Source organism: Dermacentor andersoni, unplaced genomic scaffold (genome assembly GCF_023375885.2).
Source record: "Dermacentor andersoni unplaced genomic scaffold, qqDerAnde1_hic_scaffold ctg00000039.1, whole genome shotgun sequence".
Lineage (NCBI taxonomy): Eukaryota > Metazoa > Arthropoda > Arachnida > Ixodida > Ixodidae > Dermacentor > Dermacentor andersoni.
In genome coordinates, this window is record NW_027314752.1 from 7,355,478 (window position 1) to 7,427,566 (window position 72,089).

Below are 72,089 nucleotides of genomic sequence, written 5' to 3' on the forward strand. Positions count from 1 at the left end.
ATACAAACACGTGAGCACACAGAAAGCTAGCAGTGGGCCTACATGGAAATACCACCACCTCAATACTAATTCACAACTGTAAAACCAACCAAGCAGTTCTTTAAAGAATATCACAATGCTTAGTGACATACATTTTGTAACTAGCTTATATAAGCTTTATACAAACATGAGAACATACACAAAGCTATCGGTGCACCTACATAGAAGTGTGGCCATCTGAACACTATTATTTGCAAGTGTAAGCTCAACAAAACAGTTCGTTATAGTGACGCCCATTTTGTAACTGCCTTATACAAGCTTAGTGCAAGCACAAGAATGCCGAAAATAATAAATGAAGAACTTGCTCTATGAATACACAAACAGATCAACACAAATGGTAAACACCGCTTTGAAGACACGTGACCGTGACAAAGCACAGTGCTGTGCCGGTTGAAACTGCCATCCACAAAAGTATTGAGCAATGCTTAAACCACACGCAATAAAGTGCTGAAAGACTGCAACTCTAATGTGCCTATTTTAATTCAAATGTCTTGAATATAGGGCTCTCTTGCAGATAAGGCATCTGATCCAACTGACCTGATTTTACACCTGCTAAATGCATACAATACACTCAGATATAATGGGTAATAATAATTATAAAAGGCATTTAAAAACTAGATAGTATGATGAAGATGCATGACTAGAAAAGTTCTGTCCCCCTCGTACGTGTTAAGAAGGTGTAAGTACGACACATGTTCTTTTATTCCGCAATTTTTGCATTAATGGACACCCGGGAACCTCGAACCCACAAGAAAAGAAGACACTGCTGCGGTAATAGTGTTATGAATAATTTTTTGTGAAAGCTTTTTACAGACAAGTTGCAGTCTCGTTTCTGGAGGTTGAGCTGTATCATGCAAAATAACATGGAAAGTGGTCACATGGGAGCATGACACTATGCCATAATGTTCGTTTCAGTTTACTCTCTTGCCCTACAAATCACTGCTCACTGTTACCAGGGATGGAACAGCAGTGTCTTTGTGATTTTCATCACACTTCTGTCCTATGCCATCCTTACCAGAGTTGGCGGCACATAGATACCCAAATTTCTATAGTGTTGCTTTCTCAGGTGGTTGTTTTTGATTTGCTAAATATCAATTGGCACTTCAGCTGCATCAAACTTCTTTTTTACCTCTTCAACAACAACATAAACAACAATCTTATGACACCTGTGTTGTCCTTCTAGTTGCCTACAAAGACCAGTTAATCTAACAACAACACTTACGGTCTCTACTATCTTCTAATGCAGAAGAGGTGTGTCCCACCATGTGTTCCACATTGTTGTCGCTATGTGGGCTGGCTGGGGAGGCAAAAACTGTAATATGTTTTCATATATTAAAGTGATGCTTGTACTGTGTTATAACACTTAACTTAGTCTTGCACTTGCTGCACAAGAACACTGGCTCACAGTCGTGGTGAAAAGCTTTTGTATGTTGAGCAAATTCGTTGTATGCACTACAAAAAAGTCACAGTGATAGCACACATGTTGCTCTACCAGGCCTGGTGCGGTTCCTTCTGACACTGCTGCTCATGCTGACACACTGCTGCTTGCCTCGTACACTGTTGCGGCTGTAGTAGACATGGCCGTCTCTGTATCTATTGCTGCCGTGCCACCTGTCATGGTAACTTCAGGTGGTATCGGGCTCACTTCTGCAACAGAGATGTCGTTTGCCCCTTGAGGGCTCTCGTCATCAGGGCAAATAATTTCGTAGGCATTGTCTCCTGCATCGAAGAACCAATAAGAACAGCCTGAATTAATAAACATAACTCTAAAAAGTACGGACATCAAAACTTAACCACAAGCTTTGCACATCAGTGACCACGCTTAATGAATACTACTTGCAGGAGGAGTTACACAATTGTGTGTGTACATTACAGTTAAGCCTCATTAGAAGAGATACTCAAGAGGCACGGGAAACATGTCTCTCGAAACCAAAAATTTTAAAACACTGAGGAGCCAGACTAGATTACTTTATTATGCGTCATCACGAAAGCATGTTTAGATATAGCTGAAGGAATAATTGCTCAGGGTGGCTTAAAGGGCCCCTAAACCACTTCTCGACATTTTTTGAACATTTCAAGTAAACACGCGCATCAAAATCAGAATGCCGTCACAATTGACCATGCCAAACGCCACAGTGCTACGCACTGTGGGAGCACCACAATATGAAGAAAACAACCCCGTGCGCCTCCCTGGACCTATCCTGCATCCCCCAGTTTGTCCTGACATCACCAGGCTATCTCTGATGATGCCACCAGTTTCCGGTGCTGTCGATTGGTCGAACGAAAGTGTACGACTGTTGGCAAGGCCTGCAAGCAAATACACACTCCTTCCTCCTCGTCGCGTTGCTCGCGATGCCATTGTGGGCAGACAATGGGGGCAAAGAACAGAAACGCCAGCAGAAGGGTCTCCCTACGAGGCTCTTCAACTAGAGTCACCATACAGTTCCATTGTATTGGCGAGGTCATTCGCGCCACCCTTCGCAGGACGACGGGCCTGCGCGGCCGCAACAGAGCTCGTTGGTGATGGCCTGTCCCGTAACATTTGGAGGTGTACTAGGCGAGGAAAAGACGATACTGTCCAGATGGCCTGTACCTGATGAAAGAGTAAAATGAGTAGGGACTACTTTTCGATAATCATACACGTAGCTCCACTATTACTGCACCGTTTCGAAAAATTCTCGTGGCTACGTGTTCGTTGCCTTAACATGTACAACTGCAACACCGCAACTAAATTTGAACCTCGGTGGTTTAGGGGCTCTTTAAAGAAGACATTCACAGCTTTTTAGCGACTATAGATTGTGTTAGCTTCATTCCTAACTTCTGGAAGTTAAACACTTCACTTTGCAAGCCTTGCTGCTCGCAGTGCTTTTGAGGTGCTCTTAGACCCTCGTCAGCTTCAACTGTCGACTCTTTCTGCCCTGCACTGTCCTCGTTGCCCTCCTTTTCTAGTTCATGCCAAAGAGACATGCGCAATTGACTTGTGTGAGGATTGCGTGATCTTTACGCCCTTCGGACCACACAAGGTGCGTGAAGTGAATGTGTCTGGGTTGTGTCCCTTCGAAGTAGTGAATACTTAAAAAGTCGTTAGTAACAAAGGTGTCTCTTGAGTACAGTGTTGTTAACGTGGCAAACATCGGAAAACCAACCAAACCATTTCCATATGTCTCTTACAACCAAGTGTATCTTGTAATGAGATTCTACTGTACTGAATATTTTTCGTCTATAGATCATCTGTATGTATATATAGTCACAAAGACATGTTGTGTGGAATGGCAAATCAGGAAAAAGCTCGTACTCTTACTTTTTGTCCCTAACATAAGCAGCTGATAACAATATGATAAAAAGCAGGTAATGAGGCTAGCATGGAACATAATCCTTCAGCTCTAAGCAGTTTTTTGGGCCCACATCATTCCCTCTTGACATAAGGAAACAACTTGATTGCAGTAATGGCTGCATGTGATCTGAGTTGATTGAAACAAACTATACGTAAGGTTGCCCTGTGTGTAATATTATCAGAGTGCTTTTTAGATATCCTGCTGGCGATCCTGGCTGCACGATGTTTCTCATGCTTTTTGGCACGATTCCTTTCTTTTCCACTCCACTCTTTTTTCTGGTTATTTCCCCTTTCCCTTCCCCCTTGCGTAAGATAGCACACCTGAAGTATCAAATCTGTTGAATTATTGTGTGTATCAAACCTGTTAACATGCCGGCTTCTCTGTGGTCTGTGTTGTATTTTTGAGTTGTACAAGTCAGTTCAAAATGAAAAATGGACTGTCCCTGCCTTTATTTCAATTGCGTATATATATATATATATATATATATATATTGTCACGTGGTCGTGACGTCAAAGAACACAGTAGCAATACTGTGAAAGGCAAAAACTAGCTTTTATTGGGCGAACATGTGCCCACAAAACACGCTAGACTTAAAACACAACGAGAGCGGCGAACACAGTCGGCGATCGTAAATCTGATCTGCGGGTCAAGCTCGTCGGCTTTTATAGAGCAATCGTCGAATGTTCCAGAATAATCGTTCGTACACCCGTGCCTTCCACAAAGTTCTACACCATTCGCGTCAGGTGATGAAATCAGATAACATAACGTTCGGCGACAACAGACAGCGGATAGAAGCATCGATAACTTTCCAGAAACTTCGGATACATACAGGCGCTTCCCACGCTGTGCGATTACATTTGCTAGGCTGCGAAACGTGGTTGCCCGATAAAGATAAGTACACGTGTCAATATATATATATATATATATAATATATATATACATATATATATATATACATACACACTCACACACTTCTATGTATATATATATATATATATATATATATATATATATATATATATATATACATATATATATATATATATATATATATATATATATATATATATATATATATATATATATATATATATCATGATCATCATCATCATCAGCCTGGTTACGCCCACTGCAGGGCAACGGCCTCTCCCACATTTCTCCAACAACCCCGGTCACGTACTAATTGTGGCCATGCCGTCCCTGCAAACTTCTTAATCTCATCCGCCCACCTAACTTTCTGGCGCCTCCTGCTATGCTTCCCTTCCCTTCGAATCCAGTCCGTAACCCTTAATGACCATCGGTTATCTTCCCTCCTCATTACATGTCCTGCCCATGCCCATTTCTTTTTCTTGATTTCAACTAAGATGTCATTGACTCGCGTTTGTTCCCTCACCCAATCTGCTCTTTTCTTATCTCTTTACGTTACACCTATAATTCTTCTTTCCATAGCTCGTTGCGTTGTCCTCAATTTTAGTAGAACCCTTTTCGTAAGCCTCCAGGTTTCTGCCCCGTAGGTGAGTACTGGTAAGACACAGCTGTTATACAATGTTTCTCTTGAGGGATAATGGCAACCTGCTGTTCAAGATCTGAGAATGCCGGCCAAACGCACCCCAGCCCATTCACATTCTTCTGATTATTTCCGTCTCATGAACCGGATCCGCAGTGACTACCTGCCCTAAGTATACGTATTCCCTTTCGTCTTCCAGTGCCTCGCAGCCTATTGTAAATTGCTGTGTTCTTCCAAGACTGTTAAACAATACTTTAGTTTTCTGTAGATTAATTTTTAGACCCACTCTTCTGCTTTGCCTTTCCAGGTCAGTGAGCATGCATTGCAGTTGGTCCCCTGAGTTACTAAGCAAGGCAATATCATAAGCGAATCGCAAGTCACTAAGGTATTATCCATTAACTTTTATCCCCATTTCTTCCCAATCCAGGTCTCTGAATACCTCCTGTAAACACGCTGTGAATAGCATTGGAGAGATCATATCTCCCTGCCTGACGCCTTTCTTTATTGGGATTTTGTTGCTTTCTTTATGGAGGGCTACGGTGGCTGTGGAGGTGCAATAGATACTTTTCAGTATTTTTACATACGGCTCGTCTACACCCTGATTCCGTAATGCCTCCATGACTGCTGAGGATTCGACAGAATCAAATGCTTACTCGAAATAAATCAAAGCTATATATAAGGGTTGGTTATATTCCACACATTTCTCTATCACCTGATTGATAGCGTGAATATGATCTATTGTGGAGTAGCCTTTACGGAATCCTGCCTGGTCCTTTGGTTGACAGAAGTCTAAGGTGTTCCTGATTCTATTTGCGATTACCTTAGTAAATAGTTTGTAAGCAACGGACAGTAAGCTGATCGGTCTATAATTTTTCAAGTCTCTGGCGTCCAATTTCTTATGGATTAGGATTATGTTAGCGTTCTTCCAAGATTCCGGTACGCTCGAGGTCATGAGGCATTGCGTGTACAGGGTGGCCAGTTTCTCTAGAATAATCTGTCCAGCGTCCTTCAACAAATCTGTTGTTACATGATCCTCCCCAGCTGCCTTCCCCCTTTGCATATCTCCCAAGGCTTTCTTTACTTCTTCCGGCGTTACCTGTGGGATTTCGAATTCCTCTAGACTATTTTCTCTTCCATTATCGTCATGGGTGCCACTGGCACTGTATAAATCTCTATAGAACTCCTCAGCCACTTGAACTATCTCATCCATATTAGTAATGATATTGCCGGCTTTGTCTCTTAACGCATACATCTGATTCTTGCCAATTCCTATTTTCTTCTTCATTGTTTTTAGGCTTCCTCCGTTCCTGAGAGCATGTTCAATTCTATCCATATTATACTTCCTTATGTCAGCTGTCTTACGCTTGTTGATTAACTTCGAAAGTTCTGCCAGTTCTATTCTAGCTGTAGGGTTAGAGGCTTTCATACATTGGTGTTTCTTGATCAGATCTTTCGTCTCCTGCGATAGTTTACTGGTATCCTGCCTAACGGAGTTACCACCGACTTCCTTTGCACACTTCTTAATGATGCCCACAAGATTGTCGTTCATTGCTTCAACACTAAGGTCCTCTTCCTGAGTTAAAGCCGAATACCTGTTCTGTAGCTTGATCTGGAATTCCTCTATTTTCCCTCTTACCGCTAACTCATTGATCGGCTTCTTATGTACCAGTTTCTTCCGTTCCCTTCTCAGGTCTAGGCTAATTCGAGTTCTTACCATCCTGTGGTCACTGCAGCGCACCTTGCCGAGCACGTCCACATCTTGTATGATGCCAGGGTTAGCGCAGAGTATGAAGCCTTTTTCATTTCTAGTCTCGCCGTTCGGGCTCCTCCACGTCCACTTTCGGCTATCCCGCTTGCGGAAGAAGGTATTCATTATCCTCATAATATTCTGTTCCGCAAACTCTACTAATAACACCCCCCTAACATTCCTAGTGCCTTCTTTTGGCCTCCTAACTTCACTGAGCCCTATTATATCCCATTTACTGCCCTCTAATTCCTCCAGTAGCACTGCTAGACTCGCCTCACTAGATAACGTTCTAGCGTTAAACGTTGCCAGGTTCATATTCCAATGGCGGCCTGTCCGGAGCCAGTGATTCTTGGCACCCTCTGCTGCGTCGCAGGTCTGACTGCCGCCGTGGTCAGTTGCTTCACAGCTGCTGGGGACTGAGGGCCAGGGTTTGATTGTGTTGTTCATATAGGAGGTTGTGGCCAAGTACTTCACCAGGGTGGCCAATCCTGCTCTGGTGAGGGAGTGCGTTACCGGTTCTGGTCACCGGGAGCAGGCCACACTCCAGGCCTGATTATGCAATTTTATCACACGCGGATTTTGTTTTTTAATCCGGTGGAAAATTGCCGGCACCGGGATTCGAACCACGGACCGCTTGCACGCGAGGCGGGTGTTCTACCTCTACGCCACCGCTGCACTATTATTGCATTATATATATATATATATATATATATATATATATATATATATATATATATATATATATATGTCTCTCTCATGTTTTGAAATATATGTACATTCAGGAGTGCCTGCATGCTCTTCTCCCCTGCTCCAGTGACGAAAATGAATGCCTTTTTATGTGCCATAGTAAAACATTCACAGGTTTTCGCTGTGCCCATTGCATCACTTATCATATGGATCTGTCACAATACAGAGTAGCAGTGGTCAATAATACTAACGCATCCCAACATAACTATAAATTAGCACATACCGGCATGCTGTGAAACAGCTGTTGCAAAGCCACTGGTGCTGGCTATTTCTGCAGCACCGCAGTGGTACAGCCGAGTGCCACCTGTATAGTGACAAATGCATATGCATGTGAGCAACTCACTAGTTTCTGATGGTTTCAAAAGCTTTAGACTACACAATAAAGTAATCTAGACAACTTTGTTGGAACAAATACACATAATTAGGACACCATTTAAAGACTAACACGATTAATTGCCCCCAATCTCTCACTCACTAAGGGATAATACCACTGAAACATCGGTGGAGAGCTCAGATTAACACAGCCCATAAAGGAAAAGCTTTCTTTGAGGAAAACAGCTATAACAGCGGTTAGTTTTCTTGACCATTTTATCTGCTAGCTTTGATTTAAATGTCATGCAGTACTATAAAATATGAAGTGCCGCATTTCTAGCAGCGAAGGCGTCGTCAGCCTCATGGTACAACTGATTTTTGCACTGTTTGTGTCAGTGAGCCGACACACAAAGAAAACTGAATTCACACATACATATACAGTGCCAAGTGCACTCCTCCTTCTGAAAACGCAGCCGCCAGTTCCAATGCTGCTGAAAGGAAAGGTTATATAGAGTGCGAGACTGCATGGAACTACCTCTTATGACAGTAAGTGTATGATCTGCTGATCGGAGAGGTAGTCACATGCTATTTCTAGTCTCTTTTTAAAGCTATACTAAAGGATGAATTAAAATCTATTCATAGGTCACGAATTTCATGCATACACAGTTTGGTTAAATAACTTGTGAGAAAAAGACATGTTTACCTCGAATAGCAACCTTTTTTCCTGCTGCAAAACTTTCCTTCGAATTAATGAAATAACTTTACAGCGTCATAATATATTGTGTTTCTCGCAACTACTTGCCGGCAGTGGCGAGTTACAGCATTTATATCTGAATCATTGGGCAACAATACTGCCAAACACAATTGCTTCACGAACATGAGAACACATCCCTCGCAGAGAATAGTAACTATATATGCCTCTGTGAGACATGATCACACCTTTGTGGTGAAAATGTACATCAGAATGACACCACCATCTAATTAAAAAAAACCTCAGTACAAGGCAGCAGCCAACTGCATAATGTGAAATTGCAACTGAGGTCCACTTACTGGTGGCCTGTGTTCGAGTCACTTCTGGCAGTTGACTGGGTGCCGAGAAATGCACGTCCTGGGTTGTCCCTACAAAACATACACGGTTATGTCAAATGTTGAAAATATATTGACACGTGTACTTGTCTTTATCGGGCGACACGTTTTGCCGCCTAACAAATGTTATCGCGCAGCGCGGGACGCGCCTGCATGTATCCGAAGCTTCTGGAAAGTTATCGATGCTTCTATCTGCTGTCTGTTGTCGCGGAACCTTGTGTTATCTGATTTCATCGCGTAACGCGAATGGTGTAGAACTTTGTGGAAGGCACACGGGTCCGAACGATTAGTCTGGAACATTCGACGACTGCTCTATAAAAGCCGACGCGCTTGACCCGCTGATCAGATTTTCGACGATCGCCGACTGTGTTCGCCGCTATCGTTGTGCTTTAAGTGTAGCCTGTTTTGTGGGCACAGGTTCGCCCAATAAAAGCTAGTTTTGTCTTTCACAGTACTGCTACTGTGTTCTTTCTTCACCGTCACTACCACGTGACATCTGGTGGAGGTGCTAGTGCGTTCACGTACCGAACGCCCCCGCAAAGCCACGATCCAAGCCCGAAGCCCGAGGACAGAACCAACATCGCCCAAGACCAACGTGCTAGCCGCAGACTGCAAGGACTGCCCCCAGAGCACGGACTTCTACCTGACACGACAAAGAAGATCGTGGTCAAGACAACCCCAATGGCTGCCCCAGCGTCCCCTGTTATCCTACAACAACCTCGGGACCCACCAACCTTCCATGGAGCAGCGACTGAAGACCCGGAATCATGGCTGGAGACCTACGAACGAATCGCAACATTCAATAACTGGAACTCCGACGAGAAGCTTCGGCATGTCTACTTCGCCTTAGAAGACACCGCCAGAACTTGGTTTGAGAACAGGGAATCGACCTTGACAACGTGGGACCTGTTCCGTAGCGGCTTCCTACGCACCTTTACAAGCGTCGTGCGCAAGGAAAGGGCCGAAGCTATGCTGGACGCACGAGTGCAGCTACCAAACGAGAACGTCGCCATTTTTACGGAAGAAATGAGCCGTTTGTTCCGCCACGCCGACCCGGATATGGCCGAGGAGAAGAAAGTCCGCCTACTGATGCGTGGTGTAAAGGAGGAACTTTTCGCCGAGATGGTAAGAAGCCCACCGAAGACCATCGAAGAGTTTCTTCATGACGCGACGAACATCGAGAAGACACTCGAAATCCGGAACCGGCAATTCAACCGCCGTACAAGCTCTACCCACAACGCAGGAATTCAATCATTGGCCACGGACGATCTGCGCGAGACCATCAGGGCCATTGTGCGCGAAGAACTGCGCAAGGTCTTGCCTTCGTTGCAGCCTCAAGTGGCCTCGATCGCCGACATCGTAAAAGAAGAGGTGCACCGATCGTTTGGAGTTCCTGAGGTGCAACCAGATCCGCCGCAGCCTCAGCCGCAAGCGATGAGCTACGCCGCCGTCGCCCGCCGTCAAGGTCCCCTTCCACGACCGCGCCAGGGCCCCGTAACGCCGCAATTCCGTCGACCAGCACCGCCGCCGCCGCCAGCACGCCCACCCGTCGCCGAGCGCAGCTACCCGAGGAAGACAGACGTTTGGCGCGCTCCTGACCACCGCCCGCTCTGCTACCACTGCGGAGAAGCAGGTCACGTCTACCGACGATGCCCATACCGAGCGATGGGACTGCGAGGTTTCGCCGTTAACGCGCCGCGTCCACAGCTTGGAGAGCGCCCACGTGACATCGCCGACTACCTCGCCGCTACTCAGTGGAACTCTCGACGACCATCGCGTTCGCCATCACCAGGCCGCTACACTGGCCCAGCCCGGGGCCGGTCAGCGAGCCCATATCCGGAAAACTAAAAGCAGCAACCGATGGAGGTGCGGTTGCTGTTCGTCGAACTGACGAAGATCCTCCGCCGCCGACGAAGTCGACAAAGAAACCATCTCGACGACCTAATCATGATACGCCGCCGTCCCGACGAAGTCAGCAAGCCAAGACTACACCTACGAAAGACGACTTGACGACGCGACGTTCCAGCTGCAGTTCAACACGACGCAGCTGTGATCCGACGCCAAGACCTAACTGCAACGCCAGACAAAGAACCACCGACCTCGATGTGCTTCTCGACGGCCACGCGGTTACCGCCTTAGTGGACACAGGGGCTGATTACTCCGTCATGAGTGGACACATCGCCGCCCAGTTGAAGAAGGTTAAGACTGCATGGGAAGGCCCTCAAATTCGCACCGCTGGAGGACACCTGATTACGCCGACTGGAATCTGCACGGCAAGGATAAATATTCATGACCGGACTTACCCTGCCACCTTCGTTATCCTCCAACAGTGTTCTCGAGACGTCATTCTCGGTATGGACTTCCTGAACCAACACGGCGCAGTCATCGACCTGAAGTCGAAGTCAATAACGCTGTCGGAAGATAAAGCGATACCGCCGGAGAGCCCTCGTAGTCACCACGCCTTGAGTGTGCTCGAAGACCAAGTGAGCATCCCGCCCCGCTCCAGCATTGTTATTTCGGTCGGCACCGAAATACCCGCTGACGTAGAAGGTGTCATCGAAGGCGACCAACGTCTCCTGCTAGACCGTGAAATTTGCGTCGCAAGAGGGATCGCTCGACTGCATGGAGGGAAAACTGAAGTGTTGCTGACAAACTTCAGCCCGGAGTTCAAGCACATCAACAAGGGCACGACGATCGCGTACATCGAGGAAATTGTGGAAATCAGTAATGCGTTTGTCCTCTCGGATTCCGCCGCATCTACCCCGACGACCATGGTTCCCGAACCAGACTACGACATTAATCCATGTCTCCCAGTGATTAAGCAACAGCAGCTCAGAAGTCTGCTCCGACGATACAAAGGCTGCTTTTCGACGACATCGAGGATTCGACAAACACCAGTCGCCAAGCATCGCATAATCACCGAGGAGTACGCTCGACCACTCCGCCAAAGCACTTACCGAGTTTCGCCGCGAGAACGCGAAGTTATAAGAGAACAAGTTGACGAAATGCTGCGTGACGACATCATCAAGCCGTCGAAAAGCCCGTGGGCATCCCCTGTTGTCCTGGTGAGTAAAAAGGATGGAACCCTACGTTTCTGCGTCGATTATCGTCGACTGAACAAGATCACGAAGAAGGACGTATACCCCCTCCCACGGATAGACGACGCATTGGATCGGCTCTGCAACGCTAAATACTTCTCCTCGATGGACCTCAAGTCTGGCTATTGGCAAATAGAAGTCGACGAAAGAGATCGCGAAAAGACCGCCTTCATCACCCCGGACGGCCTCTACGAGGTCAAGGTTATGCCATTTGGACTGTGCTCGGCGCCTGCAACGTTCCAGCGCGTGATGGACACGGTTTTAGCGGGATTGAAATGGCAGACCTGTCTCGTTTACATGGATGACGTCGTTGTATTCGCCGGAAATTTCGACGATCACCTTAGGCGGCTTGCCACAGTACTAGAGGCCATCAAGTCATCAGGGCTCACTCTGAAGCCAGAAAAATGCCGCTTCGCTTACGACGAGCTTCTGTTCCTAGGCCACGTCATCTGTAAATCCGGAGTACGCCCCGACCCGCAGAAAACAGCTGCCATCGCAAAGTTCCCGCAGCCCACCGACAAGAAGGCAGTGCGTAGATTCCTTGGCATGTGTGCCTACTACAGGCGCTTTGTCAAGGACTTTTCACGCATCGCCGAGCCGTTGACACGTCTAACTAAATGTGATGTTGAGTTCAATTGGGAAACGCCGCAGGCCGACGCATTTGAAGAACTCAAACGACGCATGCAGTCGCCGCCGGTACTTGCGCACTTCGACGAGTACGCCGAGACAGAAATCCATACTGACGCCAGTAGCCTAGGCCTCGGTGCCGTTCTAGTCCAGAGGAAAAACAGAGTCGAACAGGTGATATCTTACGCTAGCCGGTCGCTGTCAAAAGCGGAAGGCAACTATTCTACGACCGAAAAGGAATGCCTCGCCATCGTTTGGGCTACAGCTAAATTTCGCCCTTATCTTTATGGCAGGCCATTCAAAGTCGTCAGTGACCATCACGCGTTGTGTTGGCTAGCGAGTATAAAGGATCCTTCAGGATGGCTGGCACGGTGGAGCCTCAGACTACAAGAATACGACATCACTGTAACCTACAAGTCCGGAAGAAAACACTCCGATGCCGATTGCCTATCACGCGCCCCCATTGACCCGCCGCCGCAAGATGACGAAGATGACGACGCCTTCCTTGGCATGATAAGCGCGGAAGACTTCGCTGAACAGCAACGGGCAGACCCGGAGCTAAAAGGCCTGGTGGAATATTTGGAAGGGCACACCGACGTTGTCCCCAGGGCATTTAAGCGCGGACTATCTTCCTTCACGCTGCAAAACAATCTCCTCGTGAAGAAGAACTTTTCACCAGTCCGCGCCAACTACCTTCTTGTCCCGTCAGGACTTCGTCCAGAAGTATTGCACGCCCTACATGACGATCCGACCGCTGGACACCTCGGTTTTTCCCGGACACTCTCGAGGATACAACAAAAGTATTATTGGCCGCGCCTGACCGCCGACGTCGCCCATTATGTCAGAACATGCCGAGACTGTCAGCGACGTAAGACACCGCCGACTACAGCCGGATTACTACAGCCAATCGAGCCTCCTTGCCGACCATTCCAGCAGATCGGCATGGACTTGCTGGGACCCTTTCCGACGTCAACAACCGGAAATAAGTGGATCGTCGTGGCGACAGACTACCTCACTCGCTTCGCTGAAACTAAAGCACTGCCGAAAGGTAGCGCAGCCAAAGTGGCGAAATTTTTTGTCGGAAACATCCTGCTTCGACATGGCGCCCCAGAAGTCCTCATCACCGACAGAGGAACGGCCTTTACAGCGGAGCTCACCCAAGCCATTCTGAAATACAGTCAGACAAGGCACAGGAGGACCACGGCCTACCACCCGCAGACGAATAGTCTTACGGAGCGGCTGAATAAGACCTACGCCGACATGCTAGCGATGTACGTCGACGTCGAACACAAGACCTGGGATGCCGTCCTGCCGTACGTAACATTTGCTTACAACACGGCGGTGCAAGAAACAACACAGATCACGCCGTTTAAGCTGGTTTACAGCAGGAACCCGACGACGACGCTCGACGCCATGCTGCCCCACGTCACTGACGAAGAGAATGTTGACGTCGCTAGCTATCTCCAGCGCGCCGAAGAAGCCCGACAACTCGCCCACCTACGGATCAAGAACCAACAGAGGACCGACAGCCGACACTACAACCTCCGACGACGCTTTCTTGAGTACCAGCCCGGCGACCGTGTTTCGGTTTGGACACCGATACGCCGACGAGGACTCAGTGAGAAACTACTCCGACGCTATTTCGGACCCTACAAGGTCATACGACGTATTGGCGCTCTGGACTATGAGGTCGTGCCAGACGGCATTTCGCATTCACAGCGGCGCCGCGCACGATCTGAAGTGGTCCACGTGGTGCGCCTTAAACCCTTTTACGGACGCTGACAAAATTATTTATTTTTTTGTTGTTGGTTTCTTTGCTACGGGTGTTTTTTCGCTTGTATGCAGCATCGGGTCGCTGCTTTTTAAGAGGGGGGTATTGACATGTGTACTTATTTTTATCGGGCGACCACGTTTCGCTGCTTAACAACTGTAATCGCACAGCGAGGGACGCGCCAGAATTTATTCGATGTTTCTGGAAAGTTATCGATGCTTCTACCCGGCTGTCTGTTGTCGCCGAACCTTGTGTTATCTGATTTCATCGCGTAACGCGAATGGTGTAGAACTTTGTGGAAGGCACACGGGTCCGAACGATTAGTCTGGAACATTCGACGACTGCTCTATAAAAGCCGACGCGCTTGACCCGCTGATCAGATTTTCGACGATCGCCGACTGTGTTCGCCGCTGTCGTTGTGCTTTAAGTGTAGCCTGTTTTGTGGGCACAGGTTCGCCCAATAAAAGCTAGTTTTGTCTTTCACAGTACTGCTACTGTGTTCTTTCTTCACCGTCAATACCACGTGACGATATGACGTCATAACAGCTGCAAAAGCGGAGGCTCAACTCGTGCGCTCGCTTGCGGCCGCGTAGCTACATAGCCGGGTCTCAGCTCGTGAGCTCGCCGGCATGAGTTGTTTCTTTGTCTAGCCGAACCAAATATAGCCAAGCAACAGCAGTTCACCAGGCTAAACAGTGGTTCAACAAATAAAATAAAGGCTAGTATGCTTCGCATCCTGGACTTAACCTTAGCTAAGCCACAGCCATTCTTTATGCTACTTTTTATGGTAAAATGCATCAACGTAAATTACTAAAGCACGCGTCACGCGTGATTGCAGCCCTCATCCCGGCAACACCGGGGAGGCGTCGCTCAATATCGTGGCTCGCACAGAGTACGACTTGTAGGCGACGAGCGAATGCGACAGCCATCTCCATTGCGTAGCTTGTAGCTGCTGCACGCAAGATCGCTTATATGGGGTTTATACCTTTTTCAGCATAAAACATGGATTCCTCATGCGTTTTCAGTAAGTTCAAGATAACGTGCCCAACTGACCTCTTGCAGCGTGCAACTGAATGCCTGCGGCAAAGTTTCTAACTAGCACTGGTGCTGCACGTAACTTCAGTGGTCGCAGATTCCCCCTGCGCGAGGCACCGTCAAGCGCGCCGTTTATTTATAAAAAAAGCATGCTGCCAGCAAAATGACGCCTTCTGTTATGTGATTGCTGAGTTCAACAGCATTCCGTACACAGTAGACTGCCAAACTGAATAAATTCAAACACACAAAACGCACGCTAATCACGCTCCGCATAGGCTCGGAATCACAGGCTGGTGAGCGAACCATTTTAAGCGTCCTCTCGCCTGGCGTCTTATTGAACATACCATAGTTCTGGCAGCGTTTGCGATCTTTAAAGCTCTTACGGACAACGGCAAAGTGATAAAATCACATGCAGTTATCGCGACGACTGGCTTTTTCGATTGACATCGAGAGACACAGCGCGTATGCCTAGTCCTTTGTCAATCGCGTCGGCTAAGCGCAGCGACGACTTCCTGGCGATAGCATGACATATACGGACAATGTGCACCTAAGTTAGAATTCACTTACCGTGGAGGATTTGCTGTTATATCCAAGGCATGACGAACTACTGTCGTGTTTTCGTGGCGACGCGAGATGGCTGATATACGATCTCCCTTGCCTGGCCTTTGCTGCTGCTGCGCTGCTCGGTGGACGGATCCTATTTCTCCGCTGCTATGTTGTTCCGCGATCTTGAGCGTGCGCGCGCGCGGTGTTGCAACTCCGAGTGAAAAAGTAGAGCGCTCGCTACGCGTTCCTTTGTACTGCGGCGGCAGTGGCGTAGCAACAGCGGGGGCCGGGGGGCCGTGGACCCCGGGTGCACGGGGCCAGCCGGGAGGGGGGGTGTCATATACGTCTGAAGACACCCAGAAATTGTCGATATCCTCGCCTTCCTCGACTACACCCGGGGAGGGGGGTGACAGAAGAACTAAGGGCCCCGGGTGCCAGACGACCTAGCTACGCCACTGTGAGGCGGCCTGTTCTCTTACAAGCAAAACGCTGTGTTCTTTGCTCAGCGTGCATGAATGAAACATTGCCATGTTCGGGGCCAGCCACCTACAGTTGAAGCAGAAGATTACGCTACGTTTTGTTCTCTATTGCCGCAAGAGTAGAACGGGCATTCTACTCTCTCTCTGAAAGGGAGAGTGAAAAGCACATTTCACTCTCTCCTTGGTGAGAGAGTGAACAATGCATTTCACTCTCCTCGACATTTTGCGAGAGTAAAACGACGCTTTGAAGAGTGAACCGGCCGCTTCACTCCTGCGATACCCTTCCTAGTTTTTAGAGTGTAGGTCTCATTGTGACCGAACATCTTTCATTGTCTAAACACGTTCAATACGTTAGCGGGAAAACACTGAATCACCCTGTTGCAGAACATGAATCTGTATTTTTGTTCCCCTAAAAAATATGTGCAGTAAGCTGGCTCAATAATATTCAACCAAAATTACACCACTTCATTTGCCAAAATTACAGGCGCACTTTCTCACCAACACAGGCTAACAAACATTGAACATTGACCATTAATTTCACGCTATCACATTGAGGTCCTAAACGTTTTATATACAAGTAATAAGTCCACCTCTGGTCTTTGTGATTGTATGTACATCACATGTTCTAACGCTTATTGTACCCGTAGCTCCCACGTCTTCAACACAACGCCAATTTATGCCCGCACTAAGATATTCAAGCACAGTCTTATTCCACGTACAATATATCTTTAGAATTCTCTACATTTCATGTGTCACAAGTCAAGCGTTTCTTTTTGATCATTCATTTTTCTGTTTTTGTGTGTTTGTAATGTGTAATGTATATTGTTCCCACTCTTGCTGTAGCCCTATATTGGGCTGGAGTATGTGTAAATAAATAAATGAAGCAAATAAATAAATAAATATAACGCTGTCCTTTTTTATCTTGATATTACAATACACAGAGTACGGATAAATAAGTTATCATGAAGATGCCTACCGATTCGGAAGCCATCCTGAAGTTCCCCCAATGTGCTTTTATTCTCTGCCCATGCTTGCAGCTTTAATTCATTCGCCTACGTGACTAACGTCTATATTACCGACGCAATGGTGAGTGGTCTATATGAGTGAATTCTTTGTTTTCCTCCTTATCTTTGGAAATTAAATTCTTTCTACTTTGTCGCGAACTGTCTGGTATTTGTCTACATTTTCAAATTGATTTCTATTGCTTTCTTTGGAGCTTCCTTACTTTTTCGTGCCGGTTTATTAATTCGGCTAGCGGAAACCTCGTCTAACCCTGTGGCTGTACGCATAAGAATTTCCTGCTTTCCTCGAGCTGAAATTTGTTAGCACCCGCTCTTTGTCAATCCAGTACCGTTTCATGCTCTTTTGTTCCTCAAATAGAACGACCTCATCGCCTTGGAAAGAACCGGCTGTTATTGTTTGAATGTAATTTAATGTCGCGTCCCCTTCTAGTTTGTCTCCGTCTTCCTCTAAGATATGTTTTTGTAAAGTTCCATATTTCGTGCCTAATAATTTTATATGGTCCGAAAGTAGTCTACGTGCGGCCATCTTTTTCTCAAGTATTTCTGAGAAGCGACGTTCATTTATTATTTTTTTCTTTCTTGCAGCACTATTTAAACCATAGGTTTTTTTTCGCTAGGCATATTTTCCATTTGGTGACTGCTTCTTTCTGCGATAACTGCGGTTGTTTGCCGGCTTGTACTCACGTGACGCTTTCTGTCGTTCGGCAGTCGCTTCTCATATCTCGCTTTTTCACAAGCTTCTCAGTTTCTTTTGTTTTCCTTTGCAACGAAAATGTTTCTCTATCCCAATTTCGGTTGCTACAACACTTAGAAGCTTACTATTTTCCGACTCTTTACTTGGCCATTTGCCAAGTTTTTCCTCGACTATCGTGTTAGAGTTGTTATTTTTCAGCGTTCAAATTCCGACGGCCCATTTTCCGGTATATATACCATTTTCAACACTCTGCGTTATGGTCACTCCCTATGCATCTATGCCATTCCTCGTCAGTGACCATTTATCCCAATTTATTATGAATTGCTTCTGTCCGCAGACAGTAATCAGTGGTCGATGCAGGTTCCCCACTTCCCACGTGATCTGTAGAACCTGTATGTGGACGTTCAGATTACCTAAAAGGATAAATGCGGAATCATTGCAGAAGACCTTATTATCAGCCCTTAGGCATTCCACTGACTCTTGATTCTTCTCTCTGCAATTATTTCCGGTCTACAAATAGACTATGCCTTACCAAGTACTTTTTCCGCTGATTGTGCACGGCAACCAAATATTCTCTTGAAATTTTGTAAATTTACTCTTTTCCATTTGGCTCCCTCATGCATGAGCATTCCTGTTCTTTTTTGCTTTCTTTCTGGTTAAATTTTGTTGCATCTCTTTCCACATAATTCTCTATAACTGGTGGCTCTACCGAGTCTATAAGGTGCGTTTCTGTTGCCTAATGCACCCCTCTATGTTATATATTGAACTGCTGCTATATCTCTGCCAAATTTTCCATTCTTCTGCCACCCTGGACTGGTATGTAGCCTAGGCATAGTGAGCTCTCTTTGTTTTCAACCTTTTTGTTATTGCGACAATGCTATTCTGGGGTTTCCCTGCGGGAGTTTTTTTTTACGGCTAAACCCCCTGGCATCCATAGTACCCGTGCCCCCCGCCTTCCCAGATAAGAAAGCAACTGCGCGACCAGCAACTCGTCTAAGCCCACTTCTCGTCTATGCCTGGGAGTGGATCCCTCTTGTTGCAAACCACCACACCTTCCAACTGCCCCGCGGACTTCTAAAACCTCGAAACCTTTCTCTCGGCTCAATAATATAGCCTCATTAGCAGCCACTACGGCTGTGTGTACGTGACCGTCATGTACAGGCAGCTCCGACACTGTGCACAACACTATGATATGCACCTGAGGGGCCATTTCGCCCAAGTCATCAACCCCCTGGGCTAGTACTGTCCCTTTTAAGTTTAACACGCCATTTATCCCACCTGCTACAACGCCAAGGTTGCATCCGTAGGCATTTTCCACGAGCTTTTGTTTCCATCGCTCAATGACAAAACCCAAAGTCCTTCCTCAAACTTTCCCTACCACCAGTCTTTATCGCCTTGCACCCTCTCCACAATTGCCTTTGAACACCTAGCTCGATTTAAATGGTCTACAAATGTCACCCTTTCCATCTGTCCTACTGGAGACGCCTCTCTCAGACTCCCTTTGTCATTTTTTTTCGCGTGATTCGGGCTTGGCATGAAGCATTGACCCCAACGTTCCTGGTTTTTTATTGTGCAGCCACTTGAAGGTAGGATAAGCTCTTTCCAGCTATCTCCACCTCGCGCTGCACACCTTCCAAGTGCTTTGTAGGCACTCTCTTTTCTATTACGTCGAGAGACGGCGCTGCATAATCACGACTATTCCCGTTCAATATGGCGGTCCAGTTGAGACTTTATTCAGCCCCTTGAAGTCTGTTTTCCACCGCTTCCTTTCATCCCTTATCGAAAAATCTCCTGTGATATCACACATTTCACGCATACATTTTTACGTGCCACATATACATTCTTACGAGCCAAGTAGACATTCATACGGGCAACATATCCGCTCATACATGCCACGTATCCGTTCAATATGTGCCTCCTGTGGAACCATAACCACACGGTATCTATTTATTTTGTCACATGTCTGCAAGGAGCTCTCGCGATGATTAATGAAGATAGCTGATTCACAAAAAACATGGCTGTGGCACCTGGCTATAAAGCTGGTGGCGCAGCTCACGCGCTTCTTTCTTTTTGTCCTTCCTGCCTTTTCTCTTGTACTGTACCCTATACTGTAGGTGGCATCTTCCCCCTAGAGAACCGGCTCCATGTTGAAGAAGCGAAGTAAGAAAAACAGGAAGGAAAAAGAAACCTGGCCAAGGCAGATGCTCGTGCAAGGAACACAGTCACAGCGACAGGAAAGTCAGAAGTGCAGCAATGGTGAAGCGTGACCTAGAGAGTCTCAAGAAACGGAGAGGTAATCGCATTAGCTGCAAATATGAAAGCAATATAAAGAATGAGGTAATGAAGAAAAAAATAATCCCCAACGCGCAACATATTGTCACGTGGTAGTGACGTTAAAGAACACAGTAGCAGTACTGTGACAGACAAAACTAGCTTTTATTGGGCGAACCTGTGCCCACAAAACAGGCTACACATGAAGCACAACGATAGCGGCGAACACAGTCGGCGATCGTCGAAAATCTGATGAGCGGGTCAAGCGCGTCGGCTTTTATAGAGCAGTCGTCGAGTGTTCCAGACTAATCGCTGGGACCCGCGTGCCTTCCACAAAGTTCTACGCCATTCGAGTTACGTGATGAAATCGGATAACACAAGGTTCGGCTACAACAGACAGCCGGGTAGAAGCATCGATAACTTTCCAGAAACGTCGGATACATGCAGGCGCGTCCCTCGCTGTGCGAGAACAGTTGTTAAGCGGCGAAACGTGGTCGCCCGATAAAAATAAGTACACGTGTCAATATGGCTTTATGCCTACATTGTGAACAATGTCAAGGCTAGGTTCTGTATGTACCGTGTTTGAGCCACACTGTCCATAACAATTTCGTAGTTCACGTCACTGATGCGGCGTAGCACTTTGTATGGGCCGAAATACCGACTGAGCAACTTTCACTAAGGCCACAGCCGCGAACGGGAGTCCTCACCCACACTTGGTCACCGAGTTTGTAACATTCTATGGGGGATGTTTTAAGCCCGTGCATCTGCGTGCTGCTGCTGACCGATGTGCAGCCGCGCAAGCAGGTGAGCTTCCTGAGCGTGTTGAGCAAATTCTTCGGCGTCAGTAATTAGATGCTCGTCGTCTTGATACTGAAGCATAGCGCCCAGCATCGTCTGAAGTTCGCGATCCTAAAGGAGACGAAATGATGTAAAGCGCATGGTTTCTTCTATGGTGCTATTATACACGAAGGTCACGGAAGGGAAGATATGATGCCATGTTTGGTGCTGGACGTCGATGTACATATAGATCGTGTCCGTGATGGTCTTGTTTAATTGCTCCGTATGTCAGTTGGACTACGGATGATAAGCAGTCGTCTTTCAATGGCTCGTGCAGCTCAATTGAAAATTTTAGTCCGTGAGCTCAGCAGTGAACGCTGTCCCTCTGTATGCGATAACAGTGGAGGTTGCCGTATAGTGCAATACAATGTGGCACATGAGGAACTGTGCTGCCTCAGAAACCGTGGCTCGTGGGAGTGCCTCGGTCTCGGCAAAGCGGATTAAATAGTCAGTCGCGATATTCACCCACTTGTTGCCGTCGGTTGACAGAAGAAAAGGTCCAAGGATGTCCAAGCCGACTTGATTAAATAGCTATATCAGGTATTTCAATGGGTTGGAATAACTCGACGGGCTTCATTCGTTGGGACTCTCCGCTGACCTTCAAGGCAGCCTTTGACATACTGTTTGAAGCTTGCTGAAAGCCAGGGCCAGTAATACATCTTGCGCACTCTGCCAAGCATTCGTGAGGAGCTTAACTGGCCAGATGTGTGTTCGTCATGGCAAGCAAAAAACCTATCGTCCCGCAAGTATTTTAGAATCACCAGGACGTAGGCTTGTTCATTCGTACGATTGTTTGTCTTGTAAAGAACGTTGCCGCGTGGACCGAACGACGTCAATACGCAGCATATATGGCGTGAAATGCTTGTTGGGCGGCCTTCTAAGTGGAAAATGATCGATTGAATTTCAGCGTCATCACGCTGTTGTCTGATGAAGTCCGATGCAATAATGGCACCCGGAAAGCCATCATCATTATCCAAGTTATACAGGTTCGGCGGATACACGCGACAATGTGTCAGCGACTTCGTGCTTGTGGCCAGACTAAAAAGCGATGGTGACGTCAAATTGCTGTAGCCGCAAGCTACACCATGCCTGCCATCCTGAAGGATCGCGTATGTTTGCCAACAAGCATAGGGCATGGTGGTCTGTCACCACTTTGAAGGTACCACCGTAGAGGTAAGGGCGAAACTTTGTGATCGCCCGTATAACCAGGAGACACCCTTTTTCTCTGGTAGAATAGATTCCCTCGGCCCGGCACAGCGAGCGGCTAGCCTAAGCTGCTACTTTTTCAATGCCGTCTTGACGTTGAACGAGTACTGCGCCAAGATCGATGTTACTGCCATCAGTATGCACCTCGGCGTCAGCGTCGTCGTCAAAAAGTGCCAGGACGGGTGCTGACTGCATACGTTGACGTAGTTCAGGAAAGGCTGTCTGTTTCTCACTGGTCCAGGCAAATGGCGTGTCATCCTTTGGAAGGCGAGTCAGTGGTTCCACTATCTCAGAGAAGTTAACAATGAAACTGCGACAATATGCACACAAGCCTAGGAAACGCCGCAGGGCGTTCATGTAGGCTGAAGCAGGAATTGCTGCTAGCGAAGAAAGCTTGTCGGGATCGGGTTGAACTCCTCTGGGGCTTAGCAGGTGTCCAAAACTTGAGCACCTAATGAACAGAGTGGCACTTTTCTCGTTTAAGCGTGAGATCAGCCGATCTGGTTGCTTCTAGCACATTCCACAGGTGATGAAGATATTGCTCAAGTTTTTCAGAAAACACTACGATGTCATCAAGGTACACGAGTCAAGTCTGCTACTTCAGTCCAGCGAGCACAGTATCTATCATTCGCTAGAGAGTAGCTGGGGTTGAAAACAAGCAGAAAGGAAGCACTCAAAATTCGTAGAGGTCATCGGGAGTCACGAAGGTAGTTTTCTCTCCTTCTCGTTCGTCTACCTCAATCTGCAAGTACTCGCTTTTCAAATCGAGTTACGCGATATACTGGGCATGCAGCAGTCTGTCTAACGCGTCGTCGATAAGTGGCACTGTGTTCATGTTCGCTTTAGTTACGTTGTTGAGCTCCCAGTAGTCGACGCACAAGCGTAGCGTTCCGTCTTTCTTTTTGACAACAACTACCGGAGACAACCATGGGCTTTTGTGAGGTTCGATAACGCCGTCTTCAAGCATTGCCTTTACTTGCGTACCAATCACTTCCCGTCCTTTCGCCGACACGCGGTAGGGCTGCTGGCGTATCGGACGTGCCTCGTTGCATGTGCTGATCCTGTACCTTGTGACATAAATTTGGCGTATCTTCGATGAACTAGGGAAGCATGCCCTGAATTCCCGCAAGATCTCGCGCAGTGCTGCCTGGTTGTCTTTCGATAGCTTTGCATTACTGTAGATGTTGCCCAGTGACTTGTCACGTATCCCCGCGGCTTCAGCGACAAAACATTCAGCCGCGTTCTCTATTTCATCGGCAAACACAATCGCTGTACAGGGGCAAAGATGGAGATGCTCGCTACTGCATTTGGTGACAAGCAACTGATAACGGCCATGGCTAAGCTGTAGCGCACTCCTAGCCGCAAAAACACCTTGCGTCCGTAGACGGGGTAAGTTGATTTCGGCGTCCACTTCGTCTTCGCGTGTTCTACCGCACATAACTCCGGCTGGAACAATGGTTCGTGGAGGCAGCGCAATGCTTTCGGCGGAAACACAAAGGGTGGCGTCACGTTGGTTGTGGTCGAATCCGTCGTTTGCTCGGTTGACTTCGAAGATGACTGCACTTCCCCGTAGGTCAATAAGAGCGCCGTATTCTCGCAAAAAGTCAATACCATGAACGACACCACGGGAGCAATCGCGTAGGACAAGGCAGCTGGCCACGACTGTAGATCCTGGAGTCCGAGCTCTATTTGTGCAGGTTCCCAGTGGAGTAATGAAGGGACCAACAGCCGTTGAAAACTGCGAGCCATGCTAAGGGGTAATTACTTTCTTCAGAGGCTTTGCCATCTTCCCGCCTAACATAGAAAAGCCCGCACTGGTATCCACTAAAGCGCTAGCCGCGTAGCCATCGATCACCACCGGTATTTTAGTGAAAGCCAGTCATTCTGTTCAGCTTCAGTTGACGTCGAACGGGCGCCCATCCTTGTTCGCGTCGATCGGAGCTCTTCAGTCCATCCACTCCCAGTGACCTCGCCGCCCCCCCCCCCCCCGTAGCTGTAGTTAATTTTCCCGGTGGGAGCGTGGCGATCTTCCGCTCGAATATTGCTGGGGTGGTGGTGATAATCGTCTTGGTGACGGTGAGCATGACTGCCACCCGGTAGGCGCTGGCATGCGCTGTTGGTCCAGATAACCTTATATATCCCGTGGTCATTGGCCATGTCTGGGCGGCGGGGAGTAGGCGGAGAAGCCCGGCAACCCGAGAGGTCGGCATATGCACTGGCGATACAAATAATCTACCTGATGCGCAGTGGAAGCACAGAGGACGGCCGTCCAGTGTGCGCCAAACTTTCGACTCCTGAGGGGTGATGCGTCAATCAAGGGTGTAATGCAGTGGCTGCTCCTGCTGAAGCATAACAGGAGGACTGGCAGGGGGAAACGCTGAAGGCGTGCGTCGTTCTTCGATGTATTGTACCAGCTGGGCTAGTGAAAGTGCAACTGGATGAGTTGCATGAACAAACAGTGGGGATGATGGTGCAGGGAGTCTGAGGGCTTCTGCGTACGTCGCACGCCGCTGTTCACTCGGTGCAGGCACGGTGTTAACAAGAGGAAAGGTGGGCCGGAGCGCTTGGTGCACTTCATCTGTTACAACACTCCCAATCGAGCTCACTGAAGCCTCTGACGAGCCATAAACCTTCTGCATTTCTTCATGCATAGCGGCGAGGTTGAGTTTTCGGAGGTTCTCATCGTTGCCTCCGGTGGCCGTGAAAATTTCGGAAGGAGATGTTGCGTCAACTTGGCACTGTAGAAGTTCAATCGCTGCTGAAACATCTTCTCCATACTTACAGTCTCAGAAAGAGATTTGGCGACAGGTTTCGTAGGGCTCCGTACAAGATCAGTAAAGAGCTGCTGCTTCAATCCTCTCATCAGTTGACGGAAATTCCTGTCAGCGGACAGGCCCAAGTTCCTAAATTAATGCAAACTTCTTCGTGTCATGTACGAAATTTTATGGATATCTGCATGTTACAAGTTTTCTACATACATTGTACAATTAACTCTGCAGGCTAACTTGAATGGCTGTGTTTGCCAAATGTATACACAGCCAAACCTGTTCCTTAACTCATACAGTTAGCTTACCAGTGATGTTAACAGTGAACAGTAAGATTTTATGAGAACCATAACAAAATAGGTTTATTTCCTGTGAGAAATAAAAAAGTGTTTCGTTGCATCATTATTATTCAGCACTTGTCTTTTGAAGGAGATATATTCAATCAGGATGGTGTAAAGGGACACACAAAAAGTTTTAAGGTGCTTGTCTTGTTCAATATAATGAACATCTTACCGGTCAGAGGGCCTAATCATGAAGTGGTAGCCGGGAAAACGCAATGGCACATTTCTTATCGGAATTTTTCCATCTGCAGTGATGATTTATTCGTTCACTGGAAGCATGCTGAAAACTTGTTGGTTGAGCGCGATAGCGATTATGCACCGGCATTACTTGGAAGCAGAAGAGAAGTGCGGCCGTAAGTATGAGAAAATATAATTTTGTTTATCAAGTCGATGTTCCTGCGATTCAAGTTTTCCGAAGGTATTTCTGCAATAATAGCAGCCTGTTTTTGTGGTTTGCTGTCTAACTGCTTTGGTATTTACCCAGACAAACCAAAACCAATACAATAGACAACAAAACGAAGATTTCACATGATTCGCACAGTTCGGCGTGTTACCATAGCCATGCACAGGCGTTTGATTTCCTAAGCAAGTAATCAAGTGCAAGTGTCTTATATTGCAGCAACTGCAATTTTCAGCAATAATTAGGTTGTACCTACTAACGCCCGATTTACCTACAGTGATATCATACACTACATTCGAAGTACCAAGATTTGACCACCAGGCTACGCCACTTAGCAGTTTTCGACAGTTTTTTTTGTTTATGTATAAATAATAATCCCTATTAAAACCGGTAACAGCTTGCAGGATTTTATCGTTATAAATTATGGTCTCTTCATTTACATAAACGTCCGAAAACGCATTCCCACCACTTGTCAGTCCCTTTAGGTGGATGTAGGTTTAGCAGTTGCGACCAAGCGGCTGAGTACAGGAAATTGTTGAGAGATAATCAAAGCTCCGAAAAACTTCACTGATTCAACATGGCGACACAAAGAAAGAGTGGCAAGCTGAAGATTTCAAAGGTGGGAATCATTACAATGCAAACCATTGCAACAGAGCTGTTCTTGCAATCTATGAAACAAAACATGAGCTGCATCATTATGTCATGTACATTAAAATAAAAGTTTTTAGGACCACGAAGTTATAGATTTGCTTGCCTAAGAGCTGGATACATGACAAAGCTGCTTCACAAAATGAGGACATATTGCGCATACACATTTATGTATATATTTATAGCTTGTGTCAATTTACAATTAAAATGTATTGCTTAATTCGCCTACTATTCAACATTTATGACAATAACGGAAAGTTCGATGGCTGCTGTTTTCATAGGCGCAAGCAGAAGTCCCAGGGGAAATAGTCCCGCTTCCACGTGGTTGGCAAACGTGAAGCTTTGGAAAACAAGTAATTTCAAAATGTTGTTACGGGAATGTTGCGAGTACATAAAAATTCTATTTACTATATAGGATGAGTCAGAATAGCTAAGATGGCTGACCACCAACAACACGCAGCAGCCAGCATCTCTGATCTTCCTTTCTCTTCTCATCCTTCCGTAAGACGACACCGGGTAGCGAAGCGCCATCTACGCGCATATCAGGCAAGGAATGGCGAGCGAAGTATGGCTTCAGCCGCGAAACGTGCATGACGAGGACAGACGTCTGACTTTAGGATGCATCAAAGTGAGCGGTGAAATGGCGTAGTTGATGTCATTAACTTGTCGTAGGACTTCACTAGGCTCTGTGTAGCAAGAGAGAAGCTTCTGGGAGAGGCCGAACCGACGACATGGTGACCAAAACCACACCCAAGCACCTGGGGCGAACTGAACATCTCGATGGAACCGGTCGCAACGCTCTTTTTGCACATGCTGCGAGGCTTATAAGGGAGATCGGGTGACTTGACACGCCATGTGAGCGCGAACGATGATTTCATGAGTGTACTCAGTGGCGACGCGGGGCGCAGAAGGTAGGATGGTGTCAAAGGGCATAGCGGGGCCTCGGCCATGCAAATGATATAAGGTTGAATATTCTGCGGTGCCATGTCCGGGCGAGTTATATGCGAACGTCACGTAAGCCAGTGTCGCGGCCAGTCATGGTGATCATTGGAGACGTGCATCGACAGCATCTGTCTGATCATTCGGTAGAGCCGTTCCACAAGACCGTTCGTTTGTGGGTGGTAGACGGTGGACAGATATCGCTCAGTGGCACAAGAGCGGAGGAGGTCGTCCACAAATCGAGGGAAGAACGAGCTTCCATGGTCTGTGTGTAACTGTTGAGGTGCAACGTGCTTGATAATGACGTCGTGAAGTAGACAATTGGCGACGTCAATTGCGCAACTTGCCGGCAACAACTTTGTTTTCGTGTAGCGTATTGCGTGATCAGTAGCGATTGTATCTTATGGACGGGATCCAGGAATGAAAAGAACGTTTATTCCGGAAACACAGGGTATATATAGTCGTCGGCATTCACAGGCACGTGTTGCCGTAATCTTCGTGCTGTCCGTCAGTTCAGGCCGATACGTGCGATGCATGCACGATACCTCTTTCTCTATTTAATAGTTGGATAAAGCCGAGATACACAATGCACTTGATTGAAATTGTGGTCGTACTGCAGCCGTCGTGGCTGACGAGTTATCCGCCTAGACCGTCTTAGCATCGGTGTTGTAAGTTGAGTCGGATTTGCGGACACTCCAGTTGGGGATGTTACGAGCTGGTCGTCCTCGCTTTCCGCCTCATCGCTGTCGAGGTCATCGTGTCAGAATGGCTCACCCGTTGTAATCAGGTGTCTCCGATTCCGATGAAGTACTTGGTCACCTTCAGTAACAATGCGATAGGACCTAGGCGCAGCCGGTCCCACGACCTGCACTTTGCGGGTCCATGCTTTATCTCGGATCCTCACCACATCCCCTTTTCGGAGTACTGGTAGGTCATTTCCGTGTACGCCAAGTTGTCTATGCTTAGACACAATACGTTTAGGTTGCGAGCTGAAGTCTGGAAGCCTGGTTCGTAGTCTCCTGCCTTGCAGCAGCTCACCCGGGGAACGACCGTGCTCCAGTGGTGTAGATCGGTAGCTGAGCAGGCCCAACCAGAAGTCGTCGTGGTTTTATTGTGTTTTTTTCATGATCCGTTTTACTATCTGGACGCCTTTCTCCGCTAGCCCATTGGACTGTGGAAAGGCAGGACTAGATGACACGTGCTTGAAATCGTACCTGGACGCAAAGGTGACAAACTCGTGAGGCGCGAACTGGGGGCCGTTGTCACTGCATACTTCGACTGGGATTTCATATCGCGCAAAAATGCAGCTCAATTTGGCAATGATCGTGCTCGATGTGGTGTCGCCCAGTTTTTCCACTTCCGGGAAGTTCGACTGCGCATCGAACACGCGCAAGTACGAGCTTCCCCCATGCTGAAGGATATCAACGCCGACTCTGTACCAAGCGTGGCCCGGCGTTGGTCTGAGCATAAAAGGCTCGCTTGGTTGCCTGTATACATACTTTCGGCAGACGGCGCAACTTTTCAGCATCGTTTCGATATCTGCATTTATTCCGGGCCAAAACACCAATCGTCGGGCTCGTGCTTTGCATTTGTTTATGCCCAAGTGCCCTTCGCGTATACGTTGAAGTATTTAGTTCCTCATCGACTTTGGAACCAGTACTGTGGTTCCTTTAGCACCACTCCCTCTATTAGTGACAGCTCAGTAGCGAAAGGTTTCATGCAGACATCAAGATTGTCGCTGCCACTGATATAGCGCATCACTTGTTGTAACTCCGGGTCACTTGCAGTTTGCGGCAACTAAGCGGTCAAGGGTTTTTCTGCTTACCAGGTCCGAGACTGCACCAACTGCGTGAACCTCTATTTCTTCTGTCGAGCCACTCGAGTCCGCTGGGTGGTTGATGGTCATCGGCCTTGAGAGCATGTCGGCCAGCAGCAGTTGCTTCCCTGGTACAAATTCAAGCACACAGTCGTAGTTCAGTAAGCGCATGAAGAAATCCTGAAGACGTGGCGGTATGTCACGGATTCCTTTGGATGAAATGGCTAGCAGTGGTCGTAGGTCAGTCTCTATGATTATCTTACGCCCGTATGCGAAGTGGTGAAATTTTTCACACCCGAACGTTATGCCCATTGCCTCTTTTTCGATTTGTGAATATCGTTGCTTAGTCTCATTCATCCCGCGTGGTGCATACGCAACTGGCCGCCAGCTGTCACCGTGAAGCTGTAGAAGTGCAGCGCCTAGTCCACTTTTAGAAGCGTCAGAAGAAATTTTAATTTCCCTGGCAGCATAGACCGTCATTAAGAACGTCATCTACATATACGCGCACCCCCGGAGCCCTGTCAAAAATTTCGCTCCAGGTTTTCTGAAAGACTTCAGGAGCCGAGGCGATACCGAAAGGCAGCCTCAGAAAACGTTAGCGACCAAAGGGCGTGCCGAATGTGCAGATTTTTGATGTGGCGTCATCCAAAGGAATTTGGTGGAAACCTGAATTCGCATCGAGGCGGGAAAAATATTGAGCGCTGGCGAGCTCAGCCTCAATGTCTTCACGCTTAGGCATCTGATAGTGCTTACGTTTCAGGCATTCATTGATATGCCTAGGATAAATGCATACACGTAGTGTGCCGTCATTTTTCCGTACAATAACAAGCGGGCTCACCCAGTCCATTGGTTCTGTCACTTTCGTGGTGATGGCGGCTCGTTCCATGCGGTCCAGCTCCTCCCACAGTGGTTCTTGTAGTGTCAAGGGTACGCGCCGCGCTGGCTGGACTACATGTATCGAACCAGTGCGTAGTACCATCCGATACTGGTGGGCGACACAGCCTGTTCCTTGGAAGAGTTGAGGAAATTCCTGCAGTATTTCGTCGGCATCGCTAGCGTTGACTGCATCCACCGACCTCGCGACCAGTCAGAGCGCCTCACTTGCAGATAGTCCGAGTATTGCCTGGTGGCCTTTTTTTACTATAAGGAAGTCGAAACTCCCAGCCTCATTTTTTGTGGTGACTGGTAACGACGCAACACCGAAGTGACTGATAGCGTCACCGCTATAGGGCCGCAGAATGGAACTGCTCGGCTTGAAACTTTGCATCCCTTTGCACTTCCGATATACCGAGTAAGGCAGCAAGTTAGCTTGGGCGCCTGTGTCTACTTTCAAGAAGGCATCCTGGCCGGCCACTACAGCGTTTACGATCCAGTCCGTCGAGCTTCTCACGTTGCAAGCTTTTACATCAAGGATGTCGAAAGTGCTCTGCACGTTGACCACTTCGCTTCTTGTAGACCCTTTCTTGCAACACGCTGCAAAATGATTGGTGCCACCACATACAAAACACGTCTTGCCGAACGCGGGCACCTACTACGTTCGTGCGTGCGGTTGCATTTCATGCATTTAAACGGATGCTTCTTTACCGACGCGACCTGTTTTTCCGCCTGAGCCCATGCCTCGTTCTGCTGGCTAGACAGTTCAGCAGCCTTGCAGATTTGTTCTGTCTTGGCTAGCGTCAGGTCTTTTACTTTGAGGGGCTTCTCCCACAACTTGGGGTTATGTACACCGAATACAACCTGGTCGCGGATCATTGACTCCGTTAATTCAGTGAAGTTGCAGCTTCGGGACAGCTTTCGCAAGTCACGCAGGAAATGCTCAAAGGGCTCCGCTTCGTCCTCGGTTCTTGACCGGAAAATGTACCTCTCATAGACTTCGTTTTGCTGTTCTTCACAGTGTCTTTAAACTTCCGCACGACGGTCGTGTAATCATCCTTGCGTTCCGCCTCAAGAAAGGTGAAGTTGTTAAACACCTCAAGTGCATCGTCGCCAGCAACACTCAGCAGCAGCGCAGCCTTGACAGCTTCTGACCTTGGCTCTTTCGTAGATGCTGTCGCTTGTAGGAACAGTTCGAACTTCTGGATGAACAGGTTCCAATGCTTCGCGATGTTGTCGGATGAGCCGGAAAGTTGCAGATGCTCCGGTGGCTTAACTAGCTCCATTGCTCTGAATGGTTACGTTCATCCAGCGGCACCACTTCTGACACCATGTATCGTATGAACGGGATCCAAGAATGAAAAGAACGTTTATTCCGGAAGCACACAGGGTATATATTGTCGTCGGCATTCACAGGCACGTGTTGTCGTAATCTTCGTGCTGTCAGTCAGTTCAGGCCGATACGTGCGACGCATGCGTAGTCTGTACGATACAGCGATGGCGATCCACTTGTTCCCTCTAGTCTTTGTCGGAAAAAGGACAAGAAGGCCAAGGCCTACAGGAAAAAATGGTTCAGAGGGAACTTAAGTGCGATAGAGTCGTCCGACAGGTGCCAGAGGAGGTTACTTCCGGGGCTGACACAATTCGCAAGTTGTGACATAACAACGCAGAGATTGGTAGAGACCTTGCCAGAAGAACCGGTTTCGTACGCAGGCGTGTGTACGCAAAACTCCAAGGTGTCCCGCCGTCGCTGTATCGTGAAATTGTTCGAGAACGATGGGTCACAGAAGACGTGAAGGAAAAGCAGCAACTCAGGCCCATCAGGGTTAATATTAGGGTAAAAATAATAGGGTAGAGGATGCCGTCATACAGCGCGAACTTGCGACACGTGCTGTCGGTGCTGCCAGATTGCACTCCGGCGATGATGGACCGTAAGGATGCGTCGCGTTGTTGTGCAGCGCGCATGTGGGCCATGTCAGTCAAAGCCATCACGCAGGTCACCGAATCATGCGCAGCAGGATCGGGACAATCCACGGCGTAGTGCGAGAGGCAGTCAGCGTCCTTGTGGCGGTGTCCAGTCTTGTAATGGACAATAAATTAAATTCCTGGAGCCGCAAAGCCCAGTGAGCAAGCCGTCCAGTGAGGTCTTGTAGGGAAGACAGCCAGCAGAGTGCGTGGTTGTCCGTAACGACCGAAAGCGTGCGGCCGTACAACTATGGCCGGAACATGGCGACAGCCCAAACTAAAGTCAAGCACTCTCGCTCGGTGATGGAGTAATTCTTTCTCGGCAGGTGACAGCAGGCGGCTGGCGAAAGCTGTCACGCGCTCGGTGCCATGCTGGTGTTGGGCGAGAAGAGTGCCGATGCCATACCCACTTGCGTCAGTGTGAAATTCGATCGGTGCAGACGGATCAAAGCGGGCAAGTATGCCAGGGGTGGTCAGAAACCCGATGAGAGTGATTAACGCGTGATCCTGCTCCGGACCCCATGAGAATGGTGTGTTCTTTTTAGAATATGTGTCAAAGGCCGAGCAACGTTGGCGAAGTTTTTGTCGAAACGGCAAAAGTAAGAGCACAGGCCGATGAAGCAGCGCACGTCAGATGCACAACGTGGCACAGGGAAACTGCGTACGGCACGAACAATTTCCGAATCTGCTAGGACACCGGATGCTTCAACGAGGTGTCCCAACATGGTGATCTGACAGTGCCCGAATTTACACTTCGTGGAGTTCAATTGAAGGAAGGCTTTTCGGAAGACCGCAAGAATTGCAGCGAGTCAGCTAAGGTGGCTGCCGAACGTGGGAGAAAAAACATTAACGTCGTAAAGGTAACAAAGACAGGTGGTCTATTGGTAGTCCCGCATTAGAGAGTCCATCATACGTTAAAATGTCGCAGGAGCATTGTATAGGCCAAAAGGCATGATTTTGAACTTGTATAAGCCATGCGGCGTGATGAAGGCAGTCTTATCACGATCCACCTCATCAATTGAAATCTGCCAGTAGCCGGGTCGAAGATCGATGGACGAGAAGTGTTTAGCTCTGTGCAAGCATTCCACGGCGTCATCGATGCCTGGTAGTGGGTAGACGTCTTTACGCGTGATCTTCTTTAGGTGGCGATAGTCGACTAAAAAACACTATGTACCATCTTTCTTTTCAACAAGGACGACAGGTGAAGCCCAAGGGCTGGCTGATGGCTCGATGAGCCCTTTGCCGAGCATATTGTCCACTTCTGATTAGATGAATCGACGTTTAGCATGCGATACACGATAGGGCCACCGACGAATAGGATTCGTATCTTCAGTGTTTATATGGTGGTGAAAAACAGATGTTTGGCCTAATGGCCTGTCGCCGAAATTTAATATGTCACTGCACGATTTAAGCAGGAGTCGTAGGTTCGTGGCCTGTGCACAGGTGAGGTCAGGTGCGAGCATTGTCGCGAAGCCGTCCGTTAAGGAACCAGAGCTCTCAGCTACAATTGGCGCAAATAGGCCAAGCCACTCTCGGAATTCAGATTCTTAATGTCAATTTCGCAACCACTAGAAACGCTGGCCAAGAACATGCCTGCCGGAAGCACTTGAGAGCACAGGCGGAAATTAAGAAGCGGTAAAACGACATAGTTATAGTAACCGTGACCAACGTATGCGGAACAGTAACGTTCCCGTTCAAAAGCACATCGATGTTGGTGTGGAACACATATTCACTCTCATGAACCTGTGGCTGGTCGGTGAAAGTGACGTAAGTAACTGCCTCGGGTTACAGACGCACAACTTGAAGTGAGCATAAACGCGGTGGGGTGGTACGCGGAACATCGGCGACTTCAGGCAGTTGTAACCGAAGAACGCTGGTCGCGCAGTCGATGAGAGCCTAATGAGTGGATGAAAAGTCGAATCCAAGGATAAAGTCGTGAGGGCAGTTGTCGATCACAGCAAGAAAAAAAAAAAAGAAGTAGGGCAGCCGACTAAAATTAAACGCGCTGTAAACATGCCGAGAACAACCAGCACGCCGCTGTCGGCCACACGAAGCGCTGGGGCTGCTGCCGGGGTGAGGGCCTTTTTTAAACGTCTGCGTAGATTAGCACGCATCACAGAGACGTGGGCTCCAGTGTCGACGAGTGCTTGGACAGGTACGCCGTCTGTTTTGACGTCAATTACACTTTTCCTTCTGGGTTGAGACAGAGAATATACTGCAGTAGTCGGCAACTTAGCACCACCTCCGAGGGATGCGTTTCCGTGTTTTCCGGAAGCCACAGGGGATGAAAGGTGACGTGGCTGCGGTGAACAGGAAGATTAGCGACGTGTTCGCGGTGAACCAGACTGGTCTCTGCGCGGCGATATTGAGTGGCTGTACCGCGTGTTCCGAGCAGAATTCGCGGTGCTGTTAGATTCGGCAGTGCTCGAAACATTGCGGGTTTTTCCATCAAAACGGCTCAGGCTGGTCGGCGTGCGAGGTGTTGAGGGACACGAGTTGCGACAGTATCGGCCGTGACGTGACCAATGGGACGACAGGTGAAACATATCGGCTGGTCATCCGCAGTTCTCCACTCACTGGGCTTGCGATAACGTGGAGAGAAATGTCGGGGTGGAGCAAAAATAGTAGGAGGCCATTCATTAGCTCTGGGATGGGCGACATCACACACAGAGAGTAAACCAATGTTTTCTAGCTCCTCGCGAGCGATGGCTTGTACGAGGGGAACTGAAAATGTGGTAGCATCAGGGCTACGCAAACAGAAAACTTCGGGCGCCATCGCATCCAGTTCACGTCTAACGATTCACACCACGATCTCTGATGGCGACGCATTTTGTTGTGCGGGTTAACCTTCACAAGTCGACGTTGCGGCAGTATTGGGAAGTCTGGCGGACTGTTGCAAGACGCGTCAGCTTTAGACCTGCTCGAATAGGCGACATTGTTTAACGATTGCGTCAACTGCAGATCATCTCTTGCACATAAACAGATAAACGCGTCGTCAGAAATGCCCTTAGGCACGTGCCCGACCTTCTCAGCTTCTGCCATGTCGTGATTGGTTTTACGACAAAGTGCCAGCACGTGCTGGATGTACGAGACATAGGAATCCATGGGGAATTGGGCACGGGAGGCCAGTTCCTGTTTTGCGGCAATGAGGCGGCCAGCTGGTATGCCAAACAATTGCCAATTTCTCTTTGCATTAGTCCGAGCTGGTTAGCTTGTCTTCGTAGTTTTTGTACCACACCTTTGCCATGCCTCTTAGGTAGAACAACAGGTTAGCTAGCACAAGCGTAGGGTCCCATCTGTTGTTTGCACTCACGCGTTCGTACATGGCCATCCACTCTTCAACGTCGGCGTCATCGGTCCCGCAGAAAATTCCAGGATCCTTGGGTTGCAGAACGACAACCGAAGGTGAGAGTAACATAGCCGGCGACGGTGAATTTGGTGGCGGCAACAACGTTGATCCCTGCGTGCTCACCGTCATTCATGGTGCGGACGGTGATGCGACGTCCGCTGCAGGGCTCCGTTTCCAGCAGTTCTACCCCGCACCTCTCACCAATATGTTACGGGGATGTTGCGAGTATATAAAAACTATATTTCCGATATATATACAGGATGAGTCACAATAGCTAAGATGGCTCACCACCAACAACACGCAGCAGCCAGCGTCTCTGATCATCCCTTTCATTCTTTGATTCTTCCGTAACAGTATATTAGTGTGGGCGATGATGAGTGCGCACTATTCCTGCGCTTTGTAGAAAAGCGTGAAAGAAAGTGGTTTTGATAAATTAAAGTTTTGTTCGAGCTCTCATACAATCAAATTGGAGTGACCTGCTGAAATCCACTGATCATGCCTAACATTTGTGGTTAATAATGCTTGCTTTCACATAGGTTACATATAATTTACCTTTATGTGGGAACCCGATTATAATTCCGCAAAATGAAGAAAGAAATGGCTGATATTTAATAAACACACGCAGTGTGCTGGCAATGGCTTCGAAACTGTGTAACTAGGAAATCCAAACACACGTTCACTAAGTAAACCTGTCATGTTAACAGTAGTGGGACATAAGAGCTCATTTTCTACTGAGTAGATAGCTACTCCTTTCATAGCATGTATCATTGTGTACACAAATGCACATAAACATCCCTCATGCACAATAATTTCGTAGCAAATGAAAACCTAATTAACTAACACAATTGTGTGGAATCATATTCTTTAGGCAAAGGCTGAAATTATTTAATTGCTTCTTCACCTACAAACTAGAGGCGCTGGAGGTGCCAGATTTGGTGTATTCATATAAATACTTGTACGTGGTAGATATGTCCGGCAAAACGCATAATACTCACGAAAATGAAAATATTGTGCATGGAACAAGTGATATTGTTTGGAGACGAACGCAAGCAGAAAATTTCTGTATGAATGGCGCAGGCTGAAGGCACCAGCTGACGCTAGAACATGACTGCGGAATCGCACCAGCAACAACAGAACTTGCCGTTATGCCGCTGGGGTTGGGGCGCCGACCCAGCGCAAGCGAGTATGTCCTGGTCAAGGCACGGGCGTAGGGCGTTCAAAGGGAGACATGAACAACATCGGTTCTTGGCTGTACGCTAGACGCATCTGACTCTTCGGGAACCATATAGTACGTCACATAAGAAAGCTGTTGCAGGATTCGGTAGGGCCCTGAATACACCACAGTAGCTTTGCCGATAAGCCCACATGACAAGATGGTGACCCTAGAGCACTAGGGAGCCAGTTAAATACAGCACGTCCCTATGGCGCCTATCGTAAGAGGACTTCTGGAAAGCCTTACCCCGGTATGCAGAGATGCAACTTAGGTCGAAGCACATGCTTGACTTGATCCGAGTGACGCCTATCGGGAACGCGCCGAAGGAAACGCAGTGAGCGTCTTTCGGCACGTTAACGCAGGCGTCATCTAAATCAAGTCAAGCATGTGCTTCGACTTATGTTGCATCTCTGCATACGGGGGTTAGAATCAGGTGAGCGAGCGCAATGTGACGGGCCTGGGCTGCCATAGAAGTCGTATCGTCTGCAGAAGCGCTGTGCGACTGTGTGACTTGAGGAAGTAGATTGTAAAGGGACAACACGGGTTGGCGGCCAAACGGTAAATGAAACGTTGAGTTATCTGCAGTATAATGGCGGGACGAATTATGCGCGAAGGTGACATAAGGCAAAGCGACGTCGCAGTCCTGGTGGTCCGGAAAAACGTACATAGCTAGCACGTCGGTAAGCGTTCTTTTCAGTCGCTCTGTGAGCCCGTTAGTCTGTGGATGCTAAGCAGTGGCTGTTTGGTGCTCAGTAAAACATAGAGGAAGGATATCATCCGTGATCGTTGACAAGAAGTAACGTCCGCGAAACGTGAGGAGCTGACGTGGAACACTGTGGGGCAGCAAGACTTTGAGTACGAGGAAATCCGTAACTCGCAGGCAGAGCGCCCATAATGGCGAAGCGCATTGCCTAATTGGTTGCAACTGCAACCCATTTGTTCCCCTTAGTTGACAAAGGGAAAGCGCCAAGTAGGTCATCTCGCGCACGAAAGGCTCAGTGGATATGTCGATGGGATGTAAAAGCCCAGCTGGAGCCATGGGAGTCGGCTTCCGAGCACATCAATTATTTCCAGCAGTGACTTCAGATACACACTGCTTAATAATAAACTATGGAAAAAAAGAAAAAAAATAGGAGAATGCGTACGATTCACATGATCATAAACAGCCATACAACACAAAAGCAATATGCTTGTCACATCAATTAATATTTCAGTAGTACATAAATATAAAAAAACAAGTAAATTGCTAAGCACATCTTGAATTAAGCTTCTAAACTATGCAATATACAATAATATTTGCAGCACATTTGCTCTCCCAACAAAATGACTGTGAATGTTCAAAAGACAATGCATCACAGTTCAAAATAATCCACAGCAGGGAAGTACATTAGGTGATTCGCAACACCACAGCTCTGGGTACCACACTTTATTTTACAAAACCTTTAAATACACTTATCAGTTTTCATCTGGAAATTCACTTTCTGTTTTATTTGGCAACATGTAAATCACACGGGACTTTTGCAAATTTTCTAGTGACCTCTTGTTTTCTTAAAGGCTACTATGGTTTTTCAGTACCTGTTCACATGTCAATGCAACCATTACGGTGTGAAGTCTTCACAACACCTTGTGAAGACTGCACTGTAAGCACTCACTGCTTGTTTAATCACACGTTGTAATGATCGTGATCCATGATAACTTGTTTTTATTACATGAGACGCATGCTCTCATGAATAAGGTCACCAGACGTGACTACCCAGGACAAATTCTGATTTAGCCATCGTGTTGCCTTTGTCCCTCACTCTATGCTAGAAAGGGGTGTTTTGTCCCACTTTGGTGTTTTCAAATCCCTGATTTGTCCTTAAATGCCTCCACTGTAGTGATGAATTGGCTCTTGACTTTCTCTGTTGTAGTGGTACGACTTTCCGAAAGTGTCAAGGCAGGTGTCAAAGCAAAAGTGCCAGAAGTGAAGGAGCATTACATCGCCCTCTGCAATGCATGATCAATTGTAGCTCATAAGTTTTCTCGATCCAGCCACAGCAGATTTCGCAATGTCTTAAATAACGAGCCATATCACAGTCAAACCAAACTGACCACCCCATCTTGATGTCATTATCCTGTGACGTTGTAGTAGTGGAAGAAAGTGGAATAATGCCAAAATGCGAGTGTAGATGTACCGAAGGGCTTGAAGAAGAGTTTGGATTCCTCAAGAATAAGTATCAACAAAATGCGCACTGTTATAAATGTTGAGCAGGCTTTTATGTTGCTCACAGTGGCAACTTGGGCATGACAAAACATGTCAGCTCTGTGAAACGCAAGAGATATGCGGCTAGCTAGTGCCAGTTGTGATCCAGAAACAAAAATACTTAGGCAAGAACGTTCTGCTGAGGAGCTACAACTTCCTGCATCTGAGGCCGTCTTCGCATTTCATAACGAGCCACAGAAGAAGTTTACATTCTATGAACTGACTCTGGAACCTAGTGCTTAAGCTTTTTAATGTGGAGCTGATGTGCTGTCTCAAAGGCTGAAGTGATTACTTTGAACATGCTTGATCCTCTTGCAGGAGTGTACGTCCTATTAGGCCTCCAGCATTGCACAATTCATTTAACCTTCTGTGATAAATACAATCACAATGCAGTGAATATGTTTTTGGGAGATCGCAGTGCGCTACTTTAACTTTTGAACAGATGTGCCGGCGAACTACCTGGATGTAGGTATACAAACAGCTTAGCAGGTAAGACTGATAATCGTAAGAGAGTACCTTAAGAAAACACCAGCAGTCAATAACGTCGTAACCTAGTTTGCTGCCTTCAGCACTGAAAAAGCCCAATTAGGTGGGGCTGTTCCGAACAGGAAAAGCTATGCTTTGGTATGAAGGCGATGTGCATCACAAAACTCTTGAGATTGGCTGCGCCGTACATCTAGCCCTCAACACCATTCAAGCTGCTGCTGTAAGTTTGCTACTTCACAAGCTGTTAATTGTGAAGATATTTGCATTTAGTTTACATTTACAAAGTTGGGGTGCCACTCTTCAAAGTGTTCTGCCGCTCCTGCAGTGGAATAGTCAAGACTTCTGGGCAACAACCAAACCAAGTGGCTGGCATTGATGGCAGCCATTAAAAGCATTCTGGGGCTCTTTACAGCTTTGACGTCGCTTTCTTGTAAGCAGAGGAATTTCATTTTTAAAAGCTACGCGTAGAGCTTGGGCTCTATATTCTCCACAGCAAGCCACCATGGTTCAAGTGACCAAGCTAAATATTCGAGGCACAATGGCAGCCGATAAATTGCACCGTGCTCTCAATGACTTGCAAACTATAGGGGATGATTGACTTGAGCAGAGATTTTAGGGATTAGGTATTGTTGCCAAAACTACAAAACTAGAGGAAGATGGTGAAGTTCGAAGAATGGCAGTGTAAGAGGTTGCAAGGAAACTTCATGAGAGTTGCCTGTCCTACTTTTAGTGAAGGTGCAACCAGTTTGATGAGACAAGCTACTTCACATTGGCATTTCTCGAGCCGGCGCCTCTTTGGACTGACGTTCAGAGCATTACACTTCGGTATTACTTCCGAGGTAATTCATGCCACTTAAAGAAAATTACTTGCTTGAACTGGTTTGTCGCATCTCGCATTACATTGTGGCCAAAAACCTCGAACCATGAAAGTGTTAGAAACCTTTTCAAGAATACTCAATTGAATCGTTTCACCACTGCCGAGAAAAATGACTTTCCATGTGATAATATGGAAGCACTCCTGATGTGCCACATGTGCCTACGAGCTAGAAATACACGTGTGGAGAGCCTTTTCCCTTATGTGAATATGAACCACAGAGAAGACACAGCTTGAGCTAGCGACATGAAAAGTAGTGCTCGAGTCAAACTATAATGCATGTATATGGGGGGAGTACTTCCCACACATTAGGAAAGATGAAGACTAGCTAGAGAGTATACATTAAATATAAATTATAGTAAGCATATGCTGTATATATATTACCGAAAAGTTTGATTAAATGTTCAATCTGGGGCGCTATAACGTAAAACTACTCCAAACTTTTCTATTCGAATTCTGCTATCAGCCCTCCACGATAGGTCAAAAACTTTTTTCGACCACCCCCACTTCACCTGTCTGTCCCCCGACGTCACGAAAACCGTGACACGTCCCCGTCTGATATGATGTGTATAGACTGATTATGCATGATTTGAAAGAGAAAAGAAAAGCAGTTGTTTCTGATTCGACGCCCTTTCGCCATTAGACCCCGGCTATTGGTCAAAAGTTTTCGGGCTGCACCAACTTCACCTGCCTGTCACGCAACGTCACAAAACCGCGAAAACTCACCGCGTCAATATGACGCGTACGCATTAAAGATGCATTATTATGCCGAACAAAATTGGATTTTCTTCTGAATAGCCGCAGGCTGCCCCGTTCCGAAAGGAATAAAAGATGGCGGCCGCCGAGCACTCAGGCGCTGGTTACTCGCACCTGCCGGAGAGCATGGGTGTATTTGCGCATAATAAATCTTTTTGCATGGCCATGTAACGTTTTCGAGCACTTTCGGCACGTTTCCCAGCTCATTCTGCCAGTTCTTCTTTCCTGAGGGTCCGTTTTAGCCTCATTCTTAAGCTTCCGTTGCATGCCGCCGTGATCTTCGACCAGCCACTGCAACCTAAGTAAGGCAAAGCCGACCAATCGCAGACGCCGGCACCACCCTCTTCATCCGGTTATCGATTTTCAGTGCACTGGCTCTGCCCCATCGAATCCGTCGCAACTTGAGCGCTCTTCTCGCTTCTTGTCAGCTAATTAGATACGACAAGCCACTCATTGTATGAAATGTTATTCGTTTTTCAAGCAAACAAAAGTTATCTCCTATGAACGAGGGGATGGTTTTATTGGTGTGTTCAGACAGCCCTGCGGGTGACAGCGCTGTGCTTGCGTCGGTGGTTACGCAAATTTGACGTCAGGAGATTGGAATAGAAACATATTGGAATAGCTTTACATTATAGGGCCCCTAGCTTCTCTATGCGATCTCTCTTGCAGCATTCCTGCTTTGGCATCCGATGAATGCGGTCACTATACTCATGTAACAAAGTAATAAATGTAGTTTTAAATAGTAAATTATACACAGAATATATGATGTAATACAATGCGAAAACAATATGGTCGGTAAAGCAAAAAGTTTGTTAGTGCTGACAGCCTAATGATTAGACGAAGATGTATATAACATGCAAGCAACTAGTACATGTACATGGACAGGATGCGACAGAATAGAAGGTGCATGCATACTGGATAGTTACATCCGATGCATAACAGTACAACTGTCTCTTAATATTGTCATGGGCCCTCACAGAATCCTTGTTAAGAGCGCACTTTTAACCTTTATTTATTTTGTTGATCCCATACGCTTCATAGCTATAACATGGACAAGTATACTTTCACACAGTCTGTGATGCTTTCCAATTCTGCACTAAATTTATAATTCATGTTGCCGCGAGACAGAGCTCTGTCGGATTAGGCTGGCATCGATGAAGAAGACCTAGAGGATACTCCTCGCCATATTGGCTGCAGTGAATCCTGTGCTGCTCGCCCTACTTGCAAATATTTGGAAACGTACGTTTTTGTGCAACATTCCTGGTGGTCCTGTTCAGTACGCAGCCTGTTCATCAACATCGCCCCAGCACAGACCTCCGAAGCAGTCGCCGCGTTCTTCTCTCGGCTATGGCCACTGAAGCACCCATCGCGCGCAACCATCCCCACCATCTGTCATCTTATCGCTTGCAAAAGATCAAGGCACTTTCTGTGGCACAGATGATGGGGACGTTCAGGATTCCATTTCATGGTACAAGCGTGTGAGCAAACAGAATAGATGGGACAATACTCTAATGCTGGCAAATGTGGTATTTTACCTTAAGGCAACCGCAAGCGTCTGGTACGAGACGCATGAGGACGATCTCACCAGCTGCGAGCTATGCGAAGAAAAACTCATTGACTTCTTCGGCAAGCCCTTGGGTCGTCAGCAAGACGCTAAAAAGGACTTGGCCCTTGCGCGCAGTCATCTACTGAATCATACATTTCGTACATTAAGGATATTCTAGCGCTTTGCCGCAATGTAGACGGTAACATGTCCGAAGCGCACAAAATTTGGTGCACACTCAAACGTAACGCCAACGGCGTATTCAACCTCTTGCTATTCAGGAACTGCGCTACCGTGGATGCTATGGTGAAAGTGTTGGCGACTCGAACAAGCAACATCGCGCCGTACTGCCCAGCAATTCACCAGGTTCCCCAAAACTGCCACATCGTCTTCATGCGAAGAATCGCCGCAGACTTTACGATTGTCTTCTTCGGACAGTGACACGTATCGTTCGTCTTGAAATAGATGAAATGTCAACAGGCCCTCTTGTACCCGATGTCTGCACTCTAACCAATCTATGGTTTCCTTGCTTCAAGCCGTGGTTCAATAGGAGACCGCTAATTTGGCACTCCCCTCTGTCTACACCGTGTGCATTTCGCCAGTTACACTAATGACACTATCAGTTCCGCCAGTCGCACCGAGGGACCAGTACTCTTATTCGCGATACCGCAAATCCGCTGAATGGAGGAAGCCAGATTATTTTACAATATGTTTCTCGTACTTTCGAGTTGGGCATGTTGTGCGGCATTGCTGGAGCCGTCGGATGTCGCTCAACGGCTGGAGCACTCAGAACTCTTCTCCTGAAGGCTACTCCCATACAACATCATCGCGCTCTTTACCGACTGACACGCCCGATGTAGACACTCGCACCAATGTGTGTAGCAGGTAACCATCACCGCTCGACCACCGAGCGTGCTAGCCGCAAGCCCACTGTGTCCCGTCGTCTGCCAAACCTGGACGCTACGCACCTGAAAACTAATGAGTGCCACACCTGGAGATGACGCTGCATTCTTGACGCGGCTTCAAAATCCTCCTCTGACTCTGCCTACCTGCTCTAATTTGCCTGGAGTCTAAATCGACGGTGTTACTGTTACGGCCCTTATTGACACCGGTTCACCAATCTCGGAATGAACGCGAGTCTTCCTAAAAAGTGAAGAAAAGCCTGACAACTACAATGCAACGTCCAGTAAGAGTCGCCGATGGAAGCTCACCTGCCGTTGTTGAAACATGTAATGAATTACTAATCAGAAAGGGGCATTTCATTGAATAAAACTGATTGTTGAAAACTAAATCCACCTTGCTTTTACTGGACCTTTCGAGTTTTCAGCATTTCAACTGTATTGTAATTGATGTTTACAAGACAATCAGTATATCATTAGACAAATTTCATCCCCAATTACAGCATTGAGATGGGCATAAGAACAGCTACTATGTATAAACAAAGCACGCAAGAAGTGCTGCAAGATATATAGAATTGAGAACAGCAAACTTTATTCCATTTTTACAGCCTTGCGCCCTTTCACGACAGCCTCTACGTGGTCTCAATGAGAAATTTTTCATTCAGTCTGCAAAGGAACATATCCCCATTGCAAACTAGTGCAAGACATTTTCCACTGAAACAATTGGCAAATGCTTGATTTATGACGTGCATTCAATCTTAGCAAAGTGGTAGGGTTCAAGCATACAGAAGGCCTGAAGCATGTTGTGCTACAGGTTGCACAACTAAACAGAAAGCACTATCTCTTTGAGGCATGCATACTGTTTATTTCTATGTGAACGGATAGCAATGAAGTACCGAAGGCGCCCAAAACCTCATTGATTTTGGTGAACAAATTCTCCCTTCGCGATCTATCGAGATTAACAGTGCAAAATGTGGTATTTCCAAGGCTCAACTTTTTTAAACTGAATGCCATCTACACTCTGGACTGCTTTTACATAGAATGTAGCTGCCCATTCTAAACAAACTGTTTTCTTAACGCGTAACCTTTTATTTGAACCTTGAACTACTTCCGAGTGTGTACCTTTAACTTTGCCGCATTCTTCCAAAGCACAGGCAAGGCTTTCATGAGAAATAATTTGTTGATAATCTGTCTTTCCGGGTGGCGGGTCCATTTGACCATTCGGACGTGCTTTCCCTTCATCGCTTCAAACAGGAACATAGAATGTGACCACAGGGCTCCCCAATGTTTGATTGTGTCAATAAGGTTAAGTAGCAAGTGTGCATGGTACGTCATGTTCGTTATGCCATACAACTCGTGGTACTCCTTCACAAACTTTGGCATTCCCCTTTTCACAATGTTCAGCTTATCAAGGGTCATGGAACCACTTAACAAGTAATGCATCATATCCACAAATGAAATCCAGGGGCGTTAATTTCTTTCTGAAGTAAAACCAGCCAACGAAACTGGGGAATGAAACAATAGTCAGTTCCGTCAGTCAGCACATTTCCAGTGTTTCAAGTCTTTCAGAGGCGATGGAAGCCTCGATATTTCCCAGATAGGTAGAAGACCAAGTGCCTTCTCGTTCACCTAATTCCATTGAATGCAAAGGTTAAAACTGCGGTACTTCTTTGAATTAGCCACAGCAGTGTCGTAGCTATTACGAAACCTGCACACATGGCATGCGCATAGGCCACTACAAAGCCAGAATAAAAGTCGAATTCAGGAGCGTAAGAACACTTTTAGTCTTTGCGCTATGGCTCACTTGCTCCTTTATTCTGCCTCTTTGGGCATGACGTAGAAGTTACTTATTATTTATAAGCTTTATCACATAGGTGGAGACTGGGTATATACGACAATGCCCATTACCCTTTGCAAATACCTCTCCAGGATGCTCGCACCAAGGTCAACCACACTTGACGTTAAACTGCGTCATGCCCAATACTTAACATCTCGCTACACTGTCTACAGTGCATGGCCCAGGGATAACCTTAGTAACTTTTTCCTGCCCAGGACAGTCTTCCCATGTTATGCCCGTTGTGGACTGTGCATGCATGTATTTCACAAAAGGCATAAGGAAAGCAATCATTACTGTTCATTTGTTACCCAAATCATAGGCCAGCGAGAACGAGCTTCTGGATTCTGTTCTTATACGTGAGCTCATTATTTTAAACAAGGAGAGGCCAAATTGAGGAACTTGCTACTGTCAAAAGCGGAACACCATCACTGCTGAATGTAAGGCAAACATCATTGGGACATATGGGAATATTTCTGTATCCAATGAGTGTTGTGATATCAGTGACATCGAAAAAGAGAATGGCTGATTGGGCATATCCTTAGTTGTTTTCGGAATAACGCAAATGTGCGTTCTATGGTAAGTAATAAAATTATGATGAACTTCATTGAAGAATCGTGCTGACCTGCATGTGTTATCATGTCGCCATAAAATCGCTCACTCATAACTTCATAAGCTCTACCACCATGCATTCCTTCGCGAGGAGAGCTTTCCTCGCTGTGATCACCCTTTTAAAATCAAACGCTTCATGTTTCACACACTAACTTATGCCAGATCGTTCATACCACGCACCATAACCAAGTGGAATTGCTTGCCATCACACATCGCAACCGTCACCAACATAAATGGATTCCGGAAACTTCTAATCATTATTGAAAGTTCGTAAACCTTTATTGTGTCGTATTCCCTCCATTTGGTTTTCCACTACGAATGATGGTAAAGAATGTTCTTGTCCTCTATGTAACATGCATATTTTTATGGTTATTGTTCCTATTTTCATTGCGGTGTTTTGCCTTTTCGTTTTAAGTTCACGTGCTGTATTGTTTTTCGATTTGTTATACATTAATGGTCTGAGTGCATACTATGACCCAGATTACCCTTCATTTCTCTGTGCTTGTGATTCGTATTCTCTTTTTCTACACTTCTGAATATTATTACTACTCCGATAATCTTATTGGCATTGTATTAGTATTTTTTGTGATTATTGTTTATCAGTTTCCGTTCTTTTTTCAACTTTGTGCTCACTTATTACACTGTATGCGTTACTGCCCCCCCCCCCCCATCCCCATATGAAATGCCCTCCTGGTAGAAGGCCTTTAGGGGTATTCTGAATAAATAAATAAAATGTGTACTACTGCACTAACATCTGGGTTCACACTGTAGTGCTCACACGAAACGGTAGTTGTGTTTTCAGTAGCACCTATGTAGTTGTAACAATGGCTACAATATAAATACATTATCTTCGCACTCTCAGCTGAGTTGAAATGCTTCAAAAATTGTACTTTAAACATGGTAGCGCCGTTGCTATCGGCAGATGAGCATGCAGTTAAGGCAATAAGTTCTCTCTAGCTTTTTTTGGCACATCATTTTGGAGGATGTGGCCCATAATCATCAAAACACTCTTTGCCTTTGTAATTTTGTAACCTAGATACTGCTGCGGGTCCCGTTTAAAGAAAAGAAAGCAAAATTATACGGCATGTGCGCTCATACAAATTACACGTAAATTACACCCTCCCGCTTCTTAGATGTTCACTCAGGTGTTCCTCAGGGCCCTGTCTTGGGGCCTGTTTTAGATAATATTTCTATTAGCGACCTGTTAGGTATTTTGAAACTATGCAGGTCGGTCAGGTTATTGGCCGATGACTCCATTATCGTCAAAAGCCTTCATTCTGTATCCGATCAACTTCACCTAAATTCGAACTTGCAGCTTCTTGCAGACTGGTGTTACAAGTGGGATATGACAATGAATTATGACACAATCGTTTATTTATGTGCTACGAATAAGATCACTAAAGTGAAATTTACGTATGGCATTGGGGACAACATCACTAGTCAAGTGGAAGAGCACAGATACCTGGGCGTGACTTTAACATCTGATCTTAAATGGTGATCCCATATCTTCAACATCTGCTCCTCTGCAAGGAAAAAACTAGGACTCTTAAAACATAAATTGGGTAATTCTTCAAGCGTACTGAGACTTCAAGCGTACAAATCATTTGTTATACCTACTCTTGAATGCGCCAGCTTAATATGGGACCCACGCACCACAATCGACATAGATAAATTAGAAAAAGTCCCGAGATTAGCAGTAAGGTTCAATTGTAACCGGTATAAGCGAAGGGACTCTCCCTCCGCCATGTTACATCAGGCAGCCCTTGAGCCATTAGCTGGAAGAAGAAAAGCTGCTCGGCTGCGCTTTTTTCACTCCTTGTATTTTCAAAAACTAGGCATTCAGCCACAGGACTACTATGAAAGGGACACAACCATACCCTCACGACATAAACAAAGTCATAGCATCAAGCCAATATTTGCCCGCACAAATTTCTTTAAATATTCATGTTTGCCAAAAATAATATCCGACTGGAATTCCCTGCCTGATGACTCACCTCTTCTTTCTTCAACTTCTAATAGCCTATATACCTGATTGTATGGTTAGAAATGATGATTACATATTACTCTGCATAGCGTGATTCTTTGTCTATGTGCCTGTGTTTGGGGCGTGTACTCTCACAAAGTGTATTTGCTTTATAACCTTGTTTAGTTTTGTTGTTATATCTTCTGGTTGTAAACTGTAACTTCACCATTGTTGCTGATCCTAAGGCATAGTGCTTACTAACAAAAGTATGTAGCCTCACCTGCTTGGACCGATTCGGACTGCAGTATTCTGTAAAATAAAAAAAAAAATAAAAATAGTACACCATAATAAACAAGCACGTCCCATCATCCTTCATAATTCATTTGGTACATATTTTCATGCGAATTAGAAACGAAATTGCGATATTCACCACTGCACCTGAGCAGTCTTGTATAATAACGTGACACGGGCGCCATCTATTCAAGTGAGTCAGCAGAATTCGCAACTGCCTGTGATGCGTTGCCGATCCTGTTTTTGTCGTGTGAACCACGTTGTGTAGGAGTTGGGTATGCTTGTAGCGTGGTACGAAGCGTTCAGCTGAGCTTTTGTTGCTGTTCAGATGTGTAATTTATTAATGAAAATAATCCTATTACCGGTAAACTGGGTGTTATCATCTTCTTCTGGGACTTCTACAACGTCCGAGCGATTCTCGCCACCAGCCTAGGCATTTGGAGCGAAGTAAACGCCATGGGTAAATTGTGGGAAAGCATGATAGCTCTGAATTTTAAGGAATGTGAACCCACAGCCCATGCAGAATTGCTGCACTTCGGTAACACCATTGTTCATAAGTTGTCGCTGTTAAGTTCTTTCTACTGCCTAACAACGTTTATATGTTGGACTGGAAAGGACCTTGAAGCGCCGACGAACGATATTAGTGCGGATGGCAACGCCAGCAACGAGCGATGCCGAGGAGTCTGCAGAGGTCAGTGCCGAGGAGTGGGCAACGGGCGGTGACGAGGAGACGCTTCAGAAGATTTCGGAGATCATCAGATTTCGCAACAGGAGATGAGTTCCTTGTTAGTACTTCATTCCTCATGTAAGCGAAGCATGAACTGTGCATCCAGTTGCGCTGCATGTGCGTGTCGAAGGAAAACAGTGTAACTTGCGCAGTCTGTCAAGCCGTGTTCGCAGACAGGCGTACATCTCTTGTGTGGTTCACACCATGGGCGAAGGAATGGTCACTTTCTACAAAATATTTTGTTTGCCGCTTATTCGAATTCGGTGCCACAGTGCCGAATGCACTGCATCCGTATCTCAAGACTTCCTACAGAAGATGTTGCCGATGGGTTCTGAGATACCGTAATAAATTGGCTGTGACGGTGGATACAGCGCACGTGACGCGCTAGCTTGGGACAGCAAAATAAACATGGTATTAGAAGTATCGAACCCATCATGTGAACATATTGGCATTTATGCGTGGTCGTGAGCACTTATGCCCGGCTCGAACTAAAATTAGGCGATTTGCTCCTCTGTTCACGTTGTTCCATGCCGATGGTACTATTTTTCAATTGTTTCTGTTAACCATGGATTTGGCTTTGAGATTCGGATACAAAGTACAAATCAATTCTATGTAACGCGATGCGCGCTAATCGTTTCTCAAATATTTTCCTACATTCTACGTTTAAATCTATTACATATATGCAACAGAAGAAACTTGAAAATTTCCTATTATCAGCCAAGAGCCTGTATTTATTTTTCCACTGGCGTTTAAATTCACCTTCTATGTTATTGCTATATTGCTGTTCCACTGCTCTATGGGGCTGTAAGTACTTGCATTACATTGAGACGTGACCACGACACAATAAGTAGTTTTCCATGCCGTCTTTATCATCGGCTGCAAAGTCTGGCATGTAACATGTGCCACCAACTGCAACACTGCTTACGTGTTCAAGCTGAACTTTTTTTTGGGCTAGTTCGTGCATGTTACTGAAGTACTAAAGCGCCAACCAGACGCCACAAGAAGAGGCACGGACAAGCTCTTACTCACAACTGACGCTTGATTGACAGAAAGGCAAGATATACACGGAAATCTGGCAGCGCAACTCACACGTTGTCGAAAATCACAGGATAAGCAAGCAAAAGGCGATAAAGCGATTGTACAAAATGACAAAACACAAATAAAAGATTACTTTACCATCAATAACACATGGTGTATAGTGCCAAGGACCATAATAAATAATGGTTACCCAATACACGAAACACCGCCGTAAATGGGTTAGCCCATTAGAAACTAAACGATTGAGATTTTTTCACCAAGCGCAGGCGGTGCACCAATGTGCACAGTTCTAACAAAGGGCTTAAAAGATATTTCACTTTTACACAGTATTTTAATGGTTCGCTGACGCATTGCAGGTCCTTCCTTATAATGTGGAAGGCTTCCTTCAGCTCAAGGGCAACGCTGTCTCGACTTCTGTCGAAAACAGTGTTATATCTTAGGTCAGGCTTGCACCCGCACTCTGCAATGGATGGCCACATTGGATACAGCCCCTTTTCCCTTTGAGCGCTCATGTTCTTTTAGCCTTTCATTTAAACATCGTTTCGTTTGTTCAATGTAAAGCTTTTTTTTTCATGCGAGAGGGATTTGATAAACCACCCCTTCCTTGCAACTGACAAGTGCGTCGGTGTGCTGGGTTCCGCAGGTCACGCATTCTGTTCTTGGGTAGGTAATGCGAGCGCGCAATGTAGCAAGTTTTTAAGGGGCTGAGAAAACTACCGGCACTTTGAATTTACCCGCGATCTTTTTCAGGTTGAGAGCTACACGGTGAGAGTCTTGTATGACTATGGATGTTAATCTCCTGGTTTGTTCTTGCGCATTGTTTCTTCATTTACCTTTTATCTTCTGGAGCAGGGACTCCACTGCTGAATGTAAAGCTGCCTGTGAGCATCCCGCCTGTTTTAGCCTTTCAATCTGCAGTTGGAAGGTGCTTCATATACCATGCTTACATGATGTCCTGGCAGCCGATTCCAATTCCGCTGTGGCTATCGCTCTTTTTGCGGTCTTAGAGTGGCCTGACTTATAAGACAAGAGCTCTTTTTGCGCTCCGGGGTGGTACTTTCAGTGCACTTCTGCTCCCAGGTTGAGCTCGAGGTCTAAAAATTGGAACTCATGGTTTTTTGGTAGTTCACAGGTGTATTCGAAACCATGGGTATATTTCCTGAAAGAAACACTATAATCTCTTTGACAGTTTCTTGGCGGTCTGATGGATCACGTCTGTATCCTGTCTGGCTCTCGAGCTATCGGCTGCACTGGCCAGCGCTGCGTCACCCTTTGTAAATATACTTTTTGAATAGTGTCGACTCTTAATCCTTTATTGACGTAACATTTTGGTAGAGGTACATGCATATGGCGTGTTTCTTGTGGCCGACGCACGCGGACAACGGAAACAAATGGGCTTGTCGTCTGGAGTTCTTTGCTCCGTGGGGTTGTGGTAATGGGAGGCGAATACAGATCACCGTGAGGCGGAGCAGTCGGCACCGGTCTGGCGTCAGGTTGGGAGACGTAGCACGCAGCAGGCAAACCTAGGCTTGCAAATCCTTGCCGTAAAACTGCCTGAATGAGAGAGATCACTCGGGATGGTTGGTAAATGGTGGGTTCAAGTGGGCGTGAATGGAATGGCGCAGGACTTGTAGCCTCGACTTCACGGCGAAGAATACGTGTGACGTGCTCATTTAAGGCTGGTGAAACAGTAAGGTCAACGCATTGACGATGCCTTTGATTGTCTCCACGGTGCCAACTAATTTTCGTCTGTAGACCTGCCGTCTGGTTGTTGGCAGATATCTGTGGATGAAAAAGAGCAAGAGAAGACCGCGTTCGTCACCCCTGATGGTCTATGTCAATTCAAAGTTATGCCATTCGGTCTATGCAACGCCCGAGCTGCGTTCGAACGTATGATGAACTCTTTGCTTCAAGGGTTAAAATAGTCAACAGGCCTTTGCTACCTAGACGACGTTCTCGTATTTTCGCCTGCATTTGAGACGCACCTTGAGCGCTTATCAGCTGTTCTTCAAGTCTTCCGCGAGGCTGGGCTGCAACTAAATTCCTCGAAGTGTCGCTTTGGTCGTCGGCAGGTTACAGTGCTGGGTCACCTCGTGGACGCTTCCGGTATTCAACCAGACCCGCAGAAAATTCGTGCTGTCACGTCTTTTGCTGTACCTCAGTCTGTTAAAGACGTCCGAAGTTTTGTAGGAGTCTGCTCCTACTTCCGGCACTTCGTTAAAGGTTTCGCAGCGATTGCCCAACCTCTTACTGATCTTCTGGAGAAGGACGAAGCAGGCAGAGAAAAACCTACGTTTCCACATTCTTGCCGTACAACTGCCAGGATGAGAGACATCGCTGGGGCTGGTTGGTCAATGGTGGGCTCGAGTGGGCGTGAGTGAAACGGTGCAGTACTTGTAGCCTCGAATTCGCGGCGAACAATACGTGCGACGCGCTTCATTTAAGGGTGGTGAAGCGGTAAGGTCAAGGCATTGACGACGCCTTTGACTGCCTCCACGGTGGCACCCCGCTAAAACTGTCGCGTGTACCCACCTCACCAACATTCTCACCACGCCACCTATACTGGCCCGCTTTGACCCGTCCTCTCCTACAGAAGTACGTACTGGTGCCAGTGGTCATGGTATCAGAGCTGTCTTAGCCCAGCGCCAACAGGGTCAATCTCGCGTTGTCGCATGCGCTACCCGCCTCCTTACAGCAGCGGAGCGCAACGATTTGATTACAGATCGTGAATGCCTGGCTCTCGTCCGGGCAGTTTCCAAATTCCGCCCGTACTTGTATGGCACGCACTTCTCCGCTCTGCTGGCTTTCCTCACTCAAGGATCCTACCGGTCGGCTTGGTCGCTGGGCTCTGCAACTGCAAGAGTACTCCTATGCAGTAGTGTACAATTCGGGCCGATTACATCAAGACGCAGACTGTTGATCGCGTTATCCAGTGGATGAACCACTCGCCGACCCTGACCCCGATATCTAATCTTGTGTTTTGTCCGTTTCTCAGCTGCTACAGGTTACCGACGAGCAAGGCGATCATACCACTTTGGGCGCCATCATTGATGGCTTGGAGTATACGCCTTCTGATTCGTTCCTTCACCTGTTTGTTCTCCGGGATGGTGTAATATACCGCCACAATGTACGCCCCAACGGTCCTACCCTACTCCTCGTCATTCCTAAGCACCTCCGGTCAGCTGTTCTCCAAGAACATCACGATTTACCAACGACAGGTGACCAAGCCGTCTCCCGCACGTATGAACAGATCCTCTGATGCACGCGGGCGCCCAGACGAAGACGACGAATGCTCTCTGGCTCTAGAGCTGTTGGCTGAACTGGCCAGCGGTGCAGTCGCCCTTTGTAAATATGGTTTGTAAATAATCTCCAATCTTAGTCCTTCGTTCGCGTAACAATATGATGTTTTAGTGGCACGGCCAGCGAGTGACACTCTTGTTTATTAATCAGTGACTTCTGGTTTGTGCGAAGTTAAGAAAAACTGGAAACTCGAGACAAACCTTTGAAAATGAAAACTATGAAATCTATGATTCTACTTAATGTTGACAATAGGTATGATATCAGAGCATAATTTTAGTTACAAATTGAGCAAAGTGACATGAATTACTCGAAAATAATTAGAAATAACTATGTTCCGCAAGCCCAATGACAGAATATTATAGTTTAAATACCAGTCACGTTAATACAAGTTGGGCCAAATATGCTGCGTCAAGCACAACTGGAAATGATGTGAGTGACTTCACAAACAGAAAGGGGGCACAGCAATTATTGGGCCAGTTACTAGTAACAATGGGGAGCAAGGTCAGTCCCACGTAGAGTGAGCACCTGTCTTGCGGGTTGAAGAGCTGGCATCAGATACTCCTCTTCCCCTACCCATTCTCCGCCGCTCCCTTTGCATGCGCTCGTGCGCAGCTGTTGTGCGGGCTCCTTACATACTCTGGCGTCAGCGTGGCAGGGGCGCGTAAGTCGCGCTTGGCGCTTCGCCCACCACTCCTTTTTATGCGTGTAAAAGCAAGCACTAGATTACGTCATCAGTTGCCCCTTCATGCTTGGTAGGGGAAAGACGTTCGTTTGCTCGTTAACCAAGGAATACACCAGAGCGCACCAACGCCGAGGTGCGAATGCCACTACCAGACACGTAAGGCAAAGATGACAGTTGCGCCCATATTTTGTTTTACTTGTTCCAACTATGAGTATTTATTTTACTTTTATTTAGTTTACAACTGTTGTTTAGGATACTTTACATGCAAGTGTTCTTACGGTCAATGTGGACTGCTTAGCAATACGCCTTGATATCGTACCTTTCACATTGTTCTTTATTGCGCAAAGAAGTAGTACTACTATTGTCGCAAGAGGAAAAAGCAAGCACTCAGTTCCACGCGAACGGCCATTTACTGTTCGTTTCTGCAGAAGCTAGCACGCACACTTCTTCATCCTTACCTTCTAGCGTACCTAGCACCTGCATTACCCCTCCCTCAAAAAAACAAACAAGAGAGATTACTTCTCCATGCAACTAGACAAAAGTTAGCCCCGCCCACACCTATAGGAAAAGTTGGGGATTTGTTAAAATGCCACGAGGAGGAAATAAAAGAAATGAGAAATACAACGGAGGTGAAGATAGGGGCCGAACCACAAAGTTTGTAGATGAGATTCAACGTGAGCGTTATGACTTCATCCTGGTAACGTGAGCAATGTCAGAGGAACATGGTCTACGTTAGTGGCGCGAAGTTTCGGATGGAATAGCTTCGTAGTTATTACTTAGACAATGCAAAACAATTTCGGGTCCAATGTATTGGCGCAATAATATTCTGGGCGGCCTCGTTGAAGCATAGAGGTCCAAACCCATACGAGATCTCCCGGGTTGTATGTCACGTCTCGATGCCTATGTTGTATCGACGAGCATCTTGACTTTGTCATGATAGAATTCTTTTCCGTGCAAGGTGCCGCGCTGCTTCGGCACGCTGAACAAAGGTGTCTCTATCCAGTGTGATAGGTTGAGACGAAGTTCGTAGGAGCATCACGTCGAGCATAGTGGTGACGTCACGTCCGTAGACCTGACGAAAAGCAGGAAACCCGGTGCTCTCTTGATGCGCAATATTATACGCAAATGTGACATACCGGAGTGGTTTGTCCCAATTTTTATGATCCGTGGCGACATACGTAGAAAGCATATCCGCAATCGTTTTGTTCAGACGCTCAGTTCAGCCGTTAGTCTGCGGCTACTACGCAGTTGCCATACGGTGCGTTGTATCGCTCATCATCATTATCATCATCATCATCATCATCATCATCATCATCATCATCATCATCCTGGTTACGCCCACTGCAGGGCAAAGGCCTCTCCAACACTTCTCCAACTACCACTGTCATGTACTAATTGTGGCAATGTTGTCACTGCAAACTTCTTAATCTCATCCGCCCACCTAACTTTCCGCCGCCCCCTGCTACTCTTCCCTTCCCTTGGGATCCAGTCGGTAACCCTTAATGACCATCGGCTATATTCCCTCCTCATTACATGTCCTGCCCACGCCCATTTCCTTTTCTTGATTTCAACTAAGATGTCATTAATCCGCGTTTGTTCCCTCACCCAATCTGCTCTTTTCTTATCCCTTAACGTAACACCTATAATTCTTCTTTCCATAGCTCGTTGCGTCGTCGTCTATTGGAGTAGAACCCTTTTCGCAAGCCTCCAGGTTTCTGCCCCGTAGGTGAGTACTGGTAAGACACAGCTATTATATACTTTTCTCTTGAGGGATAATGGCAACCTGCTGTTCATGATCTGAGAATGCCTGCGAAACGCGCCCCAGCCCATTCTTATTCTTCTGATTATTTCCGTCTCATGATCCGGATCTGCCGTCACTACCTGCCCTAAGTAGATGTATTCCCTAACGACTTCCAGTGTCTCACTGCCTATTGTAAATTGCTGTTCTCTTCCGAGACTGTTAAACATTACTTTAGTTTTCTGCAGATTAATTTTTAGACCCACTCTTCTGCTTTGCCTCTGCAGGTCAGTGAGCATGCATTGCAATTGGTCACCTGAGTTACTAAGCAAGGCAATATCATCAGCGAATCGCAAGTTACTAAGGTATTCTCCATTAACTTTTATCCCAAGTTCTTCCCAATCCAGGTCTCTGAATACCTCCTGTAAACGCGCTGTGAATAGCATTGGAGAGATCGTATCCCCCTGCCTGACGCCTTTCTTTATTGGGATTTTGTTGCTTGCTTTATGGATGACTACGGTGGCTGTGGAGCCGCTACATATCTCTTTCAATATTTTTACATACGGCTCGTCTACACCCTGATTCCGTAATGCCTCCATGACTGCTGAGGTTTCGAGAGAATCAAACGCTTTCTCGTAATCAATGAAAGCTATATATAAGGGTTGGTTATATTCCGCACATTTCTCTATCACCTGATTGATAGTGTGAATATGATCTATTGTTGAGTAGCCTTTATGAAATCCTGCCTGGTCCTTTGCTTGACAGAAATCTAAGGTGTTCTTGATTCTATTTGCGATTACCCGATAGTTTGTAGGCAACGGACAGTAAGCTGATCGGTCTATAATTTTTCAAGTCTTTGGCGTCCCCTTTTTTATGGATTAGGATTATGCTAGCATTCTTCCAAGATTCCGGTACGCTCGATGTCATGAGGCATTACGTATACAGGGTGGCCAGTTTCTCTAGAGCAATCTGTCCACCATCCTTCAACAAATCTGCTGTTACCTGATCCTCCCCAGCTGCCTTCCCCCTTTGCATATCTCCCAAGGCTTTCTTTACTTCTTCCGGCGTTACCTTTGAGATTTCGAATTGCTCTAGGCTATTTTCTCTTTCATTATCATGGGTGCCACTTGTACTGTATAAATCTCTATAGAACTCCTCAGCCACTTGAACTATCTCATCCATATTAGAAATGATATTGCGGCTTTGTCTCTTAATGCATACATCTGATTCTTGCCAATTCCTAGTTTCGTCTTCACTGTTTTTAGTCTTCCTCCATTCCTGAGAGCATGTTCAATTCTATCCATATTATACTTCTTTATGCCAGCTGTCTTACGCTTGTTGATTAACTTCGAAAGTTCTGCCAGTTCTATTCTAGCTGTAGAGTCAGAAGCTTTCATACATTGGCGTTTCTTGATCACATCTTTCGCCTCCTGCGATAGTTTGCTGGTATCCTGCCTAACGGTGTTACCACCGACTGCCATTGCGCACTCCTTAATGATGCCCACTGTTTCACTCAGCTCCAGAATATCCCGGACTAACTGAGTGTTGAAGCCCATACCGCGGTCGGTGATGACGACAGCGGGAGCACCATGTAGAAAGACGGTATTTTTGACAAAGAAGTTGGCTACATCTGAAGCAGCAGCTCGCGGAACGGCTTGGGTTTCGCAGTATCGAGGTAATGGGTGGCGAGAACGATCCAGCGGTTATCAACCGAAGACTTTAAAAAGGGCCCAAGTAAATGCATCCCCACTTGTTCAAAAAGTCAGAAAGGAGGTCGTACAGGCTGACGGAGACCAGCTATTTTCTGTAGTGGAATTTTGCAACGTTGGCAATCTCGACAACTTCTGACGTACTGCTTCACAGTTTTTGTGAGATTTCATCAGTAGTACTTCTGCGTATTCCTTGCCAGAGTGCGCGTGAATCCAAGATGTCCCGACGTCGGTTCGTCCTTGCATGCACTTAGAACGTCGTCACGGAGAGGAGCGGGAATAAGGAGCACGAAAACGGTTGCTGTAGGGTGAAAGTTCCGCTTGTATAGGACGTCGCTGCGTAGGTAGCAAGAGGACAAATGAGGCGCGAACTGCCGCGGAAGTTGTGTGCGGCTTCCTTCAAGGTAATAAATCAAGGGCTGGAGGTCGGTGTCTTGGTGTTGCTATTGAGCTAGGTTTAAAGTCGGAAGAGTACAATGAAAACCAGCGTCGTCAATATCTAGGGGTGCGAGTTCAACGGGGGCGTAGGAGAGACAGTCGGCGTCCGTGGATTTCTGGCCAGCCTTACAGACGATTGTCACATCAAATTCCTGCAACAGAAGGCTCTATCCTGCGAGACGGCGTGAAAGATCCTTGAGATTCGCCAGCCATCAGAGAAAGTGGTGGTCGCTCAAGACATGGAACGGGCGTCCGCGGAAGTATGGCCGAAACTTCTGGATAGCCCATACGACTGCCAGACATTCCTTTTCAATTATTAAAGCAGTTTTTTTCAGCAGCAGACTATGTTCGGCAGGCAAACGCAGTAATGCGTTAAACACCAGCTTGAAACTGTACGAGTGTTGCTCCGAGACAAACGTTACTAGCATCAGTATGCACTTGTGTGTCGACCTCGGTGTCAAAGTGAGAAGGGATCGGTGGTGCCTGTAGACGTCGCTGGAGGTCGTGGAAAGGGGTCGCATTGTTCCCGGCCCCAAACAATGTGACGTCGTTCTTGATGAGTCATTGCAAATGTTCGGCAATCTCACAAATATTATGCATAGAATGGCGGTACTACGCACAAAGCCCAAATTATCGGCGCGCATTGTGCTTTGTTTTCGGTATCGGGAACAGAGCAACTGCCGTAGCTACGTCAGGGCCAAGGCGCAGACCGGTGCCGATGACAATATGACCAAGAAATTGAAGCTCCTCATAGCCAAAGTAACATTTTTCGGGCTTCAGAGACAGGCCGGCGGTGCGCATGGCTTGAAGAACCGCCTCAAGCTGCTGCATGTGTTGTACGAACGTGGTGGAAAAAACAACATCATCTAAGTATAGTAGACACGAGTGGAACTTAAGGTCAGATAAAGCTGTGTCCATCATGTGTTGAAATGTGGCCGGAGAGGAACACAGTTCAAAAGGGAATACCTTACATTGATAGAGACCATCGGATTCAGGACTATAAACGCCCTTTATTCCTAGTCCTGTTAGTCAACTTCAATCTGCCTGTACCCACTGCGTACATCCATTGAAAAAAAGTAACGGGCATGTCGTAAGCATCCCAAAGAGTTGTTAATCCGAGGAAGTCGGTAACCGTCCTTTCTTTCCTGATTTTGCTCAATTTTCGATAATCGACACAGAACCGTAGTGAACCGTCTTCTTAACTAATGCAACAGGTGGAGCCCAAGGACTTCTTTGTGGTTGAATGACATCATCGTCTAGCATTTGTTTAACTTGATGACGAATAGCGTCATGTTCTCCCTGCGACACGTGATAAGCGTTTGGCGAACAGGTTGGACGGTCGGCTCAGTGATGATTCTGTGTTTGGTTGAAGGAGTCTTTGACCTTCGACGTGGTGGCGAAACAGTCGCTAAATGACGATATCAGAGTGAGTAACCTCTCCTTTTCGGATTGGTCTAGCTATGGATTGACGTTGATGTCACTGGTATAGTCCACATCGGTGGGTTACGGAATCGAGATTGCCGTTGCAGGCGCATAGGCGTTGGAATTGGCAGCCGTTACAAAATTGCTTGTATTCGCCACTGAAGTTGGTAACTAGGATTGTGGTTGTCTATACTGGAGCTCTGCGAGACCTCATGCGACGCCGACTTCTCGATCCAACACAATGGTGAGGTTACTTTCGGCGATGCCTATTCCTAGTTGGTCTTGGGGGCATTCAACGAGAACGAATATCGGTACCGTCACGCAGTCGTTGACCACGCGTAAAGCAGCGCAGTGTTGTTCATCCTTCATACTCGAATCTGATTAAACATAGAAAAAGAAATGAACAAGTCACGCACGTTAATGATCACCCCATATTCCTGGAGGAAATCCATGCTCAGTGTAACCAGCCGAGAACACTCGGGCAATGCATCGTTATTGGCAGTGGCAATACATGTGACCAGCCTTCCACAGTGGGAGCACAACGGACTGTTCTCGGGAGCACACCTCACGGTACACTTGCGTGGACCAGGATGATAAGCTTCTTGCAGACTCGTGCGGTGGATTGGACTTGGGAAGCGTCGAGGAATCCCAGCAGACGGCTGCGACAAACGGCCCATCGACGGCGTACAAACACGAAGAGAGTCTGCGTACAAGAACTGGGGGGGTCTGGGTACATGTTCATGGTGATGGATGAACCACTTTGCTGATTTCCTCCCGCATGACGTCCGTAAAAGCCGCGGCACTCGGAGGCACCGGAGCCGATGCATAACATTTCTGTAGTTCTCGAACAATATGCCATATTAGTTCGTCAAGGGACTCCCTGTCATCATTTGCTGGTACGAGAGGTCATACATCAGTCATGGTGCTGTGGCGTTCATACTGCGAGAGCCGCAGTTGAAGCGTACGCTCCATGGCTGTTGCCTCACGAACTTAGACACTGTTGTAGGAGGATTGCGCACGAAGCTCGAGAAAAGCTGTTATTTTAAGCCTCGCATTAACAGACGCAGCTTCTTGTTTTCTGGCATTAGTAGGTCGGCCAACGGTTTCGTTCTGCATTTGGAACCTCAAAGTTAGTGCCTGTTCGGCTTTTTCTTTCCTTTCGGGAGTGCTAAAGGCGTCGCGAAGCAGTTGGTAAAATTCCTGCCAGCTGGTAAATGAGGCTTCCTGGTTCTCGTATCATAGTCTTACCGCGTCTAAAAGGAAAAAGCACACGTTCTTCATCTTACGGCGATCGTCCCAGTCGTTAAAGGCGGCCACCCGGTCGAAATGGTCCAGCCAGTCTTCAACGTGCTCAAAAGCGTCGCCATGGAATTGATTAGGCGTGCAAGGCGCGTTGACAATGCATGACACAGCAGCATCTGGGATCCCCTGGGTTTTGCTTACGGTATTTTTAAAGTTTATTCTCTCTCTTGCAATATCATACAGCATCCAAACATACATCGCCATCAGGAGGGAGGCTAAAGGCTGTATATGCCTGACGAGGCCTATCCTCCTCGTGGGGACAAATAGTGAATTTGAGATGACAACAAGCTTCCTTCTAAACTAACATTAAAATCACACAATAAAAGATCATCCACAACTCTGTACAGTACAGAAATGTTTCGACATAATATTTTTTTTACATTACAGCTGTGAAAAGAAACAGGAAAGAGAGCACACAAAAATCAATAAATAGTTAAACCACCGCTATCTAGCAATGTTGTAAATAATCTGCCATGTTAAGACTACAGTAGGTCTAAGTTGTGTGTTATGACCTCAGTAACAGATCCATAGCTCTTTCTTGTAAAGTATTTATGCCTTTTTCTAACATTAGGTTACGTATGTACACCAGGATGGGTGCAACTACATTAGTTATAGTTTTCGCTGCTTCCACTTTATTATCATCAGTTTCAGTGGAAGAACAATTTTTTAGTTGTGATACGTACTTCTGTATCTAATATTTTTTTTATATATATATTTAATATTACTGTCAGCCCATGAAGAGCCATTACAGGAGTGGCGTCACAGGCTCGAGATAGAGTGAACTTGTCGAACAACTAAGCAGATAGTGAGTAGGGTCTGGACCGGTAGAGCTGACATTGTTATTAGCACGTACTGTTAGAAAGTAATCATTAAATTTATTTGATAAAGAGGCACCGCTATAAACCTTTCCGTCGCTCTTGATCTCGTTTGGTATTGATGGATTGGCTTTCGAACGCAATTTATTTAATACTTTCCATAATTAATCCGGGGTAGGTTTATCGAAGAACATCTTGCAATAATATTCTTGCTTAGCTCTCTTCAAATCAGATCATAGTTTATTTCTTGTTATTTTGAAAGTATGAAGTCAGTGTAACTCTCTACTTTGTGAAAACTTGGCGAAAAGTTTGTTTTTGTGAACAATTCTTTTGTATAGTTCTATATTTATCCAGGGCTTTCTCGACCGTAGCTATAAAAATGGATCAATCTTTTCTCATTAAATTTTCTGTAACAAGAATGCTGTGTTGAAATATTTAACTAATATTTATGAATAGGTAGGGTAGCAAGAAATGGAAGATGGTCACTGAGATCAGAAGCCAGTACACCAGAAATAACATCAGAGCATTGAAAATCCGTAAAAAACAAGTCAATACTAGTTTCCCTATGTTCAGTTATTCTTGTCAATGCCGTAATAAATCGCACAATTATAACTTGACAAAATATCAGATAGGTCTGTGGATGCCACACTACCTTATTTAACGTCAATGTTCAAATCACCGACTACAAGAAGCTTGTTGTTAGTGTTGGCAACGCACTGGAGTGTATCTCGTAAATACGACAAAAAGTTACTGATCTTTCCGGAGGGATGCCTGTAAATTAAAACTACAATTGTACCATTTGATTTAACAACCAAAACTTCATAGTCAACGTGTACCGTAAAGAACTCTTCAAGATAAGTATATGCTATACCATAACGAAAGTAAAGTGATATACCTTCTCCTTTACAATTTTTTCTGCAATGTGATACGTTGGAATAGCCATCTAGTGATACAGCGTCGGAACAATCCGTGAAGTACATCTCTGTAAACGACAGAACAACAAATTTGTAGTCTAAGGTGCTAAGAAAGACTAATATCATCAGCTTTATTAATTTAACTTCTTGTATTCAGTCAGAATATTGAGAATTTATTGCTCTGCTCACAAAAAGGATATGCTACAGTTTTTATAAATTGTTCAACACTGTGGTATACATAGGTATGCGGGTTGCATTCCCTGTCCATATTTATTTGCATTTGAAACGTAGGGATGATTCTGATGCATTGCTCGAAAACCTAGTTTCTGCCTGCATTTTCATTTCATATAGAAAGTTATGTGATGAGGGGGCTCTGCGCTTAAATTTTTCAAGGTCAGAATTATTTCTGATATGCATTGCTGCTTCCCCGCTTACCTTATGAGCCATAATATTTCCGTCTCTCGGCTACGTGTATTCGTAGCCCTGCTCCTTAGCGGTGATACGTACCAGCCAGAGCAAATGCTTATTGCGAAGTGTCAAGCTGTCATAGAAACGCACATCTGCTTTACTGTCTGTCAACTGCTTAGCCTTTTCTTGCCACTTTGCCTTTGTTTTACGCGAGAGAAATCGCACTACGGTTGGTGGCTTTCGATCACCTTTGGTGGGCAAGCGGTGAATAGCTTCCACATCATCAGTCAGTGGGGCCAAACCAAGGTGCTCAGCGATACTGTTTAGCTTAGACTGAATATCCTGTTTCGCTTCGTAGGCGAATTCATGGATTTCTAGATTGAGCCTTCTTCCATATTGCTCTAAATCATTTATTTGATCTTTTATTTCTTCAACTTCGCTGCGTGCCGCAGAATGTCTATATGCTCCATGCGATCTTTAATTCCTGTGATTTTCCTGTCGTGATCTGACGGCTTTTTCAGAACTTCGTCATATTTATCTGACGTATGTTGCATTGACTTTTGTACACCTATTACTGCATTTTTTTCAGTTCCAGAAAAGATTCGGCTTTTGCTGTCAGAGGCAGCAATGCTTTTAGTTTTTTGTTAATGGCTGACATCTCACTTGCTATATCCTGCTCATTGGGTGCTGGATTACGGACAGAAGTGACGCCAACGCGCAGAATAGCTTGCGAGCATGTTTTGTATTCCCCTTCAGGCAGAATGCCATCCGCTTTCTTCTTCTTATAAGTTCTCGCGGCCATTCCGGATCACCTTCAGAATATTCACGGCATTCATCCCTATCATTAGCCATGTCTATCTAAGAAACTAAAGAAAAGGACAACGCAGAAACACTTTTGCAATTTGGCAGCAGCAGCAGTACTTAAGCAAATTAGAGCAGCGAAATAAAGCACTAACCTGCAAAACATGAGTGATTTGTGAAGCGCTGTCCATCCAAGGGGCGTCGCACTACTGCCGCTGCCAAATGCGTCTGTATAACTCAAGCTCGCACCAGCCACCGTGATAAATTCTGGGGTGGCTGATGTCAGATATCTCGGCCAGTATCAGTAGAGCAGCCCATGCGGAGCAATGCGGTGATACCAGCGGGGGTTGCTGTCCCAGAGATTGGTTTCCATCCGTGACTGTAGCGGCTGTAGTGCAGAACATTACACATCAGGTGTGAAGACCTAAAGAAGATGAAGTCTTTATGCTTTCCAAGCAGCAGCCGCAATCACAGCCAGGTGACAGCAATCAACTTGCAAAACAGGAGAGATTTGTCAAGCGCTGTCCATCCAAGGGGCGTCGCACTGCTGCCGCTACCAAATGCAATTGTGTAGCTGAAGCTCGCCCCGGCCACCATTGTATATTCTGACATCTTCCTCACGGAGCTTGCCAAGGAACTGTATTGCGGTGGAAAATCCGGGAGACGATGGATGCTTCGATGGATTTCTGCCATCACCGAAGTACTGGTGTCGGTAGCTTCTGGTTTAGGAGCAGTAGGCATACAGTGGATGCGTACCCGGTGCCTCCACCAATTTTTCGCGAGAAGAAAAGGCAAGCAGTCAGTTCCAAGCGAACGACCGTATACTGTTCGTCTCTGCAGCAGCTACCACGCACACTTTTTCAGCCTCGCCTTGTAGCGTAACTAGCACGTGCCAATATATTTTACATGAGCGAGAAAATGTACTCGCTCGTAGAAGTTATATTGTATTGAATCTATATTATTTATCGCCCTCTAAAGGACTATACACTATGTACACGTTCTATTCCCAGTTGTTGCAAGGAAAGGACTAATGTCATACGAATGGGTCGGGAAACTAAATTTTGTTTCTCTGTGTGTTCTTTTTTACAAACCCTACACCTGCTCCAAACAGAGGAGCAGCTCCTCCAAAAGCAGCTTTCGCCTGCACTAATGGATGTTCCAAAATATTGGAGGGCATTCTGACCAACGCTGCACATGTGCAAATGCAGGTGTGTTCTCTGGAATTCAAATGCATATGAGTGGAGGTGTTATTACACGTGTCAACGTGTGGTAGTGAGACCATTTGAGCTGGTTTTATCTAAACACAATGGGCCAATTTCTCGTATACTCTTGAGTCAGTCTCCACATAAGTCAATGCCACCCATTTTTTTCTATTTGCAAGCGGAAATCACAAAGAAGGAAGTGCAAACATTGTAAATGGTGGAGGTGTGACCACTTCCTAAGAAAGATTTTCCATGAATCACTCATTTTGCCAAGCAGTACAGAATAGCATAGTTTCCAGAAAGAATTCACTACACTTGACGAGAATGTGAATGTGTTAAAGCACATCAATGAAGTTATTATGAATTTCTTTCCAAAGTAAATTGTCCAGATAGATCCACTATTTTTTGTGAGCACTGTACTTTAAGTTGTTTTTGTGAAGAGGCGCAACTTTTCGTCACTAAGTGCCATCGAAAAACTGTTCTTTTTAATAAACATGATGATACTGAAGTGGCCTAAATATTCGCCGCATGATTTAAAGTTCTTGCAGTATCTCCCGCGCCATATTTTGATAAAATTTCAGTTCTTCCAAAATTTGCAAAGATTGAAGACTGAAGGGGCTGTAGGCAATGTAAGAAAATATAGGATCTATCTATGCTCTATAAAATAGTTGATGGAAGTTTTCCACGAGTTGTAAGGTTTTACGTCCTTCACAGGTGATCTGTAATTCTTAATGTGATAATGTTGTTGCAACAGTGTAAGTGATAATTTTTCCAATTTAGAGCACCTTTTTACTTTCTCAAATGCTCTTCCAACATTCCTATTCACTTCTGTGCTTCCCAGCAGTCCCACTTGTTATTTTAATTGCACTGCTGTTCTGGCTGTCATGCATGCTGAATGTCTGTATGTGAAACATATATTTACTATCCTTAGCAGCAGTATTGATCGGTGGCATATCTTTACTGCTAATTGCGCAAGCGAAGCTATCAATATGCACCTCGATGTAGCAGATTAAGTAGAGGAAGAGCTCATGACATGATAGTCAATTTTGTTCGTGGGCGCTCGACAATACAGGAAGCGCTGTAATCAAAAAATGTCGCCTACACAGGCTTACAGTTGCGCTGCCTCACAATGGGAGAAAAAACTTGAGAATGAGGCCAGGTAGATAGCAACAGTTCGGGGGAATGTCCTTGCTAGGCGGCTTCCCATGTTTTTTTTTTTCTGTGAAGCACGAGCAACCATTGGATGGTGCAGTTGATTTGCAAACTATCTCAGTCATATGTATTTATGCTGTGTGCAGCGTCACAAAAGCTTATTTTTATAAATATATTTTGCCTTAGTGGAGCCTACCGAAATCTAAGAGGTCATTCCGAATTTAATTCAATCAAAGGAGATTAATTTCAACTCTATCCCTAGCTAAATGCCCTGACACTTTAGTATGTGGTGAATTACGGGGTTTTAGGTCTTGAATGACTGTCCTGGTACACCAGCGCTTCTTTTCAATGTGGCTTGTTTCTGACGCCATCGATTGTGAGAACGCCCGTTACAGACGTTTATCCAGTGTGTATTTCATTAATTTAAGTTTAACTTGCCACAGATAGACACACTGGCAAAGCCAATTCATCAGAGTAAGCACCACTGAGGTTCAGTTTTTTCTTCACATCAAGGCGATAGTTCAATATTTTGCACGTTACATTCCCTGACAGCTACTACACTTATATTGGTTTATATACAATAAGTACCTTAGCTGTCTTCGTACCAGTTTTTCTGAGCAGTTCATCATCGTTCATAGTTATATTCAGTAAATTCTGTCCATATAACACAGTCATTATGAAGAGCCCAAATCGTGAGGGTGCCTGATGACAATTTTGAAAATTCGTCTGGTCCTTTAAAAATACCTTGACAAATAAAGGCAATATGGTAGTGTTCTGTTCCAGTAGCGGTAAACACTACTTTGTGTAATCCTGCACTTTATCAAGGTGATATGCAATGCAAAATACATCACTGCGGCGTGTTTTGCACTAGCCTGCTGCCAGCTTGAGTTGTCGCCGCGCAAAGAAATGCCTATTGCGACGACTATAATGAGCAGGGGGCCCGAGGCAGGCACTTTTGCTTTGAGCGGCAGCCCGCAGCAAGTAGTGACGCACGCGCACTTGCGTTGCCCGCGGTAGCTGAGGGCTCCAGTAGTCATGCCGAAATAAAACGTTGCACGTTCTTACTGGTCGACACGGAGAGGACGTCGTCCACGTCCCGCAGCAACCGCCGTCGCAGCTGCCAGATTGAGTTGTCGCCTCACAGAGAGCAGCCCAGAGCGACTACTATGAAGACCAGGGTGGTGAGTTAGGCACTTTTGCGTTGAGCGGCAGCCCGCAGCAACTAGCGACGCACGCGCACTTGCGTTGCCCGCGGTACCTGAGGGCTCCAGTAGTCTTGCCGAAATAAAACGGTGCGCGTGCTCACTGGTCGACACGGAGAGGACGTCGTCCACGTCCCGCAGCAACCGCCGTCGTAGCTGCCAGATTGAGTTGTCGCCTCGCAGAGAACAACCCTGAGCGACTTCTATGACGACCAGGGAGGCCAGGTAGGTGCGTTTGCGTTGAGTGGAAGCCGGCAGCAAGTAGCGACGCATGCGCACTAGCGTTGCCCGCGGTAGCTGAGGGCTCCAGTAGCCTTGCCGAGATAAAGCGTTGCGTGTACTTACTGGTCGACATGGCGAGGACGTCGTCCATGTGCCGTAGCAACCGCCGTCGTAGCTGCCAGATTGAGTTGTCGCCTCACAGAGAGCAGCCCAGAGCGACTACTACGACGACCAGGGGGCCGAGGCAGTCACTTTTACGTTAAGTGGCAGCCCGCGGCAAGTAGCGACGCAAGGGCGCTAGCGTTGCCCGCGGTAGCTGAGGGCTCCAGCAGTCCTGCCGAAATAAAACGGTGTGCGTGCTTACTGGTCGACACGGAGAGGACGTCATCGACGTCCCGCAACAACCGCCGTCGTAGCTGCCAGATTGAGTTGTCGCCTCGAAGAGAGCAGCCCAGAGCGACTACTGTGAGTACCAGGGGGGCGAGGCAGGCACTTTTGCGTTGAGCGGCAGCCCGCAGCAAGTAGCGACGCACGCGCATTAGCGTTGCCCGTGGTAGCTGAGGGCTCCAGTAGTCTTGCCGAAATAAAACGGTGCGCGTGCTCACTGGTCGACACGGAGAGGACGTCGTCCACGTCCCGCAGCAACCGCCGTCGTAGCTGCCAGATTGAGTTGTCGCCTCGCAGAGAACAACCCTGAGCGACTTCTATGACGACCAGGGAGGCCAGGTAGGTGCGTTTGCGTTGAGTGGAAGCCGGCAGCAAGTAGTGACGCATGCGCACTAGCGTTGCCCGCGGTAGCTGAGGGCTCCAGTAGCCTTGCCGAGATAAAGCGTTGCGTGTACTTACTGGTCGACACGGCGAGGACGTCGTCCATGTGCCGCAGCAACCGCCGTCGTAGCTGCCAGATTGAGTTGTCGCCTCACAGACAGCAGCCCAGAGCGACAACTATGAAGACCAGGGGGGTGAGTTAGGCACTTTTGCGTTGAGCGGCAGCCCGCAGCAAGTAGCGACGCACGCGCACTTGCGTTGCCCGCGGTACCTGAGGGCTCGAGTAGTCTTGCCGAAATAAAACGGTGTGCGTGCTCACTGGTCGACACGGAGAGGACGTCGTCCACGTCCCGCAGCAACCGCCGTCGTAGCTGCCAGATTGAGTTGTCGCCTCGCAGAGAACAACACTGAGCGACTTCTATGACGACCAGGGAGGCCAGGTAGGTGCGTTTGCGTTGAGTGGAAGCCGGCAGCAAGTAGCGACGCATGCGCACTAGCGTTGCCCGCGGTAGCTGAGGGCTCCAGTACCCTTGCCGAGATAAAGCGTTGCGTGTACTTACTGGTCGACACGGCGAGGACGTCGTCCATGTGCCGCAGCAACCGCCGTCGTAGCTGCCAGATTGAGTTGTCGCCTCACAGAGAGGAGCCCAGAGCGACTACTATGAAGACCAGGGGGGTGAGTTAGGATACTTTTGCGTTGAGCGGCAGCCCGCAGCAAGTAGCGACGCACGCGCACTTGCGTTGCCCGCGGTACCTGAGGGCTCCAGTAGTATTGCCGAAATAAAACGGTGTGCGTGCTCACTGGTCGACACGGAGAGGACGTCGTCCACGTCCCGCAGCAACCGCCGTCGTAGCTGCCAGATTGAGTTGTCGCCTCGCAGAGAACAACCCTGAGCGACTTCTATGACGACCAGGGGGGTGAGTTAGGATACTTTTGCGTTGAGCGGCAGCCCGCAGCAAGTAGCGACGCACGCGCACTTGCGTTGCCCGCGGTACCTGAGGGCTCCAGTAGTATTGCCGAAATAAAACGGTGTGCGTGCTCACTGGTCGACACGGAGAGGACGTCGTCCACGTCCCGCAGCAACCGCCGTCGTAGCTGCCAGATTGAGTTGTCGCCTCGCAGAGAACAACCCTGAGCGACTTCTATGACGACCAGGGGGCGAGGCAGGAACTTTTGGGTTGAGCGGCAGCCCGCAGCAAGTAGCGACGCACGCGCATTAGCGTTGCCCGTGGTAGCTGAGGGCTCAAGTAGTCTTGCCGAAAGAAGCGGTGCGCGTGCTTACTGGTCGACACGGAGGGGACGTCGTCCACGTCCCGCTGCAAGCGGCGTCGTAGCTGTCAGTTTGAGTTGTCGCCTCACAGAGAACATCCCAGAGCGACTACTATGACGACCAGGGGGGCGAGGCAGGCACTTTTGCGTTGAGCGGCAGCCCGCAGCAAGTAGCGACGCAGGCGCATTAGCGTTGCCCGGGATAGCTGAGGGCTCCAGTAGTCTTGCCGAAATAAAACGGTGCACGTGCTTACTGGCCGACACGGAGAGGACGTCGTCCACGTCCCGCAACAACCGCCGTCGTAGCTGCCAGATTGAGTTGTCGCCTTGCAGAGAGCAGCCCAGAGCGACTACTATGTCGACCAGGGGGCGAGGCAGGAACTTTTGGGTTGAGCGGCAGCCCGCAGCAAGTAGCGACGCACGCGCATTAGCGTTGCCCGTGGTAGCTGAGGGCTCCAGTAGTCTTGCCGAAAGAAGCGGTGCGCGTGCTTACTGGTCGACACGGAGGGGACGTCGTCCACGTCCCGCTGCAACCGGCGTCGTAGCTGTCAGTTTGAGTTGTCTCTCACAGAGAACATCCCAGAGTGACTACTATGACGACCAGGGGGCGAGGCAGGCACTTTTGCGTTGAGCTGCAGCCCGCAGCAAGTAGCGACGCACGCGCATTAGCGTTGCCCGCGGTAGCTGAGTGCTCCAGTAGTCTTGCCGAAATAAAACGGTGCGCGTGCTTACTGCTCGACACGGAGGGGACGTCGTCCATGTCCCGCTGCAACCGGCGTCGTAGCTGTCAGTTTGAGTTGTCGCCTCACAGAGAACATCCCAGAGCGACTACTATGACGACCAGGGGGCGAGGCAGGCACTTTTGCGTTGAGCGGCAGCCCGCAGCAAGTAGCGACGCACGCGCATTAGCGTTGCCCGGGATAGCTGAGTGCTGCAGTAGTCTTGCCGAAATAAAACGGGGAGCGTGCTTACTGGTCGACACGGAGGGGACGTCGTCCACGTCCCGCTGCAACCGGCGTCGTAACTGTCAGTTTGAGTTGTCGCCTCACAGAGGACATCCCAGAGCGACTACTATGACGACCAGGGGGGCGAGGCAGGCACTTTTGCGTTGAGCGGCAGCCCGCAGCAAGTAGCGACGCACGCGCATTAGCGTTGCCCGGGATAGCTGAGTGCTGCAGTAGTCTTGCCGAAATAAAACGGCGCGCGTGCTTACTGGTCGAAACCGAGAGAATGTCACTCACGTTACGCAGCAACCACCGTCGTAGCTGCCAGCTTGAGTTGTCGCTTCGCAGAGAATAGCCCAGAGCGATTACTATGGCAAGCAGGGGGGCGAGGCAGGCACTTTTGCATTGAGCGGCAGCCCGCAGCAAGAAGTGACGCACGCGCACTAGCGTTTGCTGGAGTAGCTGAGTGCTGCAGTAGTCTTGTCGGAATAAAGCGGTGTGCGTGCTTACTGGTCGGCACGAAGAGAACGTCATTCACGTCACGCAGCAACCGCCGTCGTAGCTGCCGGCTTGAGAATTTCGGCATCAGAGTAAGCAGCAGGAGCCTACACTTACGTTTCGTCTATTCTGCAGATTTCTGCAGACGCTCATCGACCTCCAAGAAGACGACGGGCAGTTGCATCGTAACCTTGAGTGCAATTGCACGCAGCGGCTGCATCGCTGCCTGCTTGGACTGCCTACGCCGGATTACGGGAGCCACGTGGATCTACCTCACGTCGGTTGCTCTGGAAGCCCTTTATAAGGAGCATTGCTGGCCCTTCGCCGTCATTTGGCAGCAGAGGCAGCAGCAGGAGCCGACACGTACGTTTCATCTATGCTGCAGGTTGGAAATCATTTTTTTGTATTGCTTATATTCTGCTTTCCTGCTCTGCTGCCCTGCTGCCAACTATTGTCTGAGGTAGTCACACTTTTGCGTGTTTGCCGTGTGTTTCTGCTGTTGCTCAAAATGGGAAATGACGAACTTAAACGGGAAATTGCGGATCTCAAACGCGAGTTCCGTAAGGAACTTCGAGAGCTCAGGCAAAGTGTAGAATTTACTAGTGAACAGTATGAACTTCTGAAAATAGGATGTGAAGCACTTAGAAAGGAAAATGCCGGCCTAAAAGCTGCACTGGGGCCTCTTCTGCTACAGGTTAAGGAGCTGAAAAAGCAAGGGTGTCAGAACTCACTATAGATAGTGACAGAGGATCAATATTCGAGAAATATGAACACTGATTTGAAAGGTGTTCCTTGCTTGCAGAATGAGAACCTCGGAAACGTACTGCAGAAGGTCGCGGAAGTGCTTGGCGTGCCGATAACTGAGCAAGATATTGATGCGTGCCGTTGCGTTCCTGTACGGAATTCTGATACTGTTAAGAACATAGTACTGTCTTTCAATCGTCGGTCGAAACATGATGCTGTGGTCGAAAAAGCAGTCTGTCTTCGTGATCGAGCATTTTTACCCTCAACTAAAGCAACTGCTTGGCATGACTGTGGCAAAGAAAAAGGAAATGAAATGGCGCTTTGTATGGGTGAGGGACGGAAATGCATTCGCGCGAAAAACGGAATAGTCTAGAGGTGTTAAAGTTACATGCGAGGCAGACCTAGCTAAAATCTGCTAGTGGCGATCAGCAACGAAGACTTTTTGTATCTCATTTTGCTAGGATCGTGCCACGCAACCTTGTTGCTCCTGGTTACGCCGACTCTCTTACCTTTTTGCATAATAATGTTCAGTCTGCCCGTAATAAACACGATCAGATAGAAGCATTTCTTAACAAATTCACGTTCAGGTTTGACATAATAATGATAAGTGAGACATGGGAAAGCT